Consider the following 72,089-nt stretch of genomic DNA (forward strand, 5'->3'; position numbering starts at 1 on the left):
TATGCCTAGAAATTTTACTAAGTCTGTATTTGCTTAGTATATCAATATGTTTACTGCATACATTGAGATGATATCTGAGCATATTATGCAGATTACATAATAGTAAAGTTAAGCTATCATATAGCATCTCCGTAGAAATTGCATTGTGAAAACTATGAAATAAACTATTATAAACATTAAGTATTCCAGATTAGTTTGGAACTATCTCAAGATAAGTTTCTAATACATTTTTGTTTGACCTTTAATACTTTCATTGAATTAAAACAAAAGTTTTAATAATTAAGTAAAAGTGTATTTTATTCGTACAAAAAATATAGAACTTTAAACCTACTTTACGAGTACCACAATGACCTTAAAACATACATTTGTACATGATAACTACTAATTTACGACCATATATCGATAAACATTTTTAATAGCACTAATTGTACGTAATTATTAAAAAAAAGTTTATCACAGCAAGCTTTGGAATATCATTATGAAAATATCAATGCCTACTTTTAATTAATACAACATTATAACAACTAAGTAACTGCCCCGAACTATTATTATTCTATCTATAACTATACTATTCAAAACATTTTTGAGAAGAAATTTTTTATCGGAGATTTAATTATGAGTCGGGTTACATGGAATATCTACCTACCCTGAATTTTCACTCATAGCGATAGTCAAGACAATGGTCATATATCATATAATGCCATAAAATAATCGTTAAAAATGCTGAACTTTAACGTATAATATTGTACCTTAAACGTATGGCAAGCTTAGGTACTTTTTTGTCTCTTAACAATTGTTCAACTATAAAAAGCCACAAATGAACGGCCTATTGACTCAATAGGCTATTTTACACCATGTAAAAAAAAATATAAAAATGCACGTATCTTATAGATTTTGTAAAAAATAAAAGAAAAACATCGATCATTATTCATAAAAGTGCGATATGGATTTTATAATTCAATTTAAAAAATCCTCTTTTTTAATCTGTTCTTCAAAAGTCGATAACGCTATCCGCCATGTTGGGTACTGACGTGACGTCATACTTTTAGTAAACAAATATCGAATCGAAAACATATTGATGATGTCAGGCTCTGTTTATTTTGAAATTTTAAAATTTCTATCACGTTTTTGGGTTTTTACTCTTTAATAATTTAATAGAATCATGGAAGACGGTTTTGTGAAAGCAGACAATATAAATCTACCGAGGATTAATACGTTGATGGTTTCTCATTTTAATATCACTTGGCAGTGGAATCCACAATTTTTCTGGTGTTTTTATACTTGTATTCTTGCATTCAGGAACAAGACACCAACAATATGTATTGTAATTCATTATTACAAAAATCTTTTTACTTTAGTCTTACGTAGAGCCGTATTGTTTACTAAAAGTATGACGTCACGAGTCAAAACAGCATGGCGGATGGCGTTTTCGCGCGAAAATACAAAATCATAAATAATAAATCGTTTTTAGAGCACTTTTCGGCTTCAAAAAATTTTAATAAAAATTCTATAGGTATAACACAGTCTCAGGATTGATTTAAAACAGTTTTCAAAAAAGAGTGTAATAGCCTATTAAGTACTGTGACTACCATTTTTGGGTTAATGATACAGTCAATAACCAAGGACACATTACATTGTGAAATAAGTAATTACTATAATTTCATATTTGTAAATTTATTTTTCTGAAATTAGATGTGACCTTAAGTAAAAAAGATATGTATTAAGAATAGCATCAAAAATGGAAACACGCTGATGAAAGTCTGGTACAACTATGTTCTGTTCCATAAAACTTTTACTTTAAGACCACTAAGTACTGTTAAAAAGTTATAACGCTATACACTTAAGTTCTTACCAAATTTAAGAACTGATAAGTTACTGTGTAAATTGATAATAAAAAAATTACTAGAAACTTTTTATTTTTTCCAACAAAATGCCTCTAGAAATAATCCTTATTAACTAGTTTCGTAATAAGAAAAAGGTTAAAGAATACTTTTTATACAAAGGTTATTTGATATACAAAAATAAATAAAAGATTACTTATTATTAAACTAGAACTTAACACTTACAATAGTAGCTTTATCGGGATGCTACATACTCGTAGATACATATATCTACAAATGCATTATGTTAATTGTTTTCTAGGAATTACTAAGATCGCAATAATGTTTATCATCAGTTTCTATTATTCTCGTTATTGATAAACAGGAAACAGTTTTCCTGTGAAATCCTAATAAACAAAGAACCGTGTATATTTTTTACTTATTTCCTTTTATGCTCTATGATTACACAAATAAATAAAAATTAACGCAATATTTTTAATATCTAAGTATTCAATTAACACCAAATTACACGTTAATTAATTAAATGAGATTCATTATGGAGGCTTTTAGTTCGTTATTATTCTCAAACGATTTAAGGTTATTACAATCACTATTATGAATGTCTACTCTTATCAGATCTAGAAAACATTATTTATAGCTATAACAAAGTCTTATTGTTCTGTCCATCTAGCTTCTGACATAATGGTGAAATATTTCATTATGTCACAGATAAAAAACGAGGTTCACACGTCTGGATGAAAATGCATTTTATAAAGAAATTGTAATAGGCTATCACACATCCTACCAAATTAAAATGCTTCATTGTCTCATAAAATTACGTATTTTTCACATAAAATGCAATCAGTACATAAACGTCATCACCTCAGCCGTATGAACCACACTGCTGAACAAACTAGATATAGACTTTTCGATTCCATCAGAGAACATTTTTTTTTATAAAAGCATTTTATGTTCGCTACATAACCGCAAAATATTTTGTATAAACGTAAATTCATACTTTTTTATTCTGTGTGTAGGTACACTTAACCTAAATCGAAGCCGACAATATTATCCAAATCATAATTGAATATCCTGTAGTCTTGTAAGTACAGTTTGTACAGCTTCCTTATCAGGGGTAGGTCAAGCTGGGAGAAATAGCTGTAAAGTTTGTCGGAGGTTCCCGAAGTGTGATACATATCCGGGAATCTCACGTGGGTCGCGTTGATCGTGTGCAGGGCAAGAAGAGTGTCGTCTGTCAACGTCTCGTATTTACCTGAAAATTATTGATTGTTTGAGAAACACAGTTGCAAAGTAAAAAAAAATTGTAAATTAGCTGGACGATAAATCTCTAAAAAATTAACCGGTCTTGTGAGAGACTACGGGAAGCTCCCCTTTTCTCTATCATAGGTACACCATTTTTCTAAGCAAATTATATCATCCAATCAAAACGGGTTGGTCAAGGTTCAAAGTATGGCGTGTTTTGGCGATTAATATCACTTGAGCAGAACATTAAATTCCCCCATTTTAATTCTACTTAATGTACCTACTGAGCATAAGGAGTTGCTTGATATAGGTGCAATAATGCCTTCGCTCATATTAAATAGGATTTCTATAAATAAAGTCTTTGTCCGTGCCGTCTCGGACACAAAATAGGAATCAGTGTCTCTTTGTTCCGTCGTATGTGTGCAAATATTGAATTTTCAACGAAACTTGACGTCAATGTTAATTTTTTGTTGACGTAGAAGCGGGCATTTATCTAAGAAAGATAGTTTTAGAGAAGTGACGGATAAACATTTTTTTATATTGCCTATCAATGTATACGCGTCATTCCTTATTGATTGTGAACTTTGTAACTAATTTGTTACATGTTATCAATAACCACATATAATGATACAGTAGGAAAAATTATTAAGCTTCAATACAAATACATAATGTACAAACAACACATAACAACATTCATAATGTCACAAATTTTGCCAATCAGTTTATTTAGTTACACAATACCTTTTGCCGCGGTATGAAAATAATTTCGCATTCAATATACCTAACATTTTTCGCCTACGTTTCTATGGTACCTGATCGATCGTAGTAAGGCAACTCGAAAATAATGCAGTATTTAATATTTAAATAAAATGGCAAGCTTGTTTCCCAGGCAAAAAAAAATACTTTTACTCCCAAAAATTTTTTGAAGTCTAACACTACTTTTTGGTCATTGTTTAAAATAACTGAAACACGAGAATTTTTTTATTAACATAAAACTAAGCGAAACTTCAATATGACAATGTTTGCGTTCAGTCAATGGCAGAGAAACCTGACCCACTTGTCACTTTTTTTTTTAATGAACTGGGGTTGAATTTTTACTATTGAGAAATTTAACTATAAGTATAATGTTTATCAGACTGATGAAACACCTTAACATATAAACAGAGGTATTAAAAAATAAATGTAAGAGGCGTTCAAAGGAATAAATACTTCAAGTGCATTGTGCACTAGGAGGTACATTGGGACCAACGTCTCGAGTACGTAGACTGAATTACATTGTCTCCAGTTAAAACATTGTCTGCAGTTGGCAATTGGTTTTATTGATCATTAAAATGAGGCTATTAGGTTCAAGGCGGGCTTTAAAGTAGTGCCAAATGGACAAATTGCATTGCATATTCATACATCAAATTTGTAGCATAGCTGAATATTTATATAACTAAATATATATTTAACGTGGCCACTTGACTTATTGTCTGACATAATCATCACAAAGTCCAACCCGCTGCGTCCAGGATTGGCAATTTGGCATAAAAGTTCCTTATAGGTATTATGAGGTCGAGGGGTGAACTAAAGGAGGATAGGATGTCTAGAAAATTCCGCGAGAAACGAAAATTAGCAGAATTTTTAAATTAATAATTTTAGTTTCAAATATCTTAATTCTTGCCAAAAAAAGGTTATCAAAAATCAAATGCAAAATTTACTTAAGCTAGTTAATTATGAGACTAATCTCGATTTGATAGAAACTTATCTTGACACGCGTATGTATTTTGCTATCAAAGTTACTTATATGTATAAAACTTAGTTCAATGGTCAAGGCGAACGGACAATGTAAAAACAATAAGTACTTATTATTCTCATTACCATTTTTAGTATCTTGGTGCAAAAATAAAATGCACGTGTCATTACTAATTCAAAATCAAATCATTGTGGTTCCAGGCACCAATAGAAAAAAGAATAGGACCACTCCATCTCTTTCCCATGGATGTCATATAAAGCAACTAAGGGATAGGCTTATAAACTTGAGATTCTTTTCCTTTAGGGGATGGGCTAGCAAACTGTCACTATCTGAATTTCAATTCTATCAGTAAGCCGAACAGCAGCAATGTGGCCTATCAGTCTTATCAAGACTGTTAGCTCTGTCTACCCCACAAGGGATATAGAAGTGACCATTTGTATGTATGTATGTACCTCAGTATAGGATCATCAATGTTAGAGAGAGAGAGAGTTAAGAGATGAAGAATTTGCGCTCAAAAAATTTAAAAAGAAATACTTTTTACACCATAACGGAATTTCCACCATATAAATAGTAATTCAAAGATTCAAGAAAATGTGATACATACCTACTTTCTTAGGTAAATTAACTCATGACTGCAGCATAGTGCTCATTTACACACACGCAATTAGAAAGTAGTGAATGAAATAAGACCGTACGATTATAATTAATTTTAATTACAGTCAGCAGATGTACCTATCGCACGTGTTTGTAAAGTAAAAACACACAACTTTATACTTATTGAGTGTATCTAGAAGCCCGTCAAGCGGGAGGTTCGTTTATGTGGGAATTTACAGAAAAATAAAGCTTATTACTACTGCTGAATATTTTCATCTGTCGGTGCCAAATATACTCAAAATCGCTCCAGTAGGTAGTCTTTGACCTAGTCCTAGATGTTACAAGCAAAAAAAACAATAACAAAAATACAAATCTTTTCTCTTTAATAATAGTGTCACTATTTGAATCTCAATTGTATCATTAAGCCAAACAGCTGACATTGCCTATCAGTCTTTTCAAGAGTGTTGGCTCTGTCTTTCCCGCAAGGGATAAAGACGTGATTATATGTAGGTAGGTATGTACAGATAACTAACGGTGCCCGCGACTTTGTCCGCGTGGAATTATTATTTTGGGCATCATTGAAGCCCTCAAGGATGAATAATTTTCCCCGTTTTTTTCACATTTTTCATTATTTCTTCGCTTCTTATAGTTGCAGCGTGATGTTATATAGCCTAAAGCCTTCCTCGATAAATGGTCTATTCAAATCAAAAATTTTTCAATTCGAACCAGTAGTTCCTGAGATTAGCGCGTTCAAACAAACAAACAAACAAACTCTTTAGCTTTTATAATATTAGTATAGATAGTGTAGGTGTAGACTAGGTACAAAATGAGCCTTGACAAAATAGTGTGCGAATGTTTTAGAGTTACGAGGTATAGAAATGAAAGTAGAAAATAAGTGTCGACACCACGTTAATAAAACCGAGTTATAGCTAACTAGAAGCTGCCCGCGAATTCGTCCGCGTGGAAACCCTATCATAACTTAACAATCAATCCCGCGGGAACTCCGGGATAAAAAGTAGCCTATATGTTATTCTGGGTCTTCTGCTACCTACATTTCATCGCAATCGGTTCAGAAGTTTTGGCGTGAAAGAGTAACACACATCCGCATTTACAATATTAGTAGGATAAATATAGGTGGCATTGGCCCGCGAATATGAAATAACTACAGTTGTGATTGTTACGAAACTCATGAATAAACATTCATCTAGCTCAATGTACTACATTCATTCATTCATTAATCACGTCTTTATCCCTTGCAGGGTAGACAGAGCCAGCAGTCTTGAAAGACTGACAGGCCACGTTCAGCTGTTAGGCTTAATGATAGAATTATGAGATTCAAAAAGATAGGATGCTAGCCCATCGCCTATTAAAAGAATGCCAAGTTTTAAGCCTTAGTCGCATGGTACATATTATACTAACACACATACTAAACATCCTATAAGCTATTTGAAAAATGTTTCTATGCTGATCTGGTAGTAAAAGACAGTGCTCGCACTAAATGTAAAAGTTAATTAAGGGAAAACTTATAAACTTGGGGTGCTTATTAAAGACGATAGTGCTCATCTAAATCTCAATTCCATCAAAGGGCCAAAAATTCAACATTTAGATATTTTTTTTTCAATAATATTCTTGAGTAGTGTAGTAGTAGTCTTGACAGTATAATCATATAAGTATATATATAGTGTACTATTAGTCTTTTTCTTTTTTCTCTTATTCTTTTTTAGTAAGTAGTAGTCTCTGCCTACCCCTCCGGGAAAGAGGCGTGATGTTATGTATGTATGTATATTCTTGAGTTGTTAGATCAGGCTCTGAAGCCACACACTGCGGCAGATGCAAATTTATAATCACACAATTTACTCACCATGATTCCAACTAATATTATAAACGCGAAAGTAAGTTTATTTATTTGTTTGTTTATTAACTATTCAAGGGTTACTACTTAACTATTCAAACTTATTGAAATATAATTAGGAGTCTGGAGAAGGACATGGGTTACCTTTCATGCCGGTAAAAATTAAAGTTCCATAAAGTAAAAAGCTAGTCAAATCTATTAAGAATTAATTTTAAAAAAAGAATAAAATTTAGAATTCATGCCGGTAAAAATAAAAGTTCCGTAAATTAAAAAGGTAGTCAAATCTATAAAGAATTAATTTAAAAAAAGAATTAAATAACGAAAAAAAAAGAAAACTTACCAACTAAAGTGTACTTCACAAGGCACGGGTGACACAGATCTGTGATTGGCTGCCAGTGCTCGTTGCTCGCGACGTCCGCCATCTCTTCCAACTTGCTGGTGAGGAAGAGGGCGAATTCTTTGAACGTCACGTCATTGCCCAATTCCAACGACTCGTTCGTGGGATTCTCGCGGTACGCTTTTATGATACGTCGGCCGACACGCTCCTGAAAGAAAAGCCTTTTTTAACGCTAGCTGCGTTCCGGGTCTACGTAAAAAGTACTTATTCCGGTATACATTCTACCCGATTACCAAATCTCCTCAAAATTCGTCCAGCAGATATGACGTAAAGGAGGAAAAAGCACACATCCACATATCTTTACAGACTTTCGCATTTATTATTAGAAGGGAAGAAAGAGTAGGACTAGACTTTTGATTAGCTTTGCTTAGTCGGTTAGCTTTACCCCAGACAGAGGTTGCAAGGCTCAAAGGCTACATCAGTTGAACTACAGTCACTTCTTTTGTAGTTACAATATGGAACAGCAGGCAGGTTTAGATCAGTTATAAAAATGAGTATAATAGTAATAACAATTTTTGTCTTATTATATTTGAAGTAGATATTTAATGTGCCATAATTGAAAAGTATTTAATATTATTTATAACTAGCTGTGACCGCGACTTTTCTTTTTCACGCGGACGAAGTCGCAGGCACAGCTAGTCTTTTATAAACTGCATGGAAGTAGAATTAGGTAGCAGTGGCACAACAACATATTTTACCCTCACTAATAAAGCTTATTTCGTTAAAACTTAAGTGTAATAAGTAAGTTATTAATCACAAATGGTAGTGAACTCCGAATCTTCCACTGCCCTTGCTTATGTTATCTTATCACAGTTATATACAAATGAAGCTGATCAATATGAACTTCAATGAGTGTATTGTTGGTAAGTTGATAATATTCAATGGCTGTTGACATGTCTTTTATGATGGAGATGAGACAAAATAAATTAATATTTACAGGACAAATCACAAGATAAGAGCTAGTACCAAAGTAAGTTAGACACTTGTGTTATGAAATACCTCAACAATACTACATTTTATTAAACTTAAATAGATAAACATGTAAGACCAATCAGATAATGTTCTTTCTTAATAGGGGATCTACCAGGGACCTTTTAATTCATAGGCCAGACAACCAACAAATGAATTGAGCCCCACATGAAATGTTATTATTTTAAAATCCTAGACCTTCTAAATATTAAAGCTTTTTGCAATGGTTTTCTATCATTGTTTCTTCCTGTAGTACACTGTTAATTATTCTATGTTCATTTTGATGACCCAGGTGAACATAATAAATTATATACTTCTCTTACAGGATTACTGATGCAAATTTTTAAACATTAAGCCACAAGTAAAATTATGATTCTTTCCCATGACGTTTCAACTGAAGTTTGTGTCTATTTGAGCTACTTTAAATTTTTGTGAGACAGATTCTCTTAAAATTATTGTGATTTATGTGTTAATCATGTTAAAGTTGACATCTCGTCCAAGTTTCTTATAGACACCTAAAGGTGTCCATGGCGTTTAAAGGATTAAAAAATTCTCTTACTTGAAAATATTTTGCCGTCAATGTTTCTCCCTCCAACTTATTCCTGTAGGCTGACAGCAACCTTTCAAATGGATTCCGAACTATAATCATCTTATGGTAGTTCTCCAGTAAGAAGTTCCGTTCCTCTGGAGAAACCATACTTAGATTCTTGAACATCCCTTGGGAGTGGGGGAGGCTGGGCGGGATAGACAATATATCTGTGTCATTCCATTTCCCCCCTAATATCATTAAAACTCTCTTCCAGTTCGTACATGCCACCTGAAAAAAAAAGAAATTTCAGTTAAGCATAAATAGGTAATTAAATGTATCTAATAAATATGAATATGTATAGGTGGTTAAACTGCCATTTTATAAGAAAGAAGGTACATATTTAATTTTTTTATAAATTACTGTACTAGCAGCCAATTAATTGTTTATTAAATTGAAGTAACTAAATTTATTAAGTTATAATTTGCACACAAGTTATGTTTACCTACTTACAGACTGCAAATTTCTGATTCAAAACCTAAATTGGTTTATATTGTCATTAGATATTTTAATCAATAGAGATAATAATTGTTCTTTACTAACAAAAAAATACATTAGCGAAATATTGTTACACACGTCAGTAAGTATCGCGGTATACAAGTCTACCTTGAACTTCTCACCTTAGGCACGTAACAATACAGCAACTTATGAGTGTCATCAATCAAAATATGCTCCAAGCTGCTAGGAGGCAGCTCGTCTAAGCTCAATTTTGGTGGAAATCTTGAACAAACATCCTGTATTAACTCCTGCCGAGCCAAATTCAAAGACTGCGTTAACTCCAAAGAATGTTCACTAATTGTATTGTCTAATTCACTAAAATCACCGCTAACACATAGCAACACACTTAACAACACTATATCCGTGCTAAAAGAGCGCATCTTCATTTATAAAACATAAAGTAAAATTGAACTTTCTTTTAAAAATAGCGAACTGGGGCACACGGCTGCCGCATTTATTCACTTTGAAATGACGTGCAAACAATACATATTTAATTAAGTAATTTACTTTCATTTATTACTAGTTCTCGTACAGAAATTTTATTTCAAAACTTTATTAAAAATTTACTTCGCAAATAACATCACGAAAGCATACCACTCATTACCACTTTGACATATTAACTGATTAGATTACTTTACTGATCTTTGTCACGAATGAACGTAATGAATGAAATGAGGAAATGAAAGAACGAAACGTATGAATGAATTGAATAATAGGGATGACCTTTGGAAGGCCCACGGGATGATCTCTGGCTCGGATTTTAGATCATGGTGATCGCGTTTAATAAATGTGACCCACGTCGTTATAAGGAGGGTCATTATATTATATTGTTATATTTATATGTCACAATAAGTTACTCAGACCTGATATAATCAATTGGTGCGACTGGTTCATGCAATAGTAAATACTCATAGAATTCTTTCTTGAGGATTTTTCTACTTAATGGGCTAGTAACCTGTCACTATTTGAATCACTCATACTTAGCCACACAGCTGATGGTGTTAAGGGTTCTTCTTGCTTCACGGTAGAAATGGTCGACCCGCTTTTTCAGGGGCGTATTCGTGAGCACTCCTATTCTCTAATACGTATGATATTAGCGGTATTTAACCACGCACTTTATTTTGGCTTTATTTTTGTAATTATTAGTGGAGTGGTCATTAGTGGTCAATCGGCGTCCATAATTTTTCTCAGCCACTGAATTTGAATTTTCTACGGCAGTATTAGTAAGCCGTCGGGTGTTATTGCCCTCCGGAGAAAACGCGCATGTCACGTTATTGTTGTGCGGAAGGAAAAAGGGACAAGAACAATAAAAACAAAGCGGCACGTTTAGCTGAAGTAGCCTTTCAGTCTTTTCAAGACTGTTGGCTAAACCGTGAGGGATAAAGACGTGATTATATGAATCTGGACTATGTATAATGATGAATGATGAATTCAATAAATAATGTAATATCTATAATTTTGTATAATGTATAGTACGGGTTATCATTTATGGGAACAAAAGGGATAATATTGTTATAACTCAACAAATGTCCCTAGTCCTCGTACCTACGTAACAAATGAAAACAAAAAATACGTTAAGCACTTTTATTATGTAAGTAACATCTAGATATGTATTTCCATTTTCAGTTTGCTTTTATTGCTTCTCTAGATGTTAATTTCTCAGGAATAGTATTCTGCAACAAAATAAATAATTTTTCATTTTATTGTTATTGTACGAAAAACTTTATGATAAGTAATAGGAGCCAAGTCCAGTTCTCTTTAAAAAAAACTGAAACATTGCAAAAACCTATAACAAGTTAAAGAATAGATAACTTATTCCAACCCTTAAATGTTGTATGTAGCAGACTTGCTGGTACTGATGAATAAGGGCGAACGCTTCTTCAGCAACAGCTAGTTGATGATGCTGCCAAGCCAATACCGCCAGGCAAGCCCATAATGTCTCGTCTTCGACTGTTCGGCATAACTGTAAATAAAAATAAGTAGGTACTTCACATATGATGTTTAAAACTGTTCTTCGCTAGATACCTGTGCGCAGTTACGCTTTTCAATTAAAACTATAGAAATAAAACTTAATTTTGGATACAGAGACTAAAAAACGTTATGTCATAACTAAAAAAATCTACCTGCAAAGCAGCATCCCACATGTTCGCTGCAACATGCTTTAGAAGTTTTTCTGGGAATGCCGCCAATGATACATGTAACAGCGAGCCGTTGCCTCGACACACTCTTACAATGCCATCCTCAACACACACCACAGTAGGGTTGCGCCCAAGATCTCTGCAGTTTTAGGAAAAAAAAATTGTACATACATACATAAAGTCATGTCTATATCCCTTGCGGGGTAGACAGAGCCAATAGTCCCGAAAAGACTGAATGGCCACATTCAGCTACTCGGCTTAATGATGGAATTGGGATCCAAATAGTGACAGGTTGCTAACCCATCGCCTAAAAAAAGAATCACAAGTATGTAAGCCTATCCCTTAGTCGCATTTTACGACATCCATGGGAAAGAAATGGAGTGGTCCTATTCTTTTTTTGTTTTGGTGCCGGGAACCACATGGCACGGCAAAAAATTGTAATATGGAACATTAAAAACTACTTTAGCTTCAAATAAAAAAATAACCTATAGACACAACATAAATATTAATAATATAAACATAAAGAACTCCCCAAAAAGTTTACCTTGACCGGCTGTTTAAAGCGACTTGCATTATACAGGTGCACAAATTACCATAATATTAGAACACTATGCGGACCCGGCTGGTGGCCGGCAACACCGTGCTGCCTACTCGTCGTTTGAACCGTAGGATAATCAGGTAAAATTTTACCCCCTATGTTTTTTTTTAATTATTTGGAACAAGAATCAGATTGGTACTGAGTTCCCCCTTTTAAAATTTAACGCAATTTACCAAACACTCAAAATTAAATCAATGTTTACGTGATTTCCTTGGTAAGGGTGGTCAAAGCAAGCCAGTCTGGCTGAGTGGCGGCACGAGAACAACACCATGCCACGATGTTATTTGCTCTTAAACCCACTAGCAGCTCAGTTTCGTTACTCCAGGCAATACTTAGGATTTGGGAACCTATAAAGAAAAAACAAGTGGAATAATATCTACAACTGAACGTCAAGTCCTCAATATTTCAATAGGTATTCGAAGTTACCGATAATTTTTTACTTCTGTATGATTTCTTACCTAGTTTCATAAATTTAGGCTTGGATTCTTTTACCGTAACCACGTATAAGTCTCTGTTGTAATCAAGAAGTGCCAGTTGCCTTTCATTTATAGGTCCAGACTGGCTTAGTGCAATAGTGGATACAGTCATCTTGTGTGTCAACTTTGTCACCGTATTATCTGTAGAGCTCCGGACTATGAGCCCAGTTGGTAAATCAAAGACATGGACAACTAAAAGTTACAAGAATATTGTTATTCTTACAAATTTGTAATAAAATTAAGAAGTAATAAACTTTTAATTGAACGAGAAAATTACTAGATCGTCCGCGACTAAAAAAAATAGTACCTATGTCATAAAAAATTTTTGTGTCTTTCGAAGCCATCTTCCAATATAAAAAATAATACATTTTTTTTTGTAAATTAAAGTACTGATTCAGTCTCTTTCTTAGCCGTTTTCTTTATTTTATGCCCAACTATCATAGTTTAAATAAGAAAACTGGACAAATTGGACATTCAGCCTTTGTCAAATTACTCACGTTTTCGGTCAGCTTGGTCGATTGCAGCCAAAGCATCAGGTCCAAGTGATATAGCAGCACGGCCTAAAGCTTCGGGACGCGCTCCCCAACGAGGGCTTGCAAGCAATCGTCCCATGTAACTGTATACTGACAGACCAGCTCTTTCTACCACACACAGACATCTAGAAATAATTTAATATTGTTTGCAGATACAAAATTAACACAAATCAAATAAAAAATTAAAGTTATCAAAATAGTTAAAGACGACAAACGATTAAACTCCAACTATGTTATTGAATTTCTCGTATTGAGTGATTACTATTCATTTAAGAAAACATTTATTAAAACTATATTATTTAAATATTAGGGCCTACCTTTCTGAAAGCAAGATCATAGTAATAGTTCCCTCTTTCAAATCAAATGTTATTGGTGTATTCCACGAGCTGAGCTTGTGTATGAAACACTGTTTCACAGTAGCTGTAACTAGATGATTGAAACCTAAAGCAATCTGAATTACTCGGTCAGGATAATCAAGTTGATCGTTCTGCTCGGTTATGATGTCTCTAATGGATATCACTTTACGTCCAGTTTGGGTACACGCATAATTCTTCCATGTGTATTCTCTGTAATTTAACAAAAACTTTTAAATACGTAGGTTTCTAAAAAATTTTACAAAGAAAAGGGTAAGGTAAAATTCTTTGATGCATGTGTGGATGTAGCAGCAGAAAACTAATTATTATGCAGGGATCGTAGGTACCAAGTGAAAAGAGGTAGTCTCTGCTTACCCCTCCGGGAAAAGGGTGTAATTTATATGTGTATGTGTGTGTGTAATTTTATGTGCTAACTTTTATCAGTATTTCTTTTATTGACTAAAAAGTGTATCGTAATAACTATAATTGTTGTTCAAACGGTAATGTAAAAACAAAATGAGATAACCTGTCGATGATATGAGCAAACATGACATGTCCGTTGGCACAGGCTGCTGCTAATTGAGTACCTTCTGAAGACCATGCAATACTGTAAATGCTTCCAGTGGTCGGACGTTCCAAACAATGAGACCACTAAAACGCAAGCAGGCTAAAATTAGTATCAATTAGTAACTATAATAATACTAGCTATTACCAAGCAATGATAACAGAAAGTGAAGTTTTGGTCTAAAATCAAGTAAAAACTGGGAAAACATAATCATCACACTACTTATAAGTACAAGGGCAGACGATACATACTCCATTAGCATTACACAATCGTATTAGATTGAAGCTTCCAATGACGTAAAGATCTCCAGCAGGTGACCAGCTTACACTTGTTATTGGTTGATCATGTTTAACGCTAACTGATATTTGCTGACCAAATGTATCCCATATCTGTGAAAAAGTTAGAAAAAATTTACCTAAAATTTTAAAAAATTATTTGCGAAAATGAAAAAACGATTCGCACCTTGGAGTACCCGTCTTCAGATCCAGATAGAATAAGATTATTATTGGCATTCCATGCTACACAGAGTATTAAATTTTCATGCGCCTTCCACTGAAAAAAATTATAATATATTTTAAGGCTATAAATTAAAAAAAAGTTGTGAATTTGTAAAAATGTAAATATGTGTTCCTACTTTATGAAAAGAAATTTTAACGTAAACATAATTAATAATTTAAAAATAAACGTCGCAACTCACTTTAGTGATTTTAGAATTTGAATTCAGTTGTTTAATGATAAGATAGTTCCCTTTGGTGTACAAAATAGCAGTGCTGTCAGGGCTCCAAACAGCACTATAGCAAGGTATATCTGACTGGACAATAGTAGTTCTCAAGAGGCCGTTGCGAGACCATACTTTGACAAAACCATCTTCACCAGCTAAAAATGATAAGTAAAATTAAAAAATAGTTTCGTTGAAGGCTTCCTATCCCAATTAATATTTTGAATGCGAAAATAAGTTTAGTTATGTGTTTATTAACCCTTCACGGCCGTAAATAAATTCAGTAGATGACCCGTGAATCACGGGTCATCTACTGAATTTATCTACTTAAATATCAAGTACTTATCAATTAAGGTTCAGAAGAAGGACATATAGTACTTTTCATTCCAGTAAAAACTATAGTTCCTGTGACTTTTGCGATGTATTCATTTTCTGGTGGCGTTTAATACGTCACTTTTTGTAGGTAAGGTTTAATTCTTTGTTTTTAGTAGGTGGTGCGTGCTAATTTCGTCGCTTTTTTGTTACATGGCATTACATTTAAATTCGACGCTTTTTGTAGATGGCGTTAAATCTACGCGAGCAAAGCTGCAGGTAAGAGCTATTATTCTATAAAACAATTCACCTGTCAATAAACCAGCTCCGTCTGGGCTCCACTGAGATGTAAGACAAGCACCTTGATGAGCATTCACGCTCTTCTCTATCCTTCCATTATGGTTCACTATATGAAATCTGTTGTATAACATAATTAACAGATTATATAACATAACTCAGAAAAACTTAGGTTAAAATTATTTGGTAACATCTGAAATAAATAAGTAGGTATATACCAATATTTATTGATATGAGGAAAACTCTTGAATATAACAAGATATACTATGGTTAACTTTGGATTACTGTATACTTACTTTCCATCTGCTGTCGATATTAAAATGACATCATGCTGGTGTTTACTTCCACCAACGTTTATTTTCGGGAACAAGTTCATGCCCGTAGGATAAAAGTCTTCGGCAAATGTTGTGATCTGTATACATTCACTGTTTACTAAATTCCATTTTAGAAGTTTGTGATCATCGCTGAAAACAATTTTTCTTTTATATTATTTGATTTTTAGTCAATTTTCTTATTACATGGAGTAAGTACCGTTTCTCCACAGTTTGATAGCTAGTCCACTTCCCATAGAATTTACAGTTACGACTTTCGGGATAAGGGCTAATACATTAACCACGAAGAACAGAGGGAGACCAATAACATACAATATTATATTAGGTATGTTATTTTAATATTAGATATGGTGGACCCATACCTATCTAATATTAAAATAACATCAAAAAACATTTATCAAAATATCATACGTCTGTCGAAATGCTCGAAAATGTCATCTCAATTTTATTCTTAATAATTCGATATTACCACCTACTTTGAATTAACATCTATATTGATGAATGTATAAGGAAAATCAGTATAGGCAAGGACAAGCAATACAAGGCTACCTCTGTAAGATGATTACCGAATTGGGACACACTGAATGATATGGCTGGGGAACCTATTTGTCGGATATTGTAATTTTTTGCATAATTTAGGTTTATAAAAAGAATAGGACCACTCCATCTCGTTCCCATGGATGTCATAAAAGGATAGGCTTATTAACTTAGGATTCTTCTTTTAGGCGATGGGTTAGCAACCTGCTCACTATTTGAATCTTAATTCTATTATTAAGCCAAACGGCTGAATGTAGCCTATCAGTCTCTTCAAACTGTTGGCATGTGTGTATTTTAGGTTTATGAGAGGAAATAAAAGGAGCGTGGGTTTGTCGTCTCCATTAAAATAGAGTGATAACATTCTTTTTAGTCCCCATGTTAATTTCAGAATGTTTTCTCAGATCGGAAATGCATAGAGTATAAAAGTGCTTATCGGTAAGTCGTAACAAAGCCATTTAGTGCACATCGGTGGAACTAAAACGTTGTCAATACATAGTTGCGGGCCCACCCCTAATAAGTGGTAAGAGACGAATAAGATTTCGCTGTCAGTATATATCTTCCCACCTGGCTAATTAATCAAACTAAATATCTGATACATTGTTCAAAATGAAATGATTTATTTCGCTTTGAATGAGTCTTATAGAGAAAATATGTACCGAATATATGTTTTGAAAAATATATATCGTTTAAGTAGATTCCAGTAAAGTAGTCGCTTGCTTACCCACAAGAAAACACATCTTCGGTATTGTTCCAATTAACGCTTACCACAACTCCGACATGCTTTGGTTCTTTAAGAGAAGATATTTTCAATTTCATTGTAATTCGTCACAATTATTGTTTGAAGATTTTCCTCTTTGTTTACATGGGGATTCCATGGTTACAATCGATTTATCGTATTAGAGAAAGTCAGTCACTTTCAACTTTCCGCGCGTCACTAGTCAAGTCAAAGTAATTGTCAACAACACACTTTCGTTCACTGTAGAAAGCAATAACAAATCGTTCATTCAACTTAAAAATAACGGTTGTCATTGTCAATCTCTTGACAGTAGCGTGCCCAGATGACATTGATCGATATCAAGTCAAATTATATGTAAAAAAGAAATAGGTCATCATTCACTTCACATGTTGTTCAGTTCACAATCTCACATGTTTTTGATTTAAATTTGTTTTAATCTCACCGTTTCCGTTAAATAAACATTTTTAGGACACCATCATTTTTTAGAATCTAAGTAATCATGTCGGATGAGCTGGACCTAAGCAGTGATGAAGAAACTTTTGAAGAAGACGACTGGCAGGAGATGGAAACAAGTAATACCATGGTAAAATGTTTATTTTGTTGCGACCTTTTTCCGAGTGTCGAGGAAGGAATAAAGCATTGCGAGACAGGACACAACTTTAATTTGAATACTTTGAAATCGAAGTTCAACATGGATTGTTATTCATACATTAAACTGATCAATTACATCAAAACACATAACCCCAATCCAGAGGACATTATGAATACACCTAAACCTCTTTGGGACAGTGAAAGGTACATGAAGCCAGTTGACGACGAGGTAGATGACTGGTTAATGTTTGATTTTGATACTGTTGTTTGTAATCCTAGTTCGCCATTGACATATCATGCCAATGTTGAGAATGGCTTGGTCACCCTCACACAAGCTCACTTCAGCGAGCTTCAAAGAACAATTCGAAATTTATCAGAGCAGCTAAATGAAAGTAATATATATCTTGAAATGGCTAAGGATGATATAAACAAAATGCAAGAGTCAATGAAAGGCCTTGCTGATGTCGGTCAGACAAGCACCAACGCTAATGGAAATAATAATGGTAATGGCAACGCTTATACCATCAACTGTGTCTCCAAAGTACCTCTAGAAGATGATGAAGGTTACTTCAATACTTATGCACACTTTGGTATCCACTATGATATGCTCTCGGACAAAGTTCGCACAGAAAGTTATAGGGATGCAATTTTGAATAACAAAGAAACATTTAATGATAAAGTAGTATTAGACCTTGGTTGTGGAACTGGCATCCTTTCGATGTTTTGTGCTACCGCTGGAGCAAAGAAAGTTTACGCACTGGATCAGTCTGAAGTTATTTATCATGCAATGGATATCATAAGGGAAAACAATCTGCAGCATGTAATAAAAACAATAAAAGGAAGGCTAGAAAATACAAAACTTGAAGAGAAAGTTGACATTATTGTGTCTGAATGGATGGGTTACTTTTTATTGTTTGAAGGAATGTTAGACAGTGTTATTTATGCTAGAGATAATCATTTGAAACCTGGAGGATTATTGCTACCAAATAAATGTAATATAAGTTTAGTAGCAAATGGAGATACAGACACTCACAAGAAATTAATAGATTATTGGTCAGATGTATATGGATACAAAATGAACTGTATGAAGTCTGAAGTAGTACGGGAAGCGAGTGTAGACATTGTGGGGTCCAAACATATAATTTCAGAACCTTGTATTGTTAAAGAAATTGACATAAACACATGTAATACAGATGTGATGGATTTTACATCTTATTTTGAACTACCGATAACGAGAGACGGTACTCTAACATCTTTGGTTGGGTATTTTGATACATTCTTTGATTTACCTAATAGAGTATCGTTCTCAACTGGGCCTGAGACCACCCCAACTCATTGGAAGCAAACTGTATTTTATTTCAAGGACTGTAAGGATGTAAAACAGGGTGATGTTATCAAAGGGGTGATTATATGCAATAGACAAAAAACTGACGTCAGGGCTCTGGCCGTGCAAATAAATGTTTTAGGCAAGAATCACAAGTATATATTAAGTTAGTTACTATAAGGTTAAAGTTTAATAATGATTATATGTATTTTTTTTTATTGTGCCTCTATAGATCTGTTTTAAGCTTATTGGATATATGCTATGTTTCCTGTGTTATATTGAATGTTACTAGTTGATTTCTAAGGTCTTAAAAATAATAAAATGCGCCTTTAACCCACTAAACAACCCTATTTAAAAGCTAAAATACAGTGGGGCACATAGAAAGCTTACTTTTACATCTAATGGTTCCTAATTTTTATTTAGGTAGACCTTGTCTCTCATGGCACACGTATGTGGCTAGCATTGCACGCGCGACGTCTATTTTATCGCGCGATGAACTATTGTGATTTCGCTTTTTATTATGACGTGAAACGAGATAGCGGTAGTTTTTAGTGCGATACGATACGATACATCGTCCCGCATGCCATGATAGCTCTGCAGGAATTAGATATTTTATATTTTTATGCTCATCACTGTTGTAAATTTTTTGGGTATATTATTTACCTATATTATATGTTATGAAAATATTACTCTGAACAGTTGTGTTGCATGACAAAATCCTTGCTATTGATGTATTTCCAGTTGCCCCATGAAGGTTTTGAATATCTAAATTGTGTCATCTTTTTATTTGCCTAAATAAAAGAAATGAACAGTCAGCTTAATATTAAGAATGTTTATTTGCCAGTTGCACTGGTGGACACTGGTAATTTCCATATAAACTCTGGTGGCAACTTGAAATTATTCAATTTAGCCTGGAAAGAAGGACAGGACAGGGACAGGTTTTTACCCTCTTAACTAATGTCTGTGTGGAGTCAAAATCTTTGTGTGAATATCTAGTCAGATTTCCCTGACTGAAATTCCGCCCATGAGCATACTATGAAAATTACTTTCGAAGCTAAATTGAATTTTTGACTCCAATAACTTCGATAACACAGGAAAACGTAAATACTTATGCGAAATTTAATCAAGGCCACCTTTTGTGTATAATCAGTTTCAATAAAGAAACGATTCTAAAATGTTAGTCAAAATCATGACCTCACTATTGTCGTCTATACTCACACACGGCGGTACTGCGTGCAAAAAACAACAGCTGTTGATATAATTGTAAAAATTTTGTTTCGCGTGGTGATTATGTCCGTACAATGTTTTTTTCTTTTTTAACAAATACTTATTCTAGCCTAATATTGTTTACCCAAGTAGGTTTATTCAATATACAGAAATTAATTATTTAATGTGTATAGAAAAGAAGAAAATATTTTTACTCAACAAACACTTTGCTAACCCTACGATCTGTCGCTGCAACTACATGACGCCATTTTAGATTCATTCCTTTATTGAAACGAAATATAGGTATATCCCCAATTTAAAAATATTTTTTTATGTTACCATCAATTCTTTAATAAAAGGCATGTTCTACGAAAATGTTTATTTTATTTTACATATAATTTACACATACCTAAAGGTGTTATTTTTATTTACATTATAGAAAGAGAAAACAATTACCACAACGTGAGATTTCATGTAAAGGGATATTTAGACAATAAATATATGTATCTTATAAATCTATAGGTATAATTTTGATCAAGGCTGATTTTCAAAGGATTATGGCTAGGATTAGTCAATATAAAGATGTTTTCGTAATGTATTTACATATTATACGTTAACATTACCGAGATAAGAATTTTAATTCTATTGTTTGATTTAAAGTGCGTTGTTAAATTAAAATAAAACGCTATTCGAAAAAAAGCAGCAATGCTTTAAAAAAAATTGACATTTTATTTTGTGGATAATGGAGAGATTTGTATGGCAGCCCCAGGGGTGTCCTCCAGGGGTTGGATTTCCATTTTCATACGATGTTCTTTTGGTATGCTGAAATTGCCAATATCCGAATACATGTTGTATAGTTATTTATTAATTAATTATTATAACATTGGTATTTTCTTGCTAAAGTTCAATTTATATTTTCAGATTAAATATTATATTGAATCTACTCGTACTCATGTTCTTAATGATAAACTAACTTATGTAAGCAAATTAAAAAAAGTTAACCTTAATTAGATATATTAAATGCAAATTAATGTAACATTTTGTGTGGGTACACCCTATACTCGACTATTTTGACTATAAAAAAAGTATGTGAATTTATAAGTACGTTTTCATTTTAGCAACAAAATACCTTTTTTTATTAGAATTATAATCGGCAAGTAAGTATTATATGAAAAAAGCAGAATAGTGATCGGTATTGTATTGTATTATGTACCTACTTACGTTTAATATCATTTACGTCCATTTGATTTCTATATGATGACAACAATTATAAATCTATTCGAAGGGGAATATTTCTCAACAATACTTGAACTGAACAAAAATGGAAGTGGAATGTTACGTTTATTTTTTAATATATACGTTAAAAGCGAATATTAAATATTTTTAAAAGAAGATTTATAATTTATCTACAAATTAGTATTTTTCAGAAGGATAATAAGTTATTACTGGATGTAAAATATTTTCAAATTCGTTATGGATATACTTAAAATTCGGGAATATATATTCCTGTAAATAAGCAATTTATGTCGTAGGTTGGTAGGTATACATCTATATGTAGCTCCAAGCGAATTTACAAAAACAACGACCAATCCACAATTAAATATTATGTCCATAAGGCTCAGTATTCTAATTACTACATGTTCATAAAGCTATATACCCAATCAAAATGGCATCGACTACAACTATAAATCGATTATTTTTAAACAATGAGTCGATACACTAAATGCACAATATACATAATTATTTATTAATAAAATCTATTATAATTTAAATAGATGATAAATATATAAAAAGTTCTATTGTTAATTTCTACAATAAGCGTCACCAGTTGGAGTTATCCTAATCTTACTATCCCTGAAATAATAGTAGGTACCTAACATTATCATGATTATGGTTTTTGATTTGATATTGAATGAGAATGGTCCCATGTACCTACAAGGAAATAGGCCTCTGATATAATATCGAATGCTCGTTCGAATTTGTTAAATTGAGGTTATTCTCTGCTTCTTTCTTTTGGCCATCTTTATAAATTTAAATTTCAAAGATATGGATTCCTGGTAAATACATATATTAATCTATCAGAAGGACGGTACAATTAGGTTAGGTCCTTCACAAATCTTTTCACTTATAATTTTTATTTCTCCTGCTTATACTCAGACTACTTTCAATTTCCAACCATCAGTCTACGCGAAGGTACTATTTTCAGCTAGGGTTACTAAATATTACCTACTTTGTGCTAACTTGTAAAGGTTTGATCTCGCATTGGCTCTGAACTGAAGTTTTAAGATTTTAATTTCCTTAATACCTATTTTCGGCTGTAAGAAAGCGCTAGAAATAAAAGGTCAATACCTACTAAAAATATGATTTTAGTTCCGTAAATCATTAATTTAAAACTTGAAAAACTTTTTACCTACTAAAACATTTTTTTGATTAATACCTACCTGATAAATTAGAAGCAGGTAAGTATTTATAATAATGTTTTTGGAAACAAAATATAATATTAGTCTAAAATATTAAGTGAATCAAAACTAAAATTAATTAATATTGTGAAAATAATATCTGAAATAATTTTTTTTGTAGTGTCAAGCGTAAATTTATAATATTGACTTAAAATTTACGATATTAGTTGTCCTGTAGGTATATTAAATCAAATATATAAATAGGCTTCCCTAAAACTTCAGTTTCCGAAAATAAACTTAGACAGAATACAGTAACCCTAGATTTAGCAGTAATAAGACCGAGTTCGAACAAGTGACTCAAATGTTTTTCTTATATATTTAGATACTTAAATAAATTTTTGCTAAATACACATTTTGTAAATATAGCCAATTGTGTTATAAACTTTGTAACATGGTTTCCACTAACTATAATAGGTACAATATTCTAACTACTTATAAGTATATCTAGAATTTGAGATGCATTTAGAAAATAATTTCAGTTAAGTAAATAACATTTGGTCAGAAATATCAAGACTCCAATTTAATCGGAAACATTAAAATTAATAAGCGTATTTTTCATATGGGTTAAATTTATTCTAATATTTAAGCTACGTATTAGATAAGTAGTTCGTATGCATTCTACCCGTCCCTTTTCGGTCCACACTATTTAGTATATTGTTGACCTTCCAAAATTATTATTTTAGTCCTTTAAAGTTTACAATTATCTGTCTTATGTAATCCTTTATATTAAAGCCCCTAGGAAGGCTTATTTTAATTGTTTTTACTGCTTACAGTGCAGAAGTTGAACAAGCAGTTGTCAGAAGTACCATGCTATCCTGCAATTTCAAGGTAACGAGATTACTTAGGTATTAATTTCTCAGACCAAAGTTTTATTGGGACGCGTTGATAGAATGTTTAATATTTGTCTATATTTATTTAAGGTGTTTTCCTTAGAAGAGAAGTGCACATGATATTAAGATATATTTTGTTTGCTCCGTAACCAGCGTTCATAGAGAAATACTTACAATATTAGCACTTAAAATCTAAAAGAATCAGTACTTTGTACAAATGAGTATGTTTAGATACAAAGGTACTTTCGCTGCACAATCGGCCCATATTATAATTAAGTACAACATTAATAAATTATTACACATATTTTTTAAGATAAAATTGTCACACATAACTTTTGTGACCGATCGCACTTTGCAATAATAAGGATGCAGAAGCAGTTACTTATTAACACTAGGGATTTCATATTTAGAATAATATTTTTAATTTGGCGTTATAAATTTATTAAAAAAAAGAGACATTCGAATTCTCATTGTATCGAACGATAACTTGTTATCGATTGAGTGTGAAACGCCAAATTCCAAAATAGGACCTTAGTGTGTTTTTCATATATTTGGGCTATGATCGTGTAATAATTCAATTATACTATTAATATAAATTAATATATATTCAATAAAAACATTCATGTTGCTTGAGCACTTACAGACAAGTTAATGTTGTTAACAGCTCTATGTTATCTAGTATTTAAAAAAATACTTATTTTTCTGTTTAATATTACATTTTAGTAGGTACGACTTTGAGTGTAAAAATTAAATTACATATTTATGTTAAGTATGTAAAATCCACATAATTTGGAATAATATTAGTCCTGAGTATCTACCTATTATTCAGATTCCTGTTGCATATTCATCATATTCCTGTAGGTATATCAAATTGTGTTTTCTTTTTGTAATATATTATAATATTAAGTTTAAATTAATTTTTAAGAATTATAATTTAACTCAAATATAGGTACGTATAAAAATGGGTTGCTTTATGCCTATAATTTCAATAATCACTTTTAATATTTTTAACCTAATTACGCAAATTAGTAATTTAAATCGCCTGTAAGTATTCAAAGCAAATAATTAAACGACAAATGATCAATAACCTTAATCTAGAAGGCGAACCACGCGGTTGCCCTTTCGAAATTTGCTCACTATGTCGTCTTCCACATAGAGATTTATACAAGTCAAGCTTTGTGCTATCGAGTCGTATTTTGTGCGTCGATACATCATTCATAGCAATTCTATATTACGCTGAAATAACATATTCCATTATCCAATTTCTTGAAGGCCAAGAGGTAGGTATTCTACACCATGATCATCTTTGCACGGAATTGTTTATGAGAGCAAAACAAGTAGGTATGCAGGAATCGTGGCAAGTAAAAAGGTGTGAAAACGTATCCCTCCGGAAAAAGCAGGGTTATTATTTGTATGTATATCATAAAAGACGCAAAACGTAATTAAATTACTTACCTATATCTAGGTACCGGCTTTGGTATTGACCATGTCAATTTAGGTAGTTATATTGATGGACTCATTATTTTCTTGGAAAGTGTCAAAAGACAAATCGAATAAATGACAGTTGCTGAGAACGACTAATGTGATCATATTTTGGTGTTTTCATACCATATCAAAATTTTCATGTCACCTCAGCATAAAGCTGTCATAATCATAGCTGTTACTACTTATTTTTATAATCCAGTATAAACTTATCCCATTTTATATAGACTGCTATTGTAATTCTATCATAATTATAATATAATTTCATTGTCTGCGAATAACTTGCGACTTTCTAGTTACTGTAATTGTAAATGACAAACATTCTACTTTGAAAGGGATAAGTCTGTTTTGAGACTTGAAAATAACAATTAGTTAATAGTTTCTAACAAAGATATCATTTGTTAATTTTTAAAGATTCTTCTTCAAATGTCCAAAGTCGGTTCATAAAGAAATTAACGTGACTCTTTTTATTAAGCAAAGTTGTTTCTTAGTGTCACTTTAGAAGTCCCTTATAGCCCCTAAAAAGCGAACGCACAATTAGCTCCTCCTTAGCAAGGAATAAAATACATTGTAACAGCTAGTTTTAACACTATTTACAAGGGTGGCCATATATTATTCTTCTGTTGTCGGTGGCGCAGCATTTTCTTCCTCTTGCTTAGCTCTGGCCTCGGCGTCTGGAATTGGAATGATCAAATTCAGCTAAGCAGTCTTGGTTTTATTCGAAAAGAAAAGGGTTAGAACAAAAGGGGATTTGAGATTCAAATAATAAAAGGTCCATCGCCTATAAGAAGAATCCTAAGTTTATAAGCCTTTCCTTCAATGAGTTGATTCAATTTGAGCGTCATAGATGTATTTTTAATCTGTGCGTGCATACTTATAAAAATGTCAAACTATTGTCACTGATATAGCTAACATCGGGTACATGTCTTGTTTGAATTTGTGGCATATTTGCCTACTACCCACCTTTTGTGGCCTGTTCCTTCCAAATTTTCTTATTGTCACTTAGGCACGCAATCCATGGCTTTCTTATCTTGAACTTACTGCTCTCTGTTCCTGAAATAACAGCCAAAATTATTTATGTGTATCTTTTTGGAAAATACACATACATACATAAATTTACAGGTACTTTTACACACATCAAAATCATATTTATTTATTTATTTAAACTTTATTGCACAAAAAACAAAAATGTACAAAAGGCGGACTTAATGCCGTTTGGCATTCTCTACCAGTCAACCAGCTGACCAAACAGAAAAAAAAACTTGTTAAATTTCATTTCAAAATTTACTTTCAGTTACACATTTGAGAAATTTTAAAGAATACCTACCAACTTAAAGTGTCACAAATCTCAGGTTTTACGTGTGTAAATCTCACTCACGTGAAATCTCTGACTTCAGTAAGTGGTTATTTAACACACCTAGAATTCTTTAGAAATCAATGAAGAGTCGAAGGAGTTTCACTAATAAATAAATCCTGGCCCATACAAAAAGTGACCTACTGACCTGAAGTTTCTTCATTTATTGGCTCGTGTCCAGCGGTGCTCGTCGAGTTTTTCGAGCTGGAATGCAGAGGCCCCAGTATACACTCGAGCATGTCAGCGCAAACTCCCATACTCGGCTCTACGATGAATTCTATGAAACCAATCTGAGATTCGGCGACCAGCGTGTTGTTTCTATCACAGAGGGGGCTGAAAGGGAGCCCCAGGTCCCGTTCCTTGTCCCCTTGAAGAAAGAATTCGTCTAAGAGGCTCATTGTCCAACGGTGGTGTAGATCCCACCTCTGAAATTTGTAGGAATGATTGTATTAGTTGATGTAGAAAAAAAAATGTGATTGAGTTTGTATATACATAAGAGGTCCATTATATTTGTCAATTTTTTTTTAGTGTTTATATTATCATATCTTGCAAGTACCTACTTATTTCAGTTATCAGTAATTAGACCTTTGATACCTGAAATAAATGCACCAACCAAATAAAAGTTATTAAATGGATATAATGTAAAATTTTCTAAAGACGTTTTGTACAGCAGTTACGGCAATCAAAACGTAGGGAAATCAATGCTTGGTAAGGATATTATTGACAAAATTATTTGTAATATTCATTTAAGTTTCTATTATTATTGGCCGTGTGGTTCCCGGCACCAATAGAAAAAAGAATAGGACCACTCCATCTCTCTGCCATGGATGTCGTAAAAGGCGACTAAGGCTTAGCTTAGACGTAGGCTTGTAAACTTGGGATTCTTCTTTTAGGCGACGGGCTAGCAATCTGTCACTATTTGAATATCAATTCTATCTTAAAGCCAAATAGCTGAACGTGGCCTATCAGCCTTTTCAAAACTGTTGGCTACGTCTACCCCGCAAGGGATGTAGACGTGATTATATGTATGTATATATTAAATTTTCTACGAGTGTAGAGAAGTGAATATATTAGTTTTATTATCACCTTAGCAGGATGCGATATATCACAGCAATGGAGCACCAATGAGGCGGCCTTAGACTTGTCTACGGTCGGCTCTGCGAGGGACAGCAGAGACCTCATGTTCTTCAGCTGCTGAAAGTGGAACGACATATCTGTGGCCAGCACCATGTCTATCACCAGGGTCCTGAACTCGCGGAACTCATCCCTGGAGAGATTCTGCAGGATGTTGCATTCTTCGTCGCGCAAGAGTCTGGAAAATATCAAGAACAAATTGAAGAATTCCTCCTCCTCAGTCGTTTACTCTTGACAGAGTGGTCGTGGTTTAATGATGATGCGTCTTCTTTGGATAATGCAGCCCCAGCGATGCGCCTCCATTTGTTGCGGTCTTCAGCGTTACGGAAGAAGGAAGGAAGGCGTTTAATTGCAGAATTGTCTACATTATATACTGTATTCACAGTATGAGTGTATTATATAGCGAGACTTGTTTGTTACTCAGTCTCTAATTTTTATTACATTTTTGGTTAAATTAAGTAAGTAATATTATATTTCACAGTGTGGCTGTGAAGGCCTACTACGACTTAACTAACGTCGGTAAGATTGTTTTGTCTTTTGCTATCTTTTCGGTTGGCCACAAAGATAGAGAGGCTAGAAATGGTATATATAGTAGGTCAAGGACCCGCTGGTGTAAATATCTTGCGAGAGAGAACAGGCTAAGAAGAAATTTTTGTTTTGTGAGGTCATTGAAATCGCATTCAGATTTCCGAGAATCCCGTTATCTTCACTTAGTTGGATATTATATTTCCCGCTTGATTTTTGGTTGAAAAGTTTATATCATCTAAAGGTCCCGATCTCCATATAAAACGTTTAGGTCCAAAACCAAGTCGTGATGATTACATGGAAATCTGTGTGAGATGAGACAGAATCAAGATTAAAACCTGAATTACCGATTCATTATTATTTATCTACTTCAGTTGAATAATGCGAGATCAAAGTTTAATACAATGTAAATGGTAACAAAAGTTGGCTTACTCGTAAAATAATTTCTCAAGTTACAAACGATTCAGACCAGAACTATACGAGACCTGTAGGCTAAGAAAGTTAATACTGGCGTTATCTTATGACCTAGTTTTAATCCTAGGCGTTTGTAGATAGTGAGTTATCGTTAAGCTTTGAAGCTGTTTTCAGTTTGATTGGGACTTTATCTGTCTGAAAGTTTTGGTGATAGATCAGGTCGAAGGTACCCTAGACTGGCGACTGGACTCGGCTAAAGATATCTGAATGTGGATAAAGCATGTAGTGATCTTACTAAATATAATAATTCTCTAGTACTACGTAAGTTTATGCAGGCAAAAAAAAAACACAAAAAAAGTATACAAAAAAAAAAAATATGGCCACATAACTCCAATGTCTATGAATATCCTTCCTGTGATGGATTATTGTTCTCATAACCCACTCAATCGTAAAAGATGACTGATCAAGTTTGTAATTTGATTTGACAAACCCCATGGTGTACGGTGTCGTCGGGTTTTTCAAGAAGATTGTTAGTGTTGATATACTATTTTCTTATATGAATAAATTTTGTGAACAAATAGCTACAGATATTAATGTAGCTATTCGTTTCACAAAATTTATTCTTATATTCAATTGGCTATAGATAACTGAATGAAAAAAATAAGAAAGTAGCGAATATTTAAAATTTTGAAGGAAAACAACCTGTCACTATTTGAATCTCAATTCCATCATATAGCCATACAGCTGAACGTGGCCATTCAGTCTTTTCAAAGCTGGTGGATGTGTCTGCCCTGCAAGGGATAAGACGTGACTATATGTATATATGTTGCTCCAAAATTTATCTCTCTTCTCATGGGTCTACTGGAAGAGATTTCTTTTGAAATAAGTAGCACCTTTGTACTCGACTTACTGTATTAAATGCTCCTGTATATAATTTTATGTACATAAATAAATAAAATAAAATAAATAAAATATGTTGAAGGAAAACTGCTTAAACTTTCAGCATTAATTGCTATATTTATTTGAATCATTTTCCTTCTAACGAGTGTACCGTTAATGTTATTGCTGATAATTCTAATTGTTGTAACTATCAACCTAGTAGATACTGTATAATCTTTGTTAAGCCCGTTAGCCTAACCAGTAAGACAGGTGGGACACAATTGTAGATTCGAGCCTAACAATAGGGCTAGAATTCAAACCTGTCTTTGTTCGGGATAGATTAAACTTTATAGGCCACGCTGGATTGGTTAAGATAAAACAATACCTATTACAGGTATTCAATTTGTTACAATTCATAGTTTACCTACGTAAGATTTTCAAATAAGTTCATGTCCTTCAGATATAATATTTGAATAATTTTGAAATCCCTGTCTGTATCTTCCGAGAAAGATACGTGATCATAAATGTTTATTGATGGAGTATTTTAATCAATCATCAAATGTGATTCAGTTTTGCATTAGGGTAGGGCTCCGCACGCAATTACGCAAATAAGGCTATCACTTGATTCGAATGGACAGAAATTTGCAGCGTGGTCAAATGTTACGGTGTCGTACGCTGTTTCGTAAATTTCATCATAGGGGACTACTAAATATAATGTAGCTGAACAGTACCTTGTACTAAAAGACATTTAGAATAAGCACATTAATCAACTGCAAGCTTCCATTCTGGTTAAGGAATTCTTTGAGATTCTTTTCTTTGGTGATACGAGTAGGCTAGCAATAAGTCGCTATTGAAACCATCCTACTAATCATGGTCTTCGAGTCTTTTTTCTTGGTTTGGTTTTGTCTACATGCATGCACCTTTTATTATTTGAGTGTGTTTCTGATTGCACCCAAAGCTGTGTTATTTCAGAACTTGGGGCCTAGGTAATCTGAAAGGTTTCTTTTATTTTTTATTTATTTTTTTTTTATTATTGGTTACACAGAGCAACCACCTAACTACCATCTGACCTCTACAACCACAATAAAAACAAGCCCAGGATAATTATTTTGTTGGTGACTTTACCTTAGGTATATTTTCGTAAACCTTAAAGAATAACAAACGCGAAACACGTATTACATTATCTGGTATTAAAAAGACGTAATATTTTATCATTTCATCAATATGGATGGATTCAGATGCATGCCTGCCCCGCAAACAGGGTCGTGAGGGGCAATTTATATTATAATTCAGGCCCCGCAGTAAATTATCCTGAAACCTTTTGATGGATGGCCGTGCGAACGAGCTTAGACGACCGATAATATGTATAAGTAATAATGTACGACAAATTCAAAATAGTTCTCACAAATAACGTTCGTAAAGTAGATTATCATGGATGGAAACTATTCTAATATATTTTTAACGTATTCATTGTAAGTTAACAAAAGTACGTTTACAGTTCCCCCGGGAATTTTGGGAGACCCTCGGGACAACGCACAATCCGAACCGCTGGGTCTAGAAACTTGAAATTCAGATAATAGTTAGGTTTACGTGGTATAGGAGTGCAATAAAAGAGGATTCCTGTTCCTGCGAGGATTTTTATCATACTGTGGCGACATCACTAATGTCACACACCAACTTCAATCTTAGCGAAGAAAATGACGCGCTCAGCCTAGCAGCGAAGAGTCTAAATCGCGCAAACAAAGATATAGAGCATAAATACAACCTCCGACATAACATCGTCCTAGCCGGGCAGGAAAACTTCCCTTTATAGCGGTCGAGCCCGTACTATCGCTCACGCTACACTTTTGTTATACGCGGTCGGAGCCATGTTCGTCCTCTAGTAATTTTACTAAATTCTTTAGATCAAGAGTTTTGTGAATGCACAGAAGAGGTGTACGTGAAATCTTTTCATTCGGCTTGCATAGTAAAGTTTCTTAGTAGCAAAAATTCGTTTTTAAACACGTTTCCCGACAACAACAGAATCCCTTGAAAATACTAACTTCTAACTAACTACATACTAAAGCTCTAACCCTAATTAAGGCCTTTAGATTCTGACAACAAAGCTCTAATTGAGTGCTGATTACATTTCCCTATAATCAGCGTAATTAATGTCCCGAAAACGGGCAGGTAACCAGTTTCTGAAAATTCTCGATATTAGCATGCTTATTCATGGACAGTTAAACATTCTTATATAAAATACCAACCCGCGTTCAGAACTTTGAAAAAAAAAAACTATCTTAATGTCGAACTGCAAAATTGTAAGGCGGCATTGTTAATTAGTTAGTATTTAATTAGACACACCCCATTGACTTTTATATGGGCAGGAATTAAATAAATACTTCAAGACTTGTTGAATATTGGTTTTGTCTACTGCAAAATTATATCTGTGACACCTATCTATTGTCTGTTATCCCTAGATAAGTCTCTCCCTAAATTTAGAATCACTGTTTCTAATTGAATTCCGCTGTGAAATGTGTCGATACATCAAACATTTAAGCTATTTCGGGGTGCCAACGCCCCAAGATAACCCTAGCTGTTTACTTTGACAATGTTATCCTCATCGACGATTAATTACCTAATAATGACTTTATAAAATTCGAATTAAATATATTTATGGGAACAAACGTGCCGTATGGTTCTCGAATTTTATACTAAGACTAATACATCCTATTCCCATTCATATTGTAAAAGGCGGCTAATGGTATAGGTTCATGCATCTAGTGCAACTTTTACCATGACCAATTTAGGATCATGAGGCGCAATTCATCAAAAGGCGCACCCTGAGCTCTTTTCCAGTGATGTGAAGATGTAACTAGGATTAATACCCAGAAGGATGATTTTTTAATTACCTGACCATGGATTTGGAAATTAAAATCCAGAGATTTGAGCTTAATCTCAATATTTATGAGAACAGACGCAATGTGTGTAAAAATAGGTGAATGTCAGTATGCGGTCGTACATCAATCACATCCCTGCGTAGATAAGATGTGCTTTCCATGCCTAAAATGGGCTTATGTCAGTGTGTACTTAGTCCTCTATAAATAACAAGGGCTGTTTTGATACGAAGAGATCTTAATACTCTTATTTATACTACGATTTGACTGAGACTTCGTGTTCATGACAATATTGTAAAGTTTAACTGTTGTTGAGGAATTTTTTAAGTAAAACTAATTTAAGTCAAAGGGTTTACTATTAATAATATGATACTTATCAAAATAGCCAAAAGGGGATCGTAGTGTAAGTAGTAATACATCGTGAAATTAGTTGCTGATAAGTTTAAATGCAAAATATACATATATAACAAAGTTTGAATAAGTAATATTTACAGTAAGTTAGAAAATCTCTGTATACGCTGAAATAAGATGATAGGTACCTAAATCATTGCCATTTAGGGAACAATGTTGTCCGTCAATGTCATTATAAACACACAATATCAGAACGCCATGGTACATCATAACTTTTATGAGCCCTAATAAGCTGCCAATCTTCGAACCCAAAAATTCGTGTGAAAAACCGTCCGCACTATGCCCCTGGGAAATTATCTCATTATTTGGAGTTCTGGGTCCTTCTTTGTTCAAATATATTCTGATTCTATTCATATTTTCTTTCAACGTTATCATTTCTTCGTGTGTTAAACATTTTTAGTCGCAAATTGGCATTTGCGATGCTTTCTATAACATCCACTTTGAGATTCCTTTACGAAGCTTTGAAAGGAGAATTGTGTATTTAATTGGCTAACGTATTCAGAAATTGTGAGTCCCATAAAGGTTTCGTCAGGTGGATTTTCATTTGTGCCTTTCATATTGTGAGATATTTATAGCAATCAATAAAATTATCTTAAAAAGTACTTCTAAAAGGGCAATTTCAGTTCTTTTGTTTAAAATACTTGACCTTCGCATTCTTGGTTCACAGTCCAAGTCTAGGAGAGGTGTAATCGGGAAAAATCATCAGTATGCTTGTTTGGTAATATTTTTTTAAAAAGCTTTTTATCAGAATATTTCAAACAGCAATCACTCCACATTTTCCTTTAAATTATAAAAACGTTAAATTGAAACTACTTTTAAATTGAAATATCGATGGCCCAAACTTTTCGAAACACCAACAAGCTTTGTATGATATTTACACGAAATTTACGTCACTGCATGCCATGGCCGCCATATTGCTAAAAGTCGCGTTTTGGCGGCATATTTGAATATTTCATTTTCTTTTTCGATTTTTTAATAAAATAGCTGTAATAAAGGCAGAAAAGTATTTTTGTAGGGCTCCTTATAAACAAATAAATACCCTAAGATAGTTTTTAGAACTTTGTCAAATAGCCTATTTAATTGTAAAAATGTTTTCTCAGTAAGTGAAATACCATTGTATTTTTTATGAGAAATAAAGTTCTTTAAACATAGATTTTGGTAATACTTATACATATAGATATTGGGTAGGTATTTTTTTTAAAGGCGATTTTTAAGAAAACTTTCAAAGTGATTTTAATTTGGTAGAACTGCGAGTACAATATACCTTTTAAATTCGAAATCAATGAATTCCACTTACTGTAAATGATATTCCCGCAGACATCTCCAATCTTAACCAATTCGCCACACATACTTGCCAACTATCTGAGCGTCTGGGTTTCTACATCGCCGCATTCACATTGAATTGGTCTGGTTAGCTAGTCATAGAGTTACTTAGCTTTTGAGAGATAGAGTGCTCTAGAACTGGTCAGTGCTAATAGAAATGTAAAAAATGTGTCTACTGAAACTATAAATCCAATTTGGATTGATTGATATCAAATATTTGTGACAAACTAAATACTTAGTAGTAGGTACTATTTATTATATTAAGTTGATTTCATTGAAACACGATCATGATTGAAATAAGATTAGAAGATTCAAAGTTGTCTGCAAGGATACATAAACTAAAAAAATATATTAAGGTACTTATTTATTGACAAGACATTTGTATTATGATGGAAATGAAAGCAAAACTACGTTTCGTTGTATGAAAATTACTGCTTCTCAAATAGTAAAAGGTGAAAACTGAAAAGGAAGCTCTTGTACTTTTGTCCTCAAATAATCATGTTGTGTACATGAAACACATTTTCACTTTTTTGTTCGGTAAGTTAGATTGGGTTAATCAGGATTTAAGTTTTACTAATTAGGTTTTAGTAATAGTAATTCTTGTGCGCGCTTTTTAGACTTATAGCTATTCTAAAAATTCATTGTTCAAATACATGCGGTCTAGGCGAAAACAGTCCATTGTCTCTTTGCATTAAAATGTAAATTTATCGCAAGCCCAGCCGCGTAATTTCGTTTAGGTATTATAAATCATCGTTCCTATATTCCCTCAAAATAGACTTTCAGGGTTTTTTCGCACTGTCTACTTGTTTAACATTTTTCTTCTTATATTTTCCGTCCGCGCCACCATTTTATTGGATAAAATTCATAAATACTTAGTTGCCTTTACGGGTAATCTATAACTTTGTGTAAAAATGGCCTCAGAATTTAAGAAGTTGTAGATCGTAAGAACTGCAGTTAGAAAAATGGTGCAACAGGGAACACGTCAAGATGAGAGACAGAGAACTTTGATGTATATCTATATGTAGGTAATTGTCAAACTAGGCTCCCTGGGAAGGTTCAATTGAGACAAACCACCAATAGCCTTGAAAATCCTTAACCTACTTTGCAAAGAAAACGACAGGGAGGTGTGATAACGTAATATACGAATATATGCAAATAACGCGCAATCGTATTTCGCAGAGCGCCCAATATATCATCCAAATAGGATTATCCCGCATTTGAGAGTTGATTTCCACTTACTCTGTGGCACATGAAATGTTATTCCTAGTAAACCCGTTTTCATACATCGAGTAAGTCTTGTAAATTAGAATACAAATTAAAAACAACAAAGGCATGTACGCTGTTCGTGTTGTATTAAAATGAATTTTCTGTAAAACAGTGCACAGATTTCATATTTTACTGAAGCTTTACGGCGATTGCGAAACGTAACTAAATTTGACTACTATGATATTTAAATTTAAAATACTTTGATGTCTGTGTTGATAAAATAAAAATAAAAAGACTTGAGGACATAAAAACAATAAACCCAAAGAAATTACAATAATAACATGAAAAACGTTGCAGTTGATGAATTTTGATATCAATATAATATCAATATAGTGCTTTTAACTATATATCTATTAACTGTGGATGAAACCCCCATTCCTATAAGACTTCAACTGTTACTGTAGATAGCATCCATGAGGGACAACCTTTTACGGATGAAAATAATATCAACTACTAAAATAATACTGTAAAAATGATAATACTACAGTACTCTCTATAAATTTTGATACATCTTTTAGGGGATAGCAGCAATCACTTTAGACTCTATCTCATAATCTCAATACAATCAATAAGTCATAAAAACATGTGTAGCCTTAAAATCATATGACTAAAGCTTTCTGTTCGAGATAAACACGTGGTAACTGTATTATTGACATGGTAACTATTGCTTTTATCTTACCTGAAAGCAGCACTAATATGGTGGTTCTCCAGAACAGCCCTGTCATTGTACAGCAGGGCGGTATCTGAGCCGGACATCACGTGGAAGTTGTTCGTGGTCCCGGTGTGCTCGAAGTCATGCACCACGGCCGCCACCAGAGTAGCGAAGATCTCCAAATCTGATAGCCAGTTCTGTTAGAGAAAAAGAAATTAAAAAAAAAAAAACTTTGTTCTTAGTTAATAAGAATGATGCAGACTGGGCAAAGTGGGCAGAGAAATGTTGGAAACTTTGAAGAACGTGATCCTTGACGTTTGGGATGATGTTGATAAATCGACGGTTGGAACTTTAGGAAAATGCGAAGCAAAAAGAGAGAATCCAAGTTATTTGATCGTACACTAACGATAGTTTTAATGAAAGGTATCGATTTGATTGTAATCAAAAAATGTGAAATCGTACAGGTTGTTTAAACTTGTAAAAATTATTTTCTTTGGAATACTAAGATGCTAAATGGTAGATATGTAGGTAGGTAGCTAGGAAATTTATACATATATTGATATATATACTCACGGAGTTACAGAAAAATAAAAAACAACTGAAATTTTGGGCAAAAAGCAATTGAAATTTGAAGTTCGACTACGTGATGCAAAAGTTACGACCCCAATCCACTTAAGATTCCACTCACCATAAGGCCTGTCTGACACAGCATGTAGTGGACTGTCTGCGCAACATCTGCCGCATGTAGATTGTTGTGGTATGGATTGTGGAACTTGCAGTAGCCTTCCTCTATCCGGCTCAAGAAGTTTTCTAAAATTGTTGGCGGGACCTGAAACACCAACATCACATAAAAGACCATATATATGTATATATGTTGTGTTATTTTTTAAATATTTTTTTAATTTCTATGGACGATTTTTATAATTCCCGGTTGCACCCTCCTCACCACATCAATGTTTCGGGGCCCGGGGCTCGCCTTACAACTAAAATATATCATATCTGTCTTTCATTAAAGCTCTCACACATAGAACTCGTCTCGAATTCCTTTAAAGAGTAATCTCAACTTTTTTTTGAGTTATCGAAGAGGCTATTAAAACTTTCATTTTAACTTCGCGACGTTGATGAAATTTTTTTGAATTGTAACTTTAATAATAAGGTAACAAATTAATTTTTGGAATTATTTCGAGATCAAAGGAATGTTAAATGTTTTTAAGCTGAAATTTCCCTTTTCGGCGAATCGAAACAATCATACTCTTGGCGTTTGTTCCGTATTCGTTCTGGAGAGGAGCCCAAGGTTTTATTAAGATCACGAATAAGTCATTATCATTTCATTAACTATCGCTTAACAGGTTTTCCATTTACTCATTCAATTTAAGTTGGCGGTTTTTATTTATGCGGCAAATAATTATTACGCGTCTTGATCCTTAAAGGGAAGCCAAAAGTCTGAAAAAAACACAAAGACCGCATTAATTTTTCCAAATAGACCATCTGATTTGGAACGGATTGATGACTGAGATGGTTTAGTGATGGAATGGAATAGCCTAACAGAATAATCCCAATACTTTGCCGGAAAACCTAATCCTTGTTAAATGATTCAAAACGAAAGGCCAGATATGGAAAAGAGACGGAGTGGTCCTATTTTAAAGTTCCGGGAACCACATGACACTAGGTGAATTCCCTTTAAAACTTTTCCAATAAAAATATTTAAGTCTTAATTTCAAGATAACGAGCCGTCAAGTTGGTGGGTAGGCAACAAACCAGCAAATTGGATTAATGGGGGATAACATGGAAGGTTTAATTTGACTTATCGGCAAACAGCCTGTCCAATTCCATTAGGAATAAAGGGAAAAACCCTCATTGATGTTTCAAAGCGATTATATTTGTAAACTAGATATTTTCTCTTTTTAAGTTTGCTTATATTGTTTCTATGAGCGCTGATTATAAAATGTCTATAATTCATATATTTCTTCATCTTTTTATATGAGTAAACTAACATGCCTCTAGACCCTAATTACCAACGAGTAAATACTAACATTGCGTTATTAAAATCCCTGCAAACTTATTCTTTGATAGTCCCGTTTTACGCCACTTATCAACTCCAGGGCATGTGTAGGAAAACTCTATTTCAACTTTATGCATTACCTTCAGCAACTGAAAGTTTCATAGAGCGAGGTCTCATAATTCTGCCTGAAGAAACTTGTACTAACTGGGATAATATCTAGTTAGATAGGAGAAACGCACTTGCAATACAATTGGCGATAATTACTCAGTTGGACTGTTGAGAGGATGCGTCTGTGGTCGAATCGGTAAGTTACCAAAAATACAGGGTAAATCACCAATTGACTTTGTACCAATAATTATTTTCGAAGTTGTGTATCTACATTGTCAGATGGATGTCGCTTCGTGTGGAATCCTTACTCACCCAAACCTGGATCCACGGCCAAGAGCTTACTCCGGGCTCCTCTCCAGAGTGGTGAGTGTATAACAGGGACAATTAGGAGGAAGAATATATACATTATACTACATCAATGCGCTAGCCACGAAACCTGTTCCTTTTGCTTCATCCAAACCCATCAATCTTTATAATCACGCCGCTTTTCCAGAGGAGAAGGCAGAGACTCCTTCTTTGCGCTAGACATGAACCTGATTGTTTTGCTGCATTTATACTGAACAAACTTTTCAAAAAAGCTCGTTCGTTCGGGTCAAAAGTACCCGAGCTTGCATGAAGAGAGTTATGAATGTGGATGAAGCAAAGGAAGTATGCAGGGATCGTGGCAAGTGGAAAGAGGTAGTCTCTGCCTACCCCTCCGGGAAAGAGGCGTGATTTTATGTATGTATGTACTATAAAGTATAAGAAAGGTTATGTCACTGACCTTAAATTTGTGTATCATTCCGTATCTGTTGAGCAGCTCATAGCCCAGGTACTTCACAGGGGCTCCACAGGAAGCTTCGTGGAGCGCGAACACGTCGAACGACCACTCGTCTAATGTCTGTGGACAATATATTTCTTTTTAGAAAAGTATTATAAAATAATAGTGTACCTATAGTATGGACACTAGTTCTTCTTATAATTGATGGGGAGTGTCCGAGGTGGCGCAATGTGGTAGTGATCTTGACTCTTAAGTCATAAATTCACAGGTTCGATCCCACGTAGTTGCCTTCATGTTGCTTATATCCAACAATCAGTCATAAAATTTTGTGTTCTCCAAGTAATTATACCAAACCCATCTATCTGTACCTATATTCGTTGTATACTTTTTCTATCAAACAATTAACAGTACCATTTCTTTCTAGAGCCCTGAAATGCAAAGAGTAATAGGTATTATACCTAAATGTGAAAACCCTGAACGTAAGTCTATTTTTTATTCAGACCTGAACTGATTTAATAAAACCGGACACGGGTTTGTAAAGTCTGATTACAAACAACTTCAACTCCTGTGGCCACATATAGATAAGTCAACCAAGTAATTTCAACTGAACAAAGGGCATACGTAGCTACATACAATTATATTTAACTTCGTCGTAGGCGGTTAAAGCGTTTAAACAAACGGAAAGTTATACAAAACACAACCCTGCGGGCGACGCGAACAAAAGGATAACTAAACATGACGAACTCAAGAAGTAAGTTGGAGTTTCAGATTCATGACATGGAAAGCTCTTTGATTTTGAGAAGCCTATAAAAATGTTTTCTACCTGTTAGATCTAGTATTGCCAACCCCAATCTAGTAACTGCCAACGAGCTTTTAAAACTAGAAAAATATAACTTCTACTTTAATTACTATAAATCTCGGGATAATTAACATAATAGGATGCTAGATTTTTCTTTTTATTCACATTCCCGACGGTACAAAACTGTAGATGTTCGAATTAAAAATTGGAAAAAAATATCGAAAAAATGAGAAGTACTATCGTAAAACGATCAAAAAAAGAAAGTTCCAATTAATAATCGTGTTCTCTCTGCGATAAACAAAAACAAATTTGAAACTAGATTAATACCAGTTATCTTCTAGTCTCTTGTCATTGAGATTAAGATGAATGGGATACTGGAAATAATCTCAATTATGTATCACTCTGCTTGATAGAGTACGGATTTCGCTCGTTGGAATCGTGTAATGAATTTTTAATCGAAACGAATTGTAAGATATGCTGAGGACACATTTTTAACCGCTCTATATTGTAGGTGTATACTTTATCTTTTCACTAACGATTGACATTTAATTTTAATTGTTATCTCAGAAATGATAAATTTACTTATGTATTTTCAATCAAAAGGAAAAACTTACACGCGACTAACTAAAACTTCAGCTACTGTAAAAAAGTTATAATGAGCCAACCCTAATAAAAGTGGAAATAAAGGCCTTATTACAAGAGAAAAAAATCAAGTTACAATTAACAATCACCCGCTTTCTTATCGTTATCTCCTAGTCTCTTGTCACTGAGATTAAGATGAATGGGATACTGGAAATAATCTCAATTATGTACCACTTGATAGAGAACGAATTTTGCTCGTTGGAATCGTGTAATGAATTTTTCATGGAAGCAAATTGTGAGGTATGGCGAGGACAAATTTTCAACAGCGTTCTATTCAACGGAATATGTAACCTGTAATACTTAATACTTACTTATCTTGTTGTAAATATATTTATACTTACTTGAATCTTGAGTTTATCTATGTGAATATTTTTTTAGAAAAATTTAAGGCTGAACTTAATTTTCGCAGTAAATAGATAAAAACGTCACCACATAATTCCTGAAAAAGCTTGTGTTTTTTACTTAAACTCTTAAAGATTTATGAATTTAAAGTATTTACAAGGACACAGGGCAATTTATAATCCAAAAAACACAATTAATATTGGGGATAAAAAAAAAGAAAAACACATAACAAAAAAAACCATAAACAAAGGTGTACTCGTATTGTAGTTGCAATAAATTTTTCACACTTGAAATTCTGCCCTCGTTTATGTTTTCTATGAAATAAATAATTCCGCATTCACGAACTGGTTATCTCGAGATAATGTAGTATCTTGGACGGGGATTTGCAAAATTTATCAGGCCAGCTAGCGCTAAGGGTCGGCTAGACAAATGGCTGTGAATTCCGCTACTACCCGCTCCAATGTTAGTTTTTGCAAGTTTAATTTCCTTCTTTATATTTGTATTTAAATTAATTGTAGTAGAATTTTACGAATATACTACGACATTCGAAATTTTTACGAAAACTGGTGAGAGAGATAACGAGTGAAAAAGTCCCATTTATAATAATCAGTATGGATGAAGATGATAATATTAAAATGAACTTATTTATCACGCCCCAGCAAGGCTTTGAACGCAGGATCTTACGACTTAGAGACCAGAACATTATCACTACTACACATTCTAATTTACTTAGCAATCCAGGATTTCAACCTACAGTACAAAATAGTAGATTTGCTACTTATACATTTTAAAACGTATGTATCGAGTACAATATACATACATAAGCACGTGTGTGTATGCAGGGATATCAGAGCATGACCTACTCTAGCCCCGTAACCTTCCCGACATCCCGAATTGTAATTGGACATTCCCGAAGCATTCGGCATTCTAAACGCTGCCTTGACCCTACGGCCTTCATTTGAATGTAAGTACGGTAAATGACGAGTACAAATGTGTACTTACTAAATGTTTCATCGCATTTAGTTGAGGTAACTGTTGAATTCTGGAGAATAATTATCTTTGTATGTTTGCATCGTGAAGATCTATAAATGGACAGAAACCGAAACCACTGAATATTCTAAATGTTGGGGGGTTAGATTTAAAATATATTTTCAGAAACTACGTAAAATATCAAGGACTAAATTTCAAAACCCTCAAATGAAGAAATACGAGTAGCCGTCACGTTTTTCTTCCCTTGCCTATCAAAATTCTATCTTAGATTTATATTCTATCTAATAAGAAAACAGATATTAGTCACCAAAAAAAAATATATATAAGAATTTCTGCAACTATAAATACATACCTTAAGTACTCTAACAACGTCTTGTGGGAACTGCATCAACGCAGTGCTTGTGACCCGCCTGTAGATTCTGTCCACGAAAATGCCTGCTCGGATCGCGTGCGCCACCGAGCGAAACTTTGGTTTCTCATCAGACTTTCGTTTAGCTGTCGCCAGCTGTCTTGTGAATGTTGACGCCAGCCATTCCCGGACTTCGGGAGGCACTGCATCGGGCTGTACCTCTGATAGCTCATCGTCTTCATCAGCCAATCTCCTGTTCACAATCCAGGAGATGTTAATATCATATTTAGTATCAGGAAAGGCGACGAACGTTTCACCATCGTCATTGGAGTTATTAATGACAGTGACATAGACAAACTTGGTTTGGTGATTGTCGGAAATATGTTATTAGGTTCCAGCGATCAATCCGCAAAACTTTATTATTGAATGGCGTACTATAAGCACGTTACCCTTTTAGTGTTTCCAAGCCCTTGCTAGAATATTACTTGTTTAATAAATATTTATCAACTATTTACCATTATTTAAATCTTAATTCTTTCTATGCTAAGAATTGTGTAAAACCTACATTCTAAAATTACTCAATATCATTAATTAATGTAAAGTGTTTGTCATTCAACTATTTCTAAGTAATTATAATATGCTACAAAATATTTTCTATTTCATTAATGTTGATTCGACTTACAAAAGTTTCTACCTCTATTTGCCTGTTCAATTTAAAGTGAGTAAAATTGATATATAGCTAAATTGTCGCTGTTAGTAGAGAAAAAAAATATGATTAGAGTGTCTGAAACAAACGTACAATTATTATATTTTAAGGTGAGCGGATAAAGAAAAGTTACATAGTGAAATTTATTGTTGTTAAAGTTATAGAAAGTGGTTTCAAATCCTAATATAAATAGTCAGATTTTTCAATCGTCAGCATAGTGCTTGTTGTTTAAGCAATATGATGATTGAAAAATATAGTCAACATTGTAGTTATTTCTAAAAGTATTTTAACAAACCGTGTGGCTCTTGAATTTTTGTCAGAAGTATTTCAATTTAAATAGATGATCCTTTCCACAGTGTTTATACGACACGAAGTTTACTGATTGTAAAACACATTTATAATCATTTCTGTTAACAATTATAAAAATAAAAAATTATATAAATTTTTCAAATTAGTGAGGTGTTTGCATGAATACCAAAATAGCATGATTTAGATAATGATTATCCCTTTATTTGCAGAACACATTATGCTTTTTGCATTGCTTTTATCTTCCTTGATTATTTTGTGTTCAATGACGTCTCTTAAACAATTATGACGTAAACCTCGTTTCGTATCAAAAGAAAAATGAAACCATGAAATATTATGAATGTAACTGGTTTGTAGGACTACATTTTTCTTATAAAACGAGATACAGAAGAATGACCATAACTTATGAAATGATGATAATTATTTTTGAGAGGTTGTTATATTTCTTGCTTTCAATTTTCGCCATCTCAAATATCCAAGGTTGTTTAAAGCTCCTTGTTGTTCCGATCATAACATAATTAGCATTACAAAAACACGCGCATCCAATGTCTGTCCAGAGATCATAATTGTTAAAGTTTATATAACAACTGAGATGGTTAGTGCCAGAGCAGAGGCATGCATGGCCGACTTAGAGTAATCTTCAAAGATTCGAAAGGTTTCATTTCATGCATCGTGCTTTGTATCAAATCTGATAGGCAACAATTATAGAGCAAAAAGTGTATTTAATTTCAATAATATTCTGATTTACTTCTTCATTATTATTACGACTAAATGAAATCAATTTGATTCTGTTATCAAAGCTTGTAGCTAAAGGTTTAATGAGCTTTATAAAATTCAGGAAACAAACTCATTAACAATTCATATTTCGGACTTTCAACAGACGAACCAAAGTCAACTGTTTATTTAAGATATATAACGTAGTTTTCTGTATGTTGCCATTTAATTATTGCCTAGTGAAATACAAAGCTAACCTAAATACAATGCTTTCCATTGGATGGTTTCACCTCTTTTGTGTAAAAATCTACGTCTAACAATATCCTTAGATTTTAAAGGAGCCTGTGCTCGTTTCTTGGAAATCCTATATTGTATTGAGAATTTAAAGAAGTTCGACTTTAAAGAAAAGAACAAATTATACTGGGCTTTGTCATAAATGTATTATTTCAACACTACGCTGTAACCCTATTGAAATAAGTATGTTTTAAAATACAGTACAAAAATCAAAGTACCTATTTTCAAGAAGAAGAAGCGACTGTGTATAATTAGTCGCTGCATTTGAAGCAAAAGCTACAACAATGGAAAGCAGTGTTTCTGTTATAACAATACACACGACAATACAAGCAGGTTTGTTAGAGCTCAAGGTAGGGGCCGTTCCGTCTCCATTACCACTTTAATAAAACCAGAATTCCGAGATTTGGTTAGAACGAGTTATAATAGCATTTAGTACATAACCAGTATTGGTTAGGTGAAGCAAATAATTGAGGAATAACTATAGGTTAGAATGTATTTAGTTTCAGAAATTTATTTAGATATTCTGGCCTAAATCAAACTATTTATAAACACTCAATTAGTTTAAACAATTATAAAGGAAATATACTTATATAAATAGAAATAAGGAAGTCTAACGAGTCCAGGAAATATTTAAACTCAAAAGTTATTTCGGTAAGTGTAACTTCACATGTTTTATTTATAATAATTGATTTCGTATTTATTAAAAATATTTCTGTACATTTCATAATCGCGAAGTTTCAGTTGTCTGTTCCGTCAAAAGTATTTCGTAAAGATCTGCTTTTATAAAAGTGGCAATGGGATTTAAAAAAGTGGTAACATCGACACACCTAAACACCAGGGTAGGAGCCGACTGCTGACGCGCCACTGCCGGTCTAAAATAAAACACGACGTCATTGGGATGAAGTCAGGGAACAATAGGATAAGGGATGTCACGACATTTAATAATATCGATGACCGGCTGTCTCTCATTTAAATCTTATTGATATAAGTAATTGTTTTCTAAATAGTAAGCTTAGCAAAATTAATCAGTTATCAAATCTTGGAGACAACCGGCTTTCACAATCAAATAATAAAATTCGTACCATGTTGATTACTATATTAACAGACAAAAAAAGTGGATTAAAATATAACAAATATTGTTCATTGTAAACCAAGACATATGAATTGACTCTTTTTGATTTTTCAGTAAATATTAACAAATTTGATATAATCCTTATGTAAAAGAGAAATGATTGAATGTGATATATTTGATAAAATTTAATGAAAAAGCTTGACGTAGTGAGCTATGTAAATGCACATGAAAAGGTTGCTTTGAACGAGAAAATACATTATAGTATATATACACATGCCAAAGAAATGGAACGAAGGAGATATTAATGAGAAAAGGGAAGGCGGCCATATAGAGACTGAAAACCATTCACTGGGTTATCCAGGTCTATTCTAAACGTACAGAGGAACGCTATACTACAAGAGAGAACAAGTTAAGCAAATACTACCACCTAGTTGGAAATAAAAAGCGGAAAGTAGGTGGTTGTTGACCTAACTTCTCCTCGAAATATTTCGGTCACACGAAAATGTCTAAAACCCAAAACTGGATGCTTCATCAGCGTGCAGTAAAACATTTCACACTGATAAAATTGCAAAGTAATTAGGGGTAAATCGGTCTAATCTAAAAGAGTAGGATGAGACAGATCAAGTTGAAGCGTCAACATAACAGAAAGACCTAATCGCACAGATTGGACAGAAGGGAGGCGCGACTACTTGGCGAATGTCGGCGTTGTTGTAACGGTATTAACTTTGCTTCGTTCGGTTTCTCAACTGAGCATCTGGCCCAGCAAGGTGTGCGCAGGCGTCGTTTGTGGAGTGTCGTCTGGGGCGCACGAGGCTGCTCAGCGTCTCTCCTATCCCTGCGTTAGACACAATCAATGGCGGATGACGACGCGACGTCACGACCCATTGTTTCAACAAGACACCGTAGAAGTCTGTGTATGGTAAATCTTGTGATTCTCCAAGGAATAACAAAATAAATAGAAGAGTTGTTAGATATGGCAATATCGGAGCATGCATCTTAGGAAATGAGAACTATTTTATTCTGTACAAGTGAATCGTTCGCATGGCTTCAAAGCTCAATTTAATTTAATTATGTTTGTCAGGATTCGTTCGCAATAAGAAGTTCAAAGGTATAGAAGCCCTCCAAGTTTTGAACGTTATAAATACTCCTTTTATGTGCTATCAGAGTTTTTTTTGTCATTTCTTTTAAAACCGTAGTGATTAAAATAGTTTGCATTAATAGTTAATGCTATTTGAAAGTAACAAACGTTTTAGGTTTGTGCCGTATGAACTTTAGTATAAGACCACTCCTATGTTATGTATAATGATGATTCATGAAAACACAATTTATTTAGAAGGGCAACATGATAAACTTTATTATTTTGGAAAAAATTGTATAAAATTTATAATTTCATGTTTCAATTTTAAAGCCCTGAAGCGGAAAATTTTAAATGGACAATATGAAAAGAAAATCAAAAAATATCTGTTCGCCCATATTGCTTAGATGGAATAGAGTTTCCATTGAAAAATGTACCAACATTTTTCAGTAGTGATGAAAGATTCGAAACTGGAAGTTGTTGATGGTTAAATTTTAAAATTGTAGAGGAGAGTTATTGAGTGTAAAATAACCTTTTAAGAATTTACTTGAACAATATAAGTAATTAGGATATTTTAAGTACAAAATAAATTATAACTACCTACATTTCACTTTACTTTTGATTAATTTAGGATAAAATTATACATATATATACGGGACAAATAACTCAGATTGAGAAGCGTCCGAGTAGGTAAGTCCGTAACTTGTGCTATAAGATACCAATTAAACGATATCATATTTTTTAATGAATACTTATAAAGATAAACATACAAGATCCAGGCCAATGCAAATTCGGATTCGAACCTGAGACCTACTGTGCCACAGGCAAGCCCACTACGGCAGCGACACAGGGGCCGTCTTATCATAGTCAGAGAGATGAATAGCCTACTATATTTTAATGTATAATTCCATAGTGAAATTTGCTTCATTTCACCGTCATTTTGATGATACCTAGGCACTTAAGACAAACTTTAGGTGCTAAACTTGTAATGGAAACAGTCAAAAAACTAATTGCTGCTTATTTGAGTGAAAGAGACAGAGGAAAACATCACATAATGTTTATATAAATGAATAAATTATTAAATTGATTTGTAGTTATATAAAAAATCTAAATAAAAGTAATTACCTAAGTAATCTTTGTTATATATAATTTATAGAGGTAGTCTCTGCCTACCCCTCCGGGAAAGAGGCGTGATTTTATGTATGTATGTATGTATCTTTGTTATATGGTTGTGAAAATATTAAAATATATATTTCTTGTGAGAATTTTTGTGAAAATAATTAACTTTATTTTCTTGCATTCATCAAGAAATTCTGTGAAAATAAGTAACTAACGTAATAATTATATTTCATATTTACAAATGCTCTTTACATTATTATAATATATGCTACGCTAATTGCCGACAGAAGAAAGGCACTTCATTTAATTATTAATTGTGCGGGAGTTTATACTTTTGGCCACTGATTAAGAAACCTGTTCTAATTCTCTTAAACAGCTTGATAATTGTCAAATTCTTTTGTTTAACCTGTGTTCTTTTAAATACAATATTATAACTCAAAACTTTAAGTAAAAAAAAAAAATACTGTCATTTTTATATTATTAACTAAATTGGTGTCTTTAAAATGTTAAATCTCCCTGTCCTTTATTATTGACACAATATCTGAAGAAAGGCAAACTTAGCTTTAACTTGAAAAAAAATCAGGAAGTGTTAAAACCCGACTCAAGAAGAACAACAATAACACATAAGTAAATTACGTAGTAAGCATGTAAAGTATATAAATTTTAAACTAGATTTTTCTTTGCAAACAAATCCTTACCGATTTTACAAATTGATATAGAAAAATGCTCCGAAATCGCCGCAACGAAAAGGAAAACGAAATAAAGCGTAAAAGTATCGGGAAAAGCAATGAGAGAGCTTTTAAAGGGGCTTTGGCACAAAACAAAATTGATGGTCTTAGTGAGCTTATGAATAATATTTATGAACACGATGTAAACATAGGTACAGACGACTACGCATCTGAAACACACAAGTTTTGTAAGATTGTTCATTACATTAAAATATCAATAGTTAATTTGTTATAAGTAAGCAGGTTTTTGTTTCTTTTCTAGATTAAATTGATCAGTAGATTGTCAAAAATATTTCGTATTAAGAAAAATGTTTTCGTAATCTACCTTTATGACGCCATGCTGAAACTAATGTGTACAATCACGCCATTTAAAAATATTGTGTGCTTTTTTTTAATTCTTATATATTTTTGTATGATTACTCTTTGTCAAACATCAATACCTGCTAACTTATGTTTAGTTCGTATCGTAATCCGATACAGGTAATTTTTTTTCGAACTGAGTTTTCCCAGTTAACCAAAATGCAGATTCATATCCATTAGTAAATAAAGATTCACATTAATAAAACTTGTCTATATCATTATACTTACTTGGTTTCGTCTATGTAAACTGCTTCTAACACTTTAGCTGCATACTGTAAATTCTTTTGTAGTATCTCCGCTGATATTTCACCTCTGTTCAATTGTCTTAAGAGATAGCGTAATCTGTGAACAAAGAAACATTGATCACTACATAGTATAAAACAAAGTCGCTATTTTAGTCTGTTTGTTTGTATGCTTAAATCTTTAAAATTACGCAACGGATTTTGATGCGGTTTTTTGTAACAGGTAGAGTGATTCAAGAGGAAGGTTTTTATGTATAATAATATTTATAATTTTGCACCCGTGCGAAGCCGGGGCGGGTCGCTAGTTGTGAATAAAAGAGGAAAATAATAACTTAGCTAGAAGGCAATTGGAGGGAAAATGTTTATTACAAGGAAGATTACTTCATGGCCGTTGATTCATTATTGAATTTTAAAAATAGCTCAACATCCTTTACCGTGGCAGTAATATTTTCTTAAGAGACGCCAGCAATTTCATTGCTAAATTTAATATCAAGTTGATTTTTAAAGTTTAAAATCAAAAAAATAGCATTATTCTAATGATACAGATGGTATCTCTCTACCTACTATATGAAAATTTCATAGAAATATTATTTTCAAGAGTGCCTATCCGATACCGTCGACTCTGCATGAAAGGAGTTATGAATGTGGATGAAGCAAAAGAAGTACGCAGGTATTGTGGCAAGTGGAAATATGTAGTCTATGCCTACTCCTATGAGAAAAAGGCGTGATTTTATGTAAATATATATGGTATTTCAATTATTACTAAGTTTATTTTAGAAATTAAATGACACTACCTATTCTATGTGGCGAATTTGTAACACGTGCAAACGAACACTGTTGAAATCGATTACTATAAAATTACTACAAAACTCATTACTTACAAAATTATTTAAACGTATAAAAGGTTTCGTATAAATTCGGAATAGATTGATTAGCTTTTCCGTTGCCGAAGTATTTTGTGTGATTTCTGGCTCTTTTGGTTTGTCGATGTCGAAAATTTTTTTTAACTAAGACAATAGAAAATATAAATAACTTGTCTGTAATTTTATGTGTGAAAAATACGGCGTCGCAGACTAATAAAAAGAAAGTGAGAGAAGAAGATAAAACATATTATATCTTGAACGTTCGTAGGTCTTCGAAACAACTACTGAAAACTGGCAAAGGGTGAGACTGAAAGAAGTCTATTTAGATCGTTTCAACATCTATAATTTTTAATTTTTTTTATTTTCATAACATTTGATCTGTGATCTTAGAAACATTGCAGCACTAGAACCAAGTATCAAAAATGCGCCGTGTTGTTCCCGGTACCAATCGAAAAAAGAATATGACCACTCCATCTTTCCCCCATGGATGTCGTAAAAGGCGAATAAGGGGTAGGCTTATAAACTTGGGATTATTCTTTTAGGCGATGGGTAAGCAACCTGTCACTATTTGAATCTCAATTGTATCTTAAAGCCAAATAGCTGAACGTGGCTTATCAGTCTTTTCGAGACTGTTGGCTCTGTCTACCCTGCAAGGGATATAGGCGTGATTATATGTACTATGTATGTATCAAAAATGCAAATTCTCATATAATCGACTTGAAAATTCATTGCATTTACGGAAATGCCTCACGTATGTGATTACACGAACCCACCATTTTGTACCTCGAATTATACTCTACTCATGTAGGTACAGTTGAAATATCGTCTATTTTATAACAATTTAGTTCCTATTACCAACTCATAGAGCTCTATATACGGGAACTTAACTTGGGGTTGTCTGTTCGTAGTGTCGTGACTGCATTTGCATTTGAATATGATCGACTTACCGCTCGATTCAATAGAGTTTTGATTAAAACTTGGTCCAAAGCGTCTTTTTAATCTTTTGTTTTCTAAAGTCTTATTGAACTTATAATTCCACTTCGTTTATTGGAAGATATTAATTTGAATATATTCTGACTTGAAAAGCGTAAAGAGTTTAGTAATCTTTAAGTAATTTTCGAAGTCTAAATCGGGGATTAAAAAAGTGAAATGATGAAGGTAATTGGTCTAAACCAGTTTCCAAATACTAGAAACATCCTTCAGACATCCTAGTAATATCAGAAATGCGAAAGTTTGTGAGTATGTCAGGACATCAATGTGGATGTTTGTTACTCTTTCACGCAAAAACTACTAAACCGATTACGATGAAACTTGGTATGTAGGTAGCTGAAGACCCAGAACAACATATAGGCTACTTTTTAGGTATCCCGGAGTTCCCGCGGTATTGATTTCAAGCGGACGAAATCGCGGGCGTCTAGTAAAAAATATATGAATAAAAACACTATGAATACAGCATTTATTCTGCCAAAGGTTTAGAAAAAAAAGAAGAAACAATACTATTTGTTGAAATCGACTATAGCCAAAAGGAAATCAACGAAAACCATTTATGGAGCTGAAAAACAACAAAACCGCTTTTGATGCCATTCGTTTCACTATCAAGAAGTGCTTCGATTCAATCATAAGACTGGATGGTATAGAGAAATGAAAACAGTATGTACAATTTTGTATTTCGCGCTGTGTTTTTGTGAGGCGAAAGTAGGTGTGTACATACATTTGTACATATAATCACATCTATTTCCCTGTGGGATACTCAGAATCAACAGCCTTGAAAAGACTGATAGGCCACGTTCAGCTGTTTGGCTTAATGATGAAGAATTACTCGTAGAATTAAAATTCATATAGTGACAGGTTGCCAGCCCGTCACATAAAAGCAGAATCCCAAGTTTATAAACCTTAAAAATAAATACTAAAACATAAAATAAAATAAATAAAAAAAAACACAAGTTTGTGAAGCGACGAAATAAATTAACAAACATACATATAGTCACGTCTATAGTATCCTTGTAGTTGCCCAATAAATATTTATAATTTTTTTAAATTTAATTTCTATATCCTATGCAAGGTAGACAGAGCTAACAGTCTCAAAAAGACTGAAAGGCCACGTTCAGCTGTATGGCTTGCTAGACAGGTTGCTAACCTTTCGCCTACAAGAGGAATCCCAAATTTATAAGCCAATCCCTTAGTCGCCCTTTACGATATCCATGGAAAAGAGTGGTTCTATTCTAAAGTACCAGAAACCACACGGAAAACAATAAATTAGGATAGAAATAAAAGCAACAATACACGACATGAAAATACTGTCGGTAACTACACTTCAGTAACAGGAAAAAGGCGCCATTTTGAATTGTGGTACGTTGCTGGCGTTGGAAGGTAAATCATCAGCGAACTGTGAGGCCGCGTGACACGGCGTTTGATCTGCGTTCATTGATTGAACATCAGCTAGGTGTTGTTGCGGATCAAGGCTCAAAGGGTAACGTATCTATACTTACTAATATTAGATATACCTAAAGCTGAAGAGTTTGTTTGTTTTTGATGGCCTCTGTGGCGCAGCGGTAGTACGCTTGTCTGTGACACCGGAGGTTCCGGGTTCGAATCCCGGACAGGGCATGATGAGAAAAGAACTTTCTCTGATTGGCCTGGGTCTTGGATGTTTATCTATATAAGTATTTATTATAAAATATAGTATCGTTGAGTTAGTATCTTGTAACACAAGTCTCGAACTTACTTCTAAGCTAACTCAATCTGTGTAATTCGTCCAGTATATATCTATCTTTATCTGTTTGTTTAATCGTGCTAATCTCAGGAAGTCTTTAGGCTATATAACATCACGCTGCAACTTTTAGGAACGAAGAAATATCCTTGAGGGCATCAATGATGCCCATAATAACTATTCCACGCGGACGAAGTCGCGGGCGATCTCTAGTAAACTATAAAATAGCTTAACAAACTATTCATTACGCTCAACTTGTTTGCTGTTACTTTAATGATTAGTTTCTCTAATACTACGCCCAATTGTCTTTCATCTCCTTGTTTCTGCAAGTCAGAGTCAGTTGAAAACACGAATCTCACGCTACAACCATTAAGTTGATTTAGAAAAAGTGCTGAAACTTTCCTATGAAATAATTGAATGTGTTGAATATTTTCAATGTAATTATTTTTCATTAGTACTTAAGTTACTTCGCCAGTTTTTAATGTATTTAGAATCGATTTTTTACAAATCAACTAATTCCAGTTTCATTTATTGTTAGCCTTTTTTTTTTAGGGTCAAATACCAATAGTGTTCGTACAAGTGTCCTAATGTTATTCGTCAGGTTGCATTCTACACGTTACTTTTAGGTACAGGAGTTTTAAGTTGGTTTAGGATCGTCAGAGGTTATCTAAATTTTGTAAAACATATTGCTTGGTTAATCTATCAATGAACAGACAGCAAGACAGGTGCCGTGTGGTTCCCGGCACCAATATATAAAAGAACTAGCGGCCCGCCCCGGCTTCGCACGGGTGGACATATTTTTGTGTTTTATGTTTTGAAATAAATTTATTTCAAAACAAATTTATGCCTATGTCACTTTTGAAGGTCTATTCTATATCTGTGCTTAATTTTATCAAAATCGGACCAGTAGTTTTTGAGTTTATTCCACACAAACATACAAAAATACAAATCTTTCCTCTTTATTATTAGTGTGGAGTGTGGATAAGACCACTCCATCTCTTTCCCATGGATGTCGTAAAAGGCGACTAAGGGATAGGCTTACAAACTTGGGATTCTTTTTTAGGCGATGGGTTAGCAACTTGTCACTATTTTAATCTCAATTCTATCATTAAGCCAAATAGCTGAACGCGGCCATTCAGTCTTTTCAATACTATGGCTCTGTTTACCCCGCAAAGGATAAGGACGTGACCATATGTATGTATGTATGTATGAACAGACAACAAAATCTTGCCTTGTGGCATTTAGTCCACCTGTTGTACATTTTACGTGCATAAAGTGAATAAATAAAATCTTCTGGTCGAGGAAAGCCAATATTTGGCAATAAATTAATACTCGTAAAATGTTATGAACCTCAAATAAATGATTATAGCGCTTAAATTCTATATGTGTCGACCCATTACGGTTAGCTTGTAAAAGTTTAATTAACTATTAACATAGTAATATAGTTAAAATTTGACTTTATTACTCACTATTTGAATCTCAATTGTATTATTAAACCGCACAACTATAAGTCTTTCTAAGACTGTCGACTCTGTCTACCCCGCAAGGCATAAAGACGTGACTGTCTCAACATATATAGTTACCTAAGAGCGGCTTTATCGCAGGCGTCGGGCGTGTCGACGGCGGGCAAATGTTCGGTGTCAAGATCGAGTTGGTCCAGCTGTTCGTCTGTGGGGGTCGAACAACTCTCTGTCTTACTCCGGCTGGAGGAGCGACGCACGATTGTCAGAGCGCCTTGTTCTGCGGGCAAGAGAAGGTATTATATCAATAAATTGCAATCACTACATAGTATAAAACAAAGCCGCTATTTTAGTCTGTTTGTCTGTATGCTTAAATCTTTAAAATTACGCAACGGATATTGATGCGGTTTTTTGTACCAAGTAGAGTGATTCAAGAGGAAGGTTTTTATGTATAATAACATCTATTAAATAATGGAGAAATACTGTTATTTTCAGGGTTTCTAATGTGGTGTCGTAAATTCTTACATTTAGATAAATAAACATATTGATTTTTTCCGAATTTTGCACCCGTGCGAAGCCGGGGCGGGTCGCTAGTTATGTAATATAACAGTGCCGTGTGGTTCCCGGATAGGATTTAGATATTATTTATATTAATTTACATATATATGTACGGGACAAATTACACAGATTGAGTTAGCCTCGAAGTAAGTACGAGACTTGTGTTAAGAGATGCTAACTCAACGATACTATATTTTATAATAAATACTTATAAATACTTAACTTAATATAGATAAACATCCAAAACCCAGATCAATCAGAAACGGTTCTTATCTCATCATGCCCTGGTCGGGATTCGAACCCGGGACCTCAGGTGTCACAGACAAGCGTACTACCGCTGCGCCACAGAGGCCGTCCATTTAGAATCGTAAAAGGTGACTTAAGGATCGTCTAATAAACTTGGGATTCTTCACTTAGGCGATGGACTAGCAACCTGTCACTATTTGAATCTCAATTCTATCATTAATCCTAACGACTGAACGTAGTTTTTCAAGACTGCCGGCTCTGTCTACCCCGCAAGGGATATAGACGTGATAATACATATGTATGTTCACCCCAGAATATCAAATGCTAACAAGGGATCAGGTAAATCATATTAGTGTTACGAGATACTGAACGACAATTTAATTTAATAACATTTATGAAACTGAACTACATGTAGGTACAAACAACTAAATTAATAATTGCATTATATTCAGAGGAAGTTTAAATTGATGCAAATAATACAGCGAGAGAATATTATGATGTTGCAATTTAAAAGTTGGCATTTCTACACTACGGTCAACTATGAGTTAACATTCTGCTTCTAACATTTGTAGTTAAACTTGGTGAAATTCTAGAGAAGAAAGCGTTTCAACTTTTTGTAGCCAGTTTTATCTGACTATTTGACTAACTTTATCATTAGAAAATGAATTTCAATTCATTCATTCATTCATTCATTAATTCTCATAATTCAATTCTTTAAGTTTTTCACCCAGCATTACCACTGTGGCATCCTATACTTTAAACTTGCCGATAAATGTTTTCATTATAAGATCTTGTTTCTAAAAGTATAAAAGAGTTTTAGACAATATACGATTGGCAGAAGCAAAATAAATAAATTAACTTAACTAAAGTGTCTTAATTAGCTATTTCACTTTTATTTAACAACATTTCCCTGTTAATTCCAAGAAGCATGTTGAGAAGAGCCACAGTAAAGCTAAGAACTGTTTTTACCTTTCAAATTTGTATTCGGTTTAATTACCAGAAAATGTTTTCTCGGAAATGCTTTTCCCGAAAATGAAGGAGGAAATCTTCATCTTTGTAACATGGAAATCTTTGACGTAAGCATACTTTTGTATTTATTTGGTACAAGTAACAAAATACTTGATAAATAAAAAAAGCAACGTATTTAACGCCACCTATACAAAAAGCAACGAATTCAAAAAGTTTTAATTAGTTCATTTAATTAGTTTAGTAGATTGGTATGAATGAATTAAAACAAAGTTATCAAAAACATCGACATAATATAATTATCCATCCATATATATGCCAATCTAAGGTCTGCCGCGCCGATGGATGCATGGCTAGGGGCGAGCCTAGTCTCGAGCGTGCCACTTCCGCCATGGGGTTGGGCGACCCCCAGGTAATGGCTAGCCTTACCCTGGCATGCGGGGCTCTGCTGGGGCGGACAAAATTGTTCCCTTGCGTCTCGTGGGAATCGCATGGATGCAAATTTTTTGAAAGAGCACCTAAATGGCGGCGATGGTGTCCGCACCCCATCACGTCTCGTTCCCGGCGGGAGCGGTATGCGGTCTGCTGAAAGCCGCTTTGCGACGATGAATCTAAGAGGAGGAATGAAGGATAAAATTGAGGAAGTATGTCAGATGATGGGTGAAAGACGGTTGGATGTGTTGTGCGTGAATGAAACGAAGCGGAAAGGATGCGACGCGACGCAGCACGATCCTTACACGGCGTATTGGTCTGGAATTTCCAGTACCAGCCGAGGCTGTCAAGGGGTCGGTCTAATCCTTTCTGCACGAATGGCTGAGTGTGTGAATGAGTATGAGTGTGTCAGCCCTCGTCTTCTATGGATTAGGCTGAAAGTTGGAATCACTCGGATCTTCGTTTTAGGTGTTTATGCACCGTGGGATGTGGGTTCGAGGGGTACAACATCAGCAAAAAGCGAAAACGAGGAGTTCTGGAATAGTGTAAGAGAAGTATTGAAAGTTACCAAGCCAAATGAGAAGATTATTATGTTAGGTGATTTTAATGGATGGGTGGGTGTAAAGCGTGATGGATATGAAAAGGTGCTTGGTGCGTTTGGTGACGAAAAGGTGAATGATAATGGAAGAAGTGTATTAGTTTGTCTAGAGTGGGATCTTTTTGTGTCGAACTCAATGTTTCAACATAAAGAGATCCACACCTATACAAGAGTGGAAGGTATTTTAAAAAGTATGATAGACTTTGTGATTGTAGATGAAAGATTGAAGAACAAAGTGCTGGATACCCGTGCATATCGCGGTGCTGGCATTGACTCGGACCATTTACTGGTGATATCCCGGATAAGGGGTATCTTCAATCGCTGGCGGCACAGGGTAAGGGAGCAAACCAGCGCTTTGGAAAGAGTGAAAGTAGAAAATTTGCAAGATATGGATGTAGGTAAGAAGTATATTAATAGACTGAAGGATGAAATTGAAGATTTAGATGAGAGGAGCAATATTGAAGATGGATGGAAGGAATTTAAAGAAAGAATTGTGAAAGTAGCTGTTGAAGTGTGTGGTGTAAGTAGAAGAAGGAAAGGGAAAAATCACAAAAATGCGTGGATGAGTAAAGATGTGCAACAACTTGTGCGATTAAAGAAGAAAGCATGGCTGGATTTGTTAGCAGCAAAAGCTAACTTAAGAATGCAAGAGGTTATAGATGAGGATGTGAATGAAGCACGTAAGGAATATAAAAAAATGAAAGATTTGGTTAAGAAAGCTGTGATTAGAAAGAAAGAAGAGTATAAAGAGGATTTTGATAAAAGGCTATCAGAAGACTTTCAGTCAAATCTGAAAGTATTCTGGAAATCCGTAAGGTCAGCCCGAGGAAAAACTATAACCAGAGAGCTGACTAGGATCAGATGCCAGGATGGTAGCGTTGTGAAAGGAGAAGAATGTGTGCTAAAGATATGGAAGGACTATTTTGAGAGTTTATTTGAAAAAAAGGAAGAAAATAAGAAAGAGTTCTGCTATAGCGAAGAAAAAGAGAATGAGATGGAAGGCGAAATTGAAATGTTTGAAATTGTGGAAGCACTTAAGAGTATGAAAGCGGGTAAGGCTGCCGGGTATGATAGAGTGTCGGTCGAGATGCTTAAAGCAGGAAAAGGCGTCGTAGCTAGACAGTTGTACTGCCTTTTCAATTTGTGTTGGAGAAGCGGCCGAGTACCAAAAGATTGGTGTAAGGCTGTTATTGTGCCACTTTACAAAGGAAAAGGGTCACAACTGGACTGCAAAAATTATCGTGGTATAAGCCTGCTTAGCGTCGTCGGCAAATTGTATGCTAAGGTATTGATTAATAGAGTCAGGAATGAAACTGATGACAAAATATGGGATGCTCAAGCGGGATTTCGAAAGGGAATGGGATGTACTGATCAGGTCTTTTCTTTGCGGTGCATAGCCGAAAAGTTTTTGGCCAAGAGTCAAAAAGTCTATTGCACATTCGTGGATTTGGAAAAGGCCTATGACAGAGTTGAGAGGAATGAATTGTGGTCAGCACTTTCTATGCATGGGGTGAGCAGTCTCTTGATACGAGCACTGAAATCCTTATATGAGGATTCGAGTGCTTGTGTCAGGATAAACGGAGCGCACACTGAGTGGTTTAAGATTGAGAAAGGTGTTAGGCAGGGATGTGTTGCGTCACCGTGGCTGTTCAACCTATTTATGGATAGTTGTTTGACAGATTTGAAAGAGTCTGAAAGTGGATTAAGGATGAATGAATTACTCGTCAAATGTCTGCTCTATGCCGACGATCAGGTTATACTGGCGTCATCAGCGGAGGAGTTACAGGAGATGGTAAACTGTATGCATGAAGCTTTAAAAGAGAAAGGAATGAAAGTGAACGTAAGTAAAACTAAAACACTGGTTTTTGAAATGGAGAAAGAAATGACAGCATGTAATATTTTGATTGGAGGAGAAAAAGTTGAGCAAGTGAAAGAGTTTGTATATAATAATAATAACATTTATTTCTCACCATAATCCGATACAAATGTGACAATAGTCTTAAGAGCTAATACACACTGTAAGGACCATGGTGGGCTGGCACCTGAACTAAGAAAACCTGTGTCTCAGGTTACCAACCCTCCACCCCAATAATTGGTCTTTTAAGATTAGATTATAAGTGAACATTTAAAAATACAAAAGGTTTAGATAGGTAAATAAATCTATGGAATAGGGAAATTATTGGAAAGTTTGCACTAAGTATGAAATACATGTACGGATGGATGTAAAATTGCACCAAATCAGTAGGTCAGTTATTAAGTATGTAAGTGTGTGACTGTATTTTTCGCGTGTGGGTACGTTTATAACACGAACATGCGAAGGTCAGTGGGTAGAATTTTGCTGAAATTTAGTACACGGATACGTGGTAAAAAGTAGAAAAAGTAGAAATGAAGTCAAATCTAATAGAAAGAATGAAGATGGCCTGTCACGTGGGTCAGTTAAATTACAGGTTTAAGAAGTTGTTCAGTTGAGTCATAGGTAAGGGTTTTTAAGGATTGGTTTAAAGCTGTCTTTAGTGATGTCCTACACATAGGGAATATTCTCAGATTGTCATTAAAATATCTGTAAAGAAAAGGTCCGGAGTAGTAAGTTTGGGAACGGGTAAGTTGAAGGTTATATGATGGTACCCGCGGCCGTGGTTGTCTCCTGTTTTGAGAGACTAGCGAAGACGGGTCAATTGTTTTGTGATGTCGAAGAACAGAGTTGAATATAAATAGTTGCCGGACAGAGAGTAAACCAGATTCTTTATAAAGTTTGTCCGTAGGATATAACCTAGGTTTTTTTAACATGACCTTGATGACGGCTCTCTGGGCCCTTTCAAGGTCAAGTAGATGAGTGGACCCAGCCCCACCCCAAACTGGAATGCAATACGTCAAAAGTGATTGGCATAGCGCGTAGTATATTCTTATCATAAGTTTCAAGTCTGCAGACTCCCGAAGATTTTTAAAAAGGTATATTAATTTGCGAACTCTTTTGCTAAGAAACGTAATGTGTGGTGCCCAGTTGAGATTTTGGTCGATAATAATACCTAAATATTTATGCGTATCCGTCTGAGCTAGAAGGGGACAGTTACAAATGTTACTTATGGTGTCGACTTCATTACAGCTTCCTGAATGGATTTTAAGGCGGAAATTGTCAGGAGGTTTAGTGGCACCGCAGGTTCTGAAACAAAGGTACTTGGTTTTAGGTACATTGATGGTGAGGAGGTTATTGTCAAGCCATGTCATAACCTTTTGGAGTCCATGCTCAGCGTTTATCTGCACCTGGGACCACGTACTTCCCTTGAAGATAAGGGCAGTATCGTCAGCGAAAGCCAGAATACTACCGTCGATCCTCAATTTGCATAAAGAGTTAACATATATGAGAAATAGGGAAGGTCCAAGTGTACTGCCTTGCGGGATACCATGTGTGATCGGTAAACTAGAGCTCAATGTGTTGGAAATTTTTACAGCTTGGGACCGGTTATTTAAATAGTCATTAAACCAATCAAGAGCAGTGCCCCTGACACCCAATTCCTGTAATTTAATTAAGAGTAGCGGAATGGACACGGTGTCGAAGGCTTTTTTCAAATCAAGAAAAATAGCTAGACATCTGTCGCCTTGGTCTAGAGATTTAATAACAATTTCAGACAGGGCAACCACCGCATCTTCAGTATTTCTACCATGTCGGAAACCATATTGATTGTCCGCTAGCAGTCCCTTGTTCTCTAGGAAATTGGTTAACCGAATATTGACAACCTTCTCTAAGATTTTGCTTATGGTACTGAGCAAAGAGATAGGACGATAGTTCGACACCGAGTCCCTCCCACCACCCTTATAAACAGGTATAACAACAGCGCTCTTAAATATGGTAGGGAACGATCCAGTGGACATACTTAGGTTGCACAGGTGAGCTACGAGAGTAGATAGAATTATGCGTGAATGTTTGAGTATAATTGTAGGAATTAGATCAACACCAGGAGCACTATTACTTCTAAGATTTCTTATAATTTTATCAATTTCAATAAAGTCAGTTGGGCACATAAACATGGAATACGTTCTTTGCGAAGTATTACTTGAAGATTTTAACGTTAGGTCAGATTCAGTGGTGTTTAGTTTATTTAATATGTCTGCTGCAAGGTTTCCGCCGACTGAAGTAAAAAAGCTATTTACAAGATTCAGGGAATCTTCTTTTTTGGGTAGCAAACTAAGCAATGGCTCAGCTAGGGAACGGCTACTTGTTAGATTACATAGTTCTTTAACAGTATCCCAAGTACCTTTGCTGTTTTTATGATATTGGTTGAATTTATTTCTGTAATAATCGTTTTTAGCAGCTTTAGCCGTATCATTGCAGACATTACGATATTGTAAATAAACATGCTTTATGTCAATATCATCCGGATTCTTTTTTGCTAGTAAGTGCAAACGATCGCGTTTCCGAAAGCATTTAATTAGGCCCATTGTAATCCACGGTTTAAGGGGTCGTTTTCTTTTAGAGAAAGTCAATGTGCATGTGTTAAGTAGAATGAGATCTTGCAAAGTATTGATTAGTATGTTTGCTGCTGTATTGGGGTCCTCAGTATTTAAGAATGGATTCCAATCATAGTTTTTGATAGCATCTTCTAAGGTCTTGTAATTAATTTTGGTTCTCGTCAATTTTGTTGCTGTGCTGGTATTTGGTGATAAGGATGATTTGATAGACAGGAATGTTGCGTAGTGATCTGTGATGTCAGAGGAAAGGACATAGCTTTGGAAGGAACCCGTCAGTTTGCACATTAGGTGGTCCATGCAGGTTTTAGTGTGGGTAGGCATGTCGATAGTGGTTTGCAGTCCATGTGAACCAACTATTTCCAAATAATCTCGTACGTAGGTATTGGATGTGTTCAAGGTATCGATGTTAATGTCCCCTGTGATTACGATATTTCTTGTTTTATTAGTAGTTAACAATGTGTCCAAAGAATCAAGGAAGGCAGTTGGATCGGTAAAACCAAATGGTCGATAAATGCCAAAAACAGTCATATTACCTATTTGAGCAGACATGCAAGTAGCATCCTTTAGCTTGATTTCTCGTACTGTGGCTTTTACAGTGTCGTGAATGTAGATAATCACGCCATCATTTTGGTTGTGACTGGTTTTTGTAAAGAAGACTGAAAAACCATCTATGGTCGGAGGGACTGTGTCTTCGTCACACCAACATTCCGATAGCACAATCATATCTATTTTGGCGTTAATTCTAGTCACATAGATCAAAAAATTATCAAGGTTTTTATTTATACTCCTTATATTCATGGATATTATATTAAATCTACTATTTTTATCTGTTGTCCGGTTAGAAAGTTCCAAACCCAGTTGGTTAGGGTCATTTATTAGCTTACAAGAGGTGGAACACGATTGGTCAATTTCATCAAATAATTGTCTGTTATCCATATATGAGTTCAGTAGTGAGGTAAGTCGTTTCAAGATTTATTTTAATGTCAGAAAAGTATAGGAGTTTATAACCACGATTCAAAGTGTTATTTGGGTAACTTAGTAGGAATGTGCTGAGTTTACCCCATTTCATATTTAGTGCATAAAGATCGAACATTGAATTATCATTAGTTGAATGACATTTACCATAAGCGCATGCAAGACTATAAACAAAGTAAACACTAGAAAAAAGATCAACAAAACTATTTTTAAATTGTATAAGTTTTAAATATGGGACAAATATTGTATTGAGTTTAACCCATTTCATATTTAGTGCATATAGGACGAATATAAACCCATCATAAGATGTCCGACTTTTACCATATGTGCATGAAATACTATACAAAAAGTACACACTAGAGAAGGAATCATTAAGACTATTTTTATATTGTGTAAGTTTTAAACATAAAACAAATATTGTGACATAAAACAAATATTGTATATAAAACAAATATTGTATATAAAACAAATATCTAGGATCAAAGTTTACATCAGATGGCAAGTGTGATAGTGATATTGAAAGGAGAGTGAACGCGGGGAACATGGTGAATGGAGCTTTGCATGCCTTTATGAGCAGTCAGAAACTATCCAAAAAGGCTCGACTGGCTGTGCACAGGGGCGTGTTGGTCCCGACATTAATGTATGGGAGTGAAAGTTGGGTATGGCAAAAGAAGCACGAAAGCAGAATAAATGCAGTGGAAATGAGAGCGTTAAGGAGTATGTTGGGTGTGAAATTGAGTGACCGGATAAGGAACAGCGTGATAAGGGAATGTTGTGATGTGAAAGAAGATGTAGTTACAGGAATAGAAAAGGGTATGTTGAGATGGTTCGGTCATGTGGAGAGGATGAATGAAAACAGGTTGACTAAGCAGATATACAAGGAGAGTGTGGAGGGAAAGGTCGGGGTGGGAAGACCTAGACGAACATATCTTGATCAAATTAAGGACGTCCTGGTGAAGGGTCAGGTCAAAAGTGCCCGAAACCGCCGAGCTTGCATGAAGAGAGTTATGAATGTGGATGAAGCAAAGGAAGTATGCAGGGATCGTGGCAAGTGGAAAGAGGTAGTCTCTGCCTACCCCTCCGGGAAAGAGGCGTGAGTTTATGTATGTATGTATGTATGTATGTATGTATGTAATATAATTATCGTGTCACTTTCCCAAAGAGAAAAGAAGAAAAATCAATGAAAAAAAAATGACAGTATTTTTTTAAAATTTTACTGTTATCCTATGATACTTACAAAACGTACCTATTCTAAATGTTTTACCAGTTTGTGACCAGTGTATGAAATAAACAATGCCTTTACCCTAAATTACAGAACCTTGTTGTCTTAACATTAACTTTACAGTGTTCATGCCACAATTCTATGAATAATACATGGCCACAAAACGATCAAAAGTACCTACTGGAAATTTCCTTTCTTGCAACAGTCACAACACTTTTCCAGAAAGTTTTAATTTTAGATGGAAATGCAAGGGATTCTTGAAAAATTATCGCTCATCTCATCTCTCACAGATTTTAAAATTTTGTGAATACTATTCATCTATACATATAATAAAATTGTAGAAAAGTGCTGTCTGTACATTGAAAATAAAAATAAAAAAAATAGCAGGGGTTGTTGTTATGTCGATGTCGAACCCAAAAACGTAATTAACTTTTTTTTTGTCTGTTTGTCGGTTTGTCTGTTTGTCGGTTTGTCTGTTTGTCTGCCCAACAAACATTTAGGCGACGATTAGAGCTTATTTTGTTACTTAGTGGGCTACAAAGGCATTACAGTAGCAGCACTTATGACTATTGGTGATAAAGTGGCGTACCAAGTAACGTATATCACTTCTACTTATAATACAGAGTTACAAGCGCGACAATTAGGCGAGCTTAAAGGTTATGGATGTATTATGGCAAATCTTAACACTGTTGTATATGCACAGCATTTTGTGTTATAGCTTTAAGTGAATCTTAGAACTCTAAGATCTAAATAAGAATAAGAATTAGCTACTACCTCCAAAAGTGCTATGCAGGTGATAATAAACTCTTTACAAGAACCTAAAGTTGCACAATAGCGTTAATAAGCGCTACCAGCCTTACAATAGTGTTTATTTAATCTTATATAGAACCAAATGCTTGAAGTTATACAAAACTCTCTTGCATTACCTTAAGTCAAATAGGAGTATAATTTTTCGCTATAACAGATCCTCTAGCGTCTATTGTTACTTTTTTGTGACTAAAGGTAAAGTAATAGCGCTTAAGGTCACTACTGTATTTCTTATATTGACTACTTGTTTTTAACAATGGCGTCGCAACCAAAATAAACAAAAATTGTTGTAAATACGTGGAAAAGTTTTCAGTAAATAGACAACATACATCGGGCGCTCGAATTATTTGCCAATAAATATGTAACATATTTACAGTGTACTTCCCTTCGCAGCAAAAATATGCTTTCTTTCGCACCATACAATATCACTTTTTTTTGTTTAATATAAAAATCATTAGGCGTAAACTTATAGCCATTGAAAATAAAATTATTTATTATTAGATCACAAAATTAGTTTAATTATCTTGAATAGCGTTCAGACCGTTACAAAACACCTATTTACCTCCCTTTTAGCGCTTGAAAATATAATTAACGGCTTTGTATCTCTACTGTACCGCTTAAGGAGTCAGTTGACGCTTATTTACCCCTCTTGTATCGCTAAGAGATCCTGTTACCGCTATAATAACTTTCTTATAGCATTGATTGTACCTCTTAGCCAATTACCATAACTCTTGTATACCGTCATTATACAACCTTAAGTAATATAAAAATTGTGCCCAATTCGGGGGTAAAGTAGGGTTAGAGCGCGCTCTAACACTAATTTGTTACACCCATAAACCACTTTAGAATCTAGTTAGCGCTTTTATAGACTTTTTATAAATCTTACTTTAGCGCCTAATTGTTACTTGGGTGTTCACGCTAATCTCAGAAACGGCTGAACCGAGTTGGATGCGGTTTTCACGAATATATTGTGGTATGCTTCAGTTATGCTTTAGTGTTTGTTTCATGTCAATCGGTTCATAAATAAAAAAGTTATGTCAAATTAAAGAATCACGTCGAACACTATTCTATGCTTATACATAGGCACCATTAATCTCCGCAACTATTTGACGGATTTGGTTGAAATTTTGTACCGACATATTTTAGAGCCTGGCGCAACATAAAGACTACTTTTTACCGCGGGAAAACATCCGTTTCCCATGGGAATCGGTAGTATATTGTTTTTTTTAACGCCTGTTCCGGTCAACGAACGACGTCGATCATTGTTACTAGATAGGTAAATTACAATCTATACATATAATAAAATTGTAGAAAAGTGCTGTCTGTACATTGAAAATAAAAATAAAAAAAATAGCAGGGGTTATTGTTATGTCGATGTCGAACCCAAAAACGTAATTAACTTTTTTTTTGTCTGTTTGTCGGTTTGTCTGTTTGTCGGTTTGTCTGTTTGTCTGTTCACGCTAATCTCAGAAACGGCTGAACCGAGTTGGATGCAATTTTCACGAATATATTGTGGTATGCTTCAGTTATGCTTTAGTGTTTGTTTCATGTCAATCGGTTCATAAATAAAAAAGTTATGTCAAATTAAAGAATCACGTCGAACACTATTCTATGCTTATACATAGGCACCATTAATCTCCGCAACTATTTGACGGATTTGGTTGAAATTTTGTACCGACATATTTTAGAGCCTGGCGCAACATAAAGACTACTTTTTACCGTGGGAAAACATCCGTTTCCCATGGGAATCGGTAGTATATTGTTTTTTTAACGCCTGTTCCGGTCAACGAACGACGTCGATCATTGTTACTAGATAGGTAAATTACAATCATTAATAGAATATGTTATAGTTACTTATTACCTTGGAATTGACTGGATTACCATGGGAAAAAAATTAAAAGGGCTCATCTAAATTCTTTCTACTTAAGTTAGTTTAGGCTGATATCATAAACTATAAGAATAATTTACCGAGGGAAATCATAGTACTCCCATGGGAATGAAAAAACATTGTTCTTTTACGGCTGAAGGTAGTTTGTAAGCTGTTGAATTTTAAGAATAATGTCGAACAGATTCCTTCCAGTTTCCCGTGGGTCTGAGATGTTATCCCGCGGTAAAAAGTAACATAAGTGTTGTTATTTCCAAGCCTAAACTAACTGTTTGCCAAATTTCATCCATATCTGTTCAGTAGTTTTTGCGAGAAAGACTAACAAATATGCGTCTATACAAAGTTTCGCGTTTATATTATTAGTAAGAGTTAATTCTATTACGAATAACTACTTTTTTTCTCTGTTAGTAGAATTTACTGAAACTTTATAATAATTTTTATTTATAATAAATATCTTTATAGAGAAGTTAAATAAAAATTATCGGTTTAGGAATCGCGGTTCAGCTTAGGATGGACGTTTGTCGGTTGCATACGACGACTGCGCGCGCGGGTAGGTATATAAAGCGCGCCGAGAACCGCGCCGCGCCATTAAAGTAGGTTTTTTAGCTACCCAAAATGACTGTGATTATGATCCAAAATAAAAATAAGTATATATTTAAAAAAAAACGCTGCTCATAGTCACTATTCCACGCGAACGAAGTCGCGGGCACAGCTAGTGAATAATATAGGTATTAATAACCTGTTATTACCACACGGCACTACTAATAATACAGGTGTTATAATAATACCTGCATTATTAGTGGGATACTCACTACTAATAATACAGGTGTTATAATAATACCTGTATTATTAGTAGTGCCGTGTGGTTCCCGGCACCATTACAAAAAAGAATAGGACCACTCCATCTCTTTCCCACGGATGTCGTAAAAGGCGACTAACGGATAGGCTTATAAACTTGGGATTCCTCTTTTAGGCGGTGGGCTAGCAACCAGTCACTATTTGAATCTCAATTCTATCACAAAGCCAAACAGCTGAGCGTGGCCTATCAGTCTTTTTAAGACTGGTGGCTCTGTCTACCCCGCTAGGGATATAGACGTGATCATATGTATGTATGTATGTATTATTAGTAGTTCGGCGACCCCGTATAATTTTAATTCGTATCGAAATCATTAGTTTTACATTCATTCATGTTTTTTATTGTAGACAACGTGCGTTTGTCTACGATTTAGATTTAAGAGATCTATATTTATATATTGAGGTCCGGTGAAAATGCTGCAGTGTAGTTTATTCCGCCGCTTCTTCTACACATGCACTCTGGAAGCGGTAGAAGTTATAATTAGATTTAAGTGATGTGACGTCAATAAGTGATACCTTGTATCCAATTTTGGGAATAAATCTACTCATTTCTATTCTATGATTCTAAACGTATTATATGTAGTGATACATTATTCCGTCTTCAATGAGGTTTCTTTCCAAAGTATAAGAGCATCAGTGAGCATTAAATGTACATAGAGAGTGATCGGATCATAACCCTGACTCTCCCCCTTAAAACTATTAAACGTAAAGTAAACTGCAACATTATCCCTTTCACAACATAGACAAAAGATCAATAATACGAGTAGCAGAAGCCTACTTTGTTCGAAACGGAACGTTCGTTCCGTTCGGTACATTCAGCGGCTTTGAAATCGGAACGCTACGGCCCATTTGATTTCAGATCACTACTAGTATGTCGCTAGTAAACTTGGTATAATGTACTCGTAACGCTAGTGTACGGCACTGCTTTGGAATTGCAGTCCGTTGTGTTTAGAAAGTCAGGCGATGTGACTAGTTTCATTTTACTTAATGTTTGGGCCACTTTCCTTGTTCCCGGCACTATAGAATAGGACTCATACATATATTTTCCATGAACGTAAAAGGCAATCAAGGTACAGGCTGATAGACTTGGGATTTTTTTTGAAGGCGATGGGCTAGCAACATGTCACTATATGAATTTCGATTCCATTAATTGAGTCATAACTCAACGTGGCCTGTAGTGTTTTTAAGACTGTTGGCTCTGTCTACACCGCAAGGGTTAAAGACGTGATTTTATGTACCCGTATGTGTTAACACCACTGGAAAGAAAATAAATGCGTTTTTATCGTGTAACAAGGGCGATACTAGGAGTGTGTAGTAATGACATACTCGTTCTTATTAAGACTTACGTTAAGAAAAAAAGACTTCATTTTTTTAAATAACTTGAATAGCTGAATAAGACGGTGAGAGAAAAGTGTAACATTAATTATTACTTGCTACGTTATTGAACTAATTAAAACATAATTTCGTATTCTCTCTATTCGGGGAAAATTTCGTAACTTTTGATATCAAAAGAGAATAATTTACCGTATCATTTTGTCATTGAGCCTCTTTGTACTTAGTGCCTACTTATAATGAGTAGTAAGTAATTATTATAGAAGTAAGCCTCAAGTCTTAATGAATAGAGGTAATTTGATATACTTTTTCGGTAAAAGAATACTCGTAGGTATGCTAAAATAATACAGCATTAAGTTAATTATTCACAAAACTTGCATTTTATTTATGTTCGTTTATAAAATTTACGATTGCGCCACCGTATAAATTTATTTTTGTTCCACTGCTTGCTTTTTTATTTTGAAATACATTACTTGTTCTTTATATATTCAACAAAAGTGTCGGTAGTCGAACGGTTAAGGTTAAAATGTGCAGGTAGTAATACGTGTGAAGGCACATGTTCAAATCCTGCCTCGATCTTTTACCAATGACTTTTTTCTGAGTTACGTACATTAGTTTGAGTGTTAACTGATGCTCTTACACCTGCACATTCAAGCAATCGAATGTGTAAAGTTAGGTTCCCCTGTAAAGGTTGCGGAGGTCAGATGGGAGTTGCTTCGTGTAAAAACCTGATTCACCCAATCATGGTCGTAAAGGCGCACTCCGGGCTAATTTTCAAAACGGCGAAGATGTGTCTGGGACTAACTACAGGAAGAAGAAGAAGCCATTATTTGTTCTATAGTTCCTTATGGTCTTTAAGGGATGTTTTGTTGCACAAAAAGTGTCGTTCAAAAGTACACAGATAAGCAGCCACGTATCTATGACCTTTTTCTGAGTTACGCATATTAGTTTGAATGTCCACTTTCTGATATCAGTCGATGATAAGAAATAGGAAGGAAAACTCAACAATTCAACTAGCTGGATGTGTAAGAATGATTTCCTAACTTTTTGGTTGGATTACCCAGAAACTCAGAAGAGGCCTACTTCAGGATCACCAGTAGACTCCAAAGAGGTTGAACACGCAACCGGGACAACGGCTCATAGATTTGGGATTATTCTTGAAGGCGATGGGCTAGTAACCGTCACTATTTGAATCTCGAAAGATGTGGTGCTCTGTCTATCCCGCAAGGGATATAGACGTGATTTTATGTATGTATGCTGCTTACGTCATGCCACTTATTTAGTGCACTATACTTTAAGTATTGGCCATAAAAACCCACGCAGATTCTTAACGTCTCCTTGGAGTAATCCATCTTCTATTTTCGACTTGTTGTTGATAGCTCCAGAAAGATAATGGACATTGAACAATTCAAATTTACTTAGGAAATAACAAAATTGTGTCTTAACATTATCCTTCCTGTAGTTCTCTACAGGACCACTCTCTTTTACAGTAAGGGCCCTTTTCCAGCCGGCATACGGATTAGGGTGCCCGCGACCTATCATTTCATACATGTTTTTCCTTCGCGCGAAGAACGCGGATTGGCTGCGGGCGCGCATGCCTAAATATTTATCCTGCGTGTGGCCAGGTGCGTGGAAGCATCCGCACTCGGAAAGGATTCGCACAGGTGCGATAAAACGCATGAGAGGAAAAGCACCCTTAAATCATTAACAAATAAAGCTACTTTCATGACGGTATTAGTTTATCACGTCTTTTTCTCTTACTGGGTACAGAGAGCTGAAAAAACTGGATGGCTTAATGATAGAAACGGGATTCAGAGATAGTAACATAGGTTACTATTATATTGCCTAAAAGAAGAAGTCCCTGACAAAAACCTAATCTAAACATCACATCAATACCATCAACACAATCTTTAGTTTCTGATGCACAACTATTGTGGTGTGTTAGTTATAATTCTTCCTTTGTTGACCTTCCCTCGTCGCCATGGCAACCCAGTTCCCGGTATTGCATTCCCAGGCTTAAATTACAGCTGTTATTTGCTTCCATAAAGCGCGCTTGAAAATATCAAGAGAGAAAATGTAATAATATTTTTAATATAACTCGAAGATGATACTGGGATAATGTGGGCTTATAAGACGGTATGGTGCGTCGATATTACACTTAATGAAATAATATATTCTAGTAGTTTAATTTTTTATGTATCGTCGTAGGCAATATAGGCCTTGTTATATGATTAATCTTTTGAATGATTAAAGCTAATGTTGAACAAAATAAAAATATCCTTAAAATGGAGACTTGTCCATATTTGCGTACTTTGGGATAGGTATTCATATATTTAAAAACACCACGGACACAAAGATTTTAAAATCTATGCTTGAAGTTATGGTTTACCAGTTATTCTCTTAATATTTTGTTCTAAGTTAATGACGATAGCAACAAAGCAGCGACAATATATCAAATTACATGAAACCTTTTTACAGAAATAAAAAACGAAGTACCAAATTCACGGGCAAAGAAATAAAATTCGCCAATTCTAATAAGTAAACTTTTATCTCGAATGGTTGTTTCAAAGGTCACCAAAGCCTTTGTTCCCAGGAATCATGTATTTTATTTTATAGGAGTCCCAACTCCCGAGACGCAAAAGTGACCAACAAAAAACGGCGTCAATTTAGAGGACCCAGCTATAAAACTCTTTGGTATGCCGCTTATGAAAGGTCCAGTCATAAGGGATAAAACGCTGTCGAAATTCCAAGTTAGATGTGTGAAATGCTTTTACGATGGTACCTGTCACTATGCCTGAAAGACTTCATATACATTAGGGTCTAAGTGCTACATTTCTGCCTTTTATAGTTGCTATCTGTCATTTGAATATTGAATTATTATAATGGCTTTGTGTGCTAAAAGTCCAAGTTCTAGTTTGTTTTCCCAGCATTGTAAAAAAAGCTGTTATGTTGTATAAACTGAAATGTTGTTTCTGGCAAAGAATTATGCTCCAAGTGACAAAGAATCGTGGCGACTTAAGGCAAACAATCGACAACAAACCTCGAAGACTCTGCCTCCAACCATTTGTCGGGTTAGTGAGGTGGTAGTGTGGCTGCATTGGTCAAATATTACCTACGAATTCTATGAAATGTAGCAAACAATCCGATAAAACAAAATTTTATGCCATTTGGCTCTCAAGTGCAGGATAAACTTTGATTTAAAATTCAAAATCCATAACAGGTGTACGACTCATAAATCGAAGTCGTAAATGCAACATTCTAAACCCATTCTCATATAATACTTATAACAAAGTATTTGGGCAATGGATCAATGTTCGCTGTCGCTGCCTACAGTAAATAATATTCACTCAAATTTGAACTTAATCATCATCACTCTAAAGCTGAATTTCAAAACGACATAAATTACCTGGTTTACGTGGAAAACCATTGGGGATATTTTATTAAATGTTCCTCGCATTCCCCTGTAACGTTGAGTACAGTACTTACGGTGAGGGTTTGGTTCACGAGTGTTTGATTTTCGGCATATTTAGGTAAATAATTCTTGTTTATGATGTTGAATTTAACAAACGAGGCTTATCCAAACCTGTTTTGTGAGTACTTCGCAATTTTCATAACCAAATTGCTTTGACTGATAATTTATCATAACATGGTTTTATCTCCTGTATGCTTTTATGCTGTCTAATATTCTCATTTGTTTTCCAACTTTTTAAGAACAGTATGTACAGAACAGTACGTGGTGAAAATGATGTAGTTACATATCAATTAGTCTGTTCTGAGTTATATGTATCTACATTAGTTTGATGGCTAACCGATCCGTTAATGATGCGGTCACATATCGTCCGTATGCACGAATACGTCATTTTTCAGAAGCCTGAAGATTATCCGGGAACAAATTTCTCGCTATGCCGCTTTTGCACGGCCAGAAGAAGCAGGTCGAAGATATCTTGACGTCGCAAAAGATGATTTATTAATGGACTTAAAGCTAAGGATGATGAATTCCGGACAAAGTGGAGAGGAGGAAATATCCAGGCCTTGAAGAATGGTACCAGTAGGAGTGAGTGTAACCGAGA

General features: G+C 34.4%; 3 protein-coding genes across 5 annotated transcripts; 1 reads left to right on the forward strand and 2 right to left on the reverse strand.

Moving 5' to 3' along the window:
• Positions 1 to 332: 332 nt before the first annotated feature.
• On the reverse strand, positions 333 to 10,309 carry LOC106143640 (carbohydrate sulfotransferase 11). The gene is made up of 4 exons (XM_013345770.2): positions 9,837 to 10,309; positions 9,190 to 9,447; positions 7,605 to 7,809; positions 333 to 3,093 (listed from the first exon to the last, which is right to left on the reverse strand). Exons 1-4 carry the CDS (start codon positions 10,098 to 10,100, stop codon positions 2,864 to 2,866), a joined length of 957 nt encoding a protein of 318 aa, XP_013201224.2. The 5' UTR covers positions 10,101 to 10,309; the 3' UTR covers positions 333 to 2,863.
• A 981-nt stretch (positions 10,310 to 11,290) lies between these two features.
• Positions 11,291 to 25,256, reverse strand: LOC106143652 (intraflagellar transport protein 80 homolog). 3 transcript variants are annotated; one of them, XM_060945272.1, is made up of 14 exons: positions 25,175 to 25,256; positions 16,001 to 16,168; positions 15,718 to 15,824; positions 15,075 to 15,253; positions 14,840 to 14,929; positions 14,629 to 14,766; positions 14,339 to 14,463; positions 13,777 to 14,025; positions 13,424 to 13,584; positions 12,909 to 13,118; positions 12,653 to 12,797; positions 11,838 to 11,991; positions 11,537 to 11,677; positions 11,291 to 11,387 (listed from the first exon to the last, which is right to left on the reverse strand). In XM_060945272.1, exons 2-14 carry the CDS (start codon positions 16,078 to 16,080, stop codon positions 11,337 to 11,339), a joined length of 1,830 nt encoding a protein of 609 aa, XP_060801255.1. In that variant the 5' UTR covers positions 16,081 to 16,168; positions 25,175 to 25,256; the 3' UTR covers positions 11,291 to 11,336. The 3 variants fall into 3 exon arrangements, with proteins under 3 accessions (XP_060801255.1, XP_013201238.2, XP_013201237.2); XM_013345784.2 differs by lacking the exon at positions 25,175 to 25,256 and adding an exon at positions 17,339 to 17,494; XM_013345783.2 differs by lacking the exon at positions 25,175 to 25,256 and adding an exon at positions 17,295 to 17,494.
• Positions 17,685 to 20,800, forward strand: LOC106129050 (protein arginine N-methyltransferase 1). The gene has a single exon (XM_013327486.2). It carries the CDS (start codon positions 17,809 to 17,811, stop codon positions 19,393 to 19,395), a length of 1,587 nt encoding a protein of 528 aa, XP_013182940.1. The 5' UTR covers positions 17,685 to 17,808; the 3' UTR covers positions 19,396 to 20,800.
• Positions 25,257 to 72,089: the final 46,833 nt, after the last annotated feature.

The sequence above is a fragment of the Amyelois transitella genome, chromosome 2 (assembly GCF_032362555.1).
Source record: "Amyelois transitella isolate CPQ chromosome 2, ilAmyTran1.1, whole genome shotgun sequence".
NCBI lineage: Eukaryota > Metazoa > Arthropoda > Insecta > Lepidoptera > Pyralidae > Amyelois > Amyelois transitella.

Excerpts from the sequence above, each read along its gene's own strand:
- LOC106143640 (XM_013345770.2), bottom strand. The coding sequence starts at position 10,100 with ATGAAGATGCGCTCTTTTAGCACGGATATAGTGTTGTTAAGTGTGTTG. Across the intron at positions 7,810-9,189 it reads TGACGGCAAAATATTTTCAA|GAGCGTGTCGGCCGACGTAT; the intron begins GTAAGAGAATTT and ends CTTTTCTTTCAG. Across the intron at positions 3,094-7,604 it reads TGTGAAGTACACTTTAGTTG|GTAAATACGAGACGTTGACA; the intron begins GTAAGTTTTCTT and ends AATAATTTTCAG.
- LOC106143652 (XM_013345783.2), bottom strand. The coding sequence starts at position 17,389 with ATGAAATTGAAAATATCTTCTCTTAAAGAACCAAAGCATGTCGGAGTT. Across the intron at positions 14,930-15,074 it reads CAAATTCTAAAATCACTAAA|TGGAAGGCGCATGAAAATTT; the intron begins GTGAGTTGCGAC and ends AATTTTTTTCAG. Across the intron at positions 14,767-14,839 it reads CTGAAGACGGGTACTCCAAG|ATATGGGATACATTTGGTCA; the intron begins GTGCGAATCGTT and ends ACTTTTTCACAG.
- LOC106129050 (XM_013327486.2), top strand. The coding sequence starts at position 17,809 with ATGTCGGATGAGCTGGACCTAAGCAGTGATGAAGAAACTTTTGAAGAA.